General features: G+C 37.5%; 5 protein-coding genes and 1 non-coding gene across 6 annotated transcripts; 5 read left to right on the top strand and 1 right to left on the bottom strand.

Annotated features, from left to right (window-relative positions):
* The first annotated feature begins 17,347 nt into the window (after positions 1-17,347).
* Positions 17,348-18,111, top strand: LOC138879508 (uncharacterized). The gene is made up of 2 exons (XM_070159123.1): positions 17,348-17,681; positions 17,828-18,111. The coding sequence occupies exons 1-2, from the start codon at positions 17,348-17,350 to the stop codon at positions 18,109-18,111; spliced, it is 618 nt and encodes a 205-aa protein (XP_070015224.1).
* Positions 18,112-19,185: 1,074 nt separating this feature from the next.
* LOC138880479 (uncharacterized) lies at positions 19,186-23,026 on the top strand. The gene is made up of 13 exons (XM_070160682.1): positions 19,186-19,557; positions 19,675-19,755; positions 19,865-19,947; positions 20,235-20,344; positions 20,447-20,557; positions 20,691-20,773; positions 20,893-21,106; positions 21,201-21,278; positions 21,431-21,481; positions 21,574-21,663; positions 21,875-21,925; positions 22,640-22,717; positions 22,817-23,026. Exons 1-13 carry the CDS (start codon positions 19,349-19,351, stop codon positions 22,871-22,873), a joined length of 1,296 nt encoding a protein of 431 aa, XP_070016783.1. The 5' UTR covers positions 19,186-19,348; the 3' UTR covers positions 22,874-23,026.
* A 9,311-nt stretch (positions 23,027-32,337) lies between these two features.
* LOC104216397 (uncharacterized) lies at positions 32,338-36,179 on the top strand. The gene is made up of 13 exons (XM_070160681.1): positions 32,338-32,709; positions 32,827-32,907; positions 33,017-33,099; positions 33,387-33,496; positions 33,599-33,709; positions 33,843-33,925; positions 34,045-34,258; positions 34,353-34,430; positions 34,583-34,633; positions 34,726-34,815; positions 35,028-35,078; positions 35,793-35,870; positions 35,970-36,179. Exons 1-13 carry the CDS (start codon positions 32,501-32,503, stop codon positions 36,024-36,026), a joined length of 1,296 nt encoding a protein of 431 aa, XP_070016782.1. The 5' UTR covers positions 32,338-32,500; the 3' UTR covers positions 36,027-36,179.
* Positions 36,180-43,656: 7,477 nt separating this feature from the next.
* Positions 43,657-44,420, top strand: LOC138879507 (uncharacterized). The gene is made up of 2 exons (XM_070159122.1): positions 43,657-43,990; positions 44,137-44,420. Exons 1-2 carry the CDS (start codon positions 43,657-43,659, stop codon positions 44,418-44,420), a joined length of 618 nt encoding a protein of 205 aa, XP_070015223.1.
* A 119-nt stretch (positions 44,421-44,539) lies between these two features.
* Positions 44,540-49,326, top strand: LOC138880475 (uncharacterized). The gene is made up of 14 exons (XM_070160673.1): positions 44,540-44,586; positions 45,619-45,866; positions 45,984-46,064; positions 46,165-46,247; positions 46,535-46,644; positions 46,747-46,857; positions 46,991-47,073; positions 47,193-47,406; positions 47,501-47,578; positions 47,731-47,781; positions 47,874-47,963; positions 48,175-48,225; positions 48,940-49,017; positions 49,117-49,326. The coding sequence occupies exons 2-14, from the start codon at positions 45,658-45,660 to the stop codon at positions 49,171-49,173; spliced, it is 1,296 nt and encodes a 431-aa protein (XP_070016774.1). The 5' UTR covers positions 44,540-44,586; positions 45,619-45,657; the 3' UTR covers positions 49,174-49,326.
* A 5,985-nt stretch (positions 49,327-55,311) lies between these two features.
* Positions 55,312-55,418, bottom strand: LOC138880558 (small nucleolar RNA R71). Its single transcript, XR_011403292.1, has one exon. It is a non-coding gene; the product is annotated as a small nucleolar RNA R71 (small nucleolar RNA).
* Positions 55,419-71,883: the final 16,465 nt, after the last annotated feature.

Here is a 71,883-nt window from a genome sequence, read left to right as displayed (position 1 = left end):
CTCATGAAGCCCCTACAAGGCAACTCCGAGCTCACAAAAAGCGGTCTTCATGCTTAAACAAATTCGATGACTCGGAGACTGTCGATCATCGCCAATCGCAACGCTGGAAAACCCGAAACTGTAAGACCCATAATGGGCAGACTCGGCGTAACTAGATTTATTCTACAAAAACTGTAAGACCTCAATAGGCATGACAAACTATAAGACCTCAAGAAGCATGAAAATCCCGAAGTTTAGGCTATACGTTGCATTTGTAAAAATCCCGAAAGGCATACCCTCAGTGTAGACGCCTAAACTATCACTCGGGATCAAAAATGGCTATGGTCAAAATGGCTGATACAGCCATACTAACGCGACCCAGGGACACCCAACCGTCGCTAAACAAAAATCACAGGCCACAGAACTGGTTAAAACAGGCTTCCCTCAACAGGCAAAAATGAGATTCGACCATGTCAGCTCCAAATCACAAGGCTTCGACCTACTCACGAGCTATGAACTTTCTGAAGTGCTCGAAACATCGCCGACAATGACTTGAAATCGAGGTTTTTCCAGAACCGATGACGAGTCAGGCAAAAATCATTCAAAAGACCTTAACGAGCGGAAAACAAAGCCTACAAAAAGCCCACAGACAAAAACAGCGTAAGAGCCATTGTTGCCATCTAAGCAAGCCTCCAGGCCACTTATTAAAAGGTCTCCAGACCAAACAGCGTAAGAGCCATTGTCGCCAGCAAAAATTTGACAACTTGAGGATTAAAATGAGCTCGAATCGTAACCCGATTCGGAGACCTAATCCAAAATAGTTAACTAAGCAAGCCTCCGGTCCATATACTAAAAGGCCTCAACGACCAAAACAGTGTAAGAGCCATTGTCGCCAGCTAAAAAATTGACAACTTAAGGGTCAATTAAAGCTCGAATCGCAACGCGACTCGGAGAGTGGACCCGAAATAGTTAAACTGCAACATGCCTAAGGGCACGGTATAAATGCCACTATCAACCGACCGAGTGAGCCTTTGGGCCACACACATGTAGGTCACTTTGACCTGAAGCACAAAAGGCCATCGCCATCCGCTCATGCAGGCAGGAAAGAACTTGAGGGTCAATTGAAGCTCGAATCGCAACGCGACTCGGAGACTGGACCCGAAATGGCTAAACTACAATATGCCTAAGGGAATGGCATAAATTCCACCATCGCTAGCATAGACAAACGCAAAACTCGAGGGTAAATTAAGCTCGAGTCGGGCCCTGACTCGAAGACTGAACCCTAAGACGGTTAAAACGTGGAAGCCTAAGGGAAAATTCGAGATCAAATCGACCCAATTTGAAACTCATACAGAAAATACAAGTTTCAGGGTCTCCCCTCTTATTGCTACATATTGACGACGAAATGCAACCTTAGCCTATGTCGTATAATGAAAGCTATATATACATAACAAAGAAGGCAAGGAATGATCATTCTGCTTTTTTTTCGGCAGTTATAACCCGACGGTCTCCTCCTTATCGTCCTCAACATCGAACAGTAAGAACTTGGCATCGTACTCCTCTCCTTTGGCTTGCTCGATCTCCCCCGAGAGATTAAAGCCCCTGGCGTGAATCTCCTCAAGGATTTCCCTTCGGGATCTGCACCTCACATACTCTTTGCTGTTGTTGGCACGATCGAGGGTCTTCTGCAACTCAGCTTTAGCAGTGGCATCGCTCCTCGAATAAGCCTCCATTTTCTGTCCCGCCCTGGTATTATTCATCACAACCTCAGCCCGGACATTCACCACCTCGGTTTTCGCCCTTGAAATCTCGGATGAGAGTTTCACAATTATCTTCGCCCGAGCAGAATCATTTGCATGGGCAGCCTGAATTTGCGCCTCGAGAGCGGAAGCCCCGACCTGAGTCCTCTCTTTGGCCTCAGAGTGGGCATTCACATGCGCCTGTAGCTCGATGAATTCACGTTTAGTTTTCCCAACCTCGCCCCAGAGTTATTCCAGCTCATCTGCATTGTCCTTCAACTGAAATAGCAACATGTCAAGATGGCGAGACATAAAGGGAACATAGGCCAGTGCGAGATGCAGGATACCTGTTTCTCCAATAGGGCCTCCCGGGCCCGACTCCGATCCACCTCACGCCGTAAAGACACGAGCTCGCTTTCCATTGCCGCACAAAGAAGCCTGAGGGATTTCTCCTTATCTCGAGCATCCCGCAACGGGGTCCCGCAACGAAGCAGTTCGGCCTTGAACCTGTCAAAAGCCTGAGAAAGGAAGCCAGGTAAACAAAAAGAAAAGAGAGGAGCGCAGGGTCAGAACATTCTTATAGCGGCAGAAACTCACCATAAGGCCAAAGCGCTGAGCCTCGCCGAATGCTGAAGCAACGTCCAACGATGCACCGACCCCGGAAGATTGTCGGTCGGCCGAATCGTTTTCCCTTAATCGCTGCGAAGAGGCGCCTTACCACAGGCCTTCTCGCTCCTCGATGCATCCTTTCTTTTTCCGGTGTTCCTTGACCCTGGGGCCAACAATCTCTCCTCCTCTCTCAAGGGACTCGACCTCACTTCGAAAAGACTCCCGGTACCTATAGCAGATAAATCAAATGAGCCAGCAAGAAGGAAGCCGCCCCTTAGGGGGCAAGACGCCAGGCACCCACCATGATGCTTCGTCTCCCATCTCCCTTTTGATAAATCTCGCCATCGGAGCCTATCATAGACTGAACAAGCTGCTAGCTTACGAGACCATTCAGCTAAATCAAGGATCTCGTCGAGCAACCAATGAGTTGCTATAAACAAAGAACAGGAAGATGCCATTATGGGGCCAACCCCATGCTGATTTAAAAGACAGCTCAAACGAAGAACTTACGTGTGAGGTTCCATCTCTCAGGGAACGGAAAAAATTCTCCGGGGATAACATCAGTTGTCCGGATTCGAATAAACCGATTCATCCACCCGCGGTCCTCATCCTCCTCGCCGCCAATAACAGGAGCTTGGGTAGATCTACGTTGAAGAGCAATCAAGCCCCGATAGCACAATGACCGATACAACCTCATGAGGTGGCTGAGGGTGAATTCTATCTCGGCCTTGTCAGCAAAATACCTCATTGACTGTATTATTCTCCAAATAAAAGGATGAACCTGTGCCAACGTTACTTGGTATCTCCTGCAGAAATCAAACACGACTCGGTCAGGGGAACCCGACGCAAGAACGTGAATATACACACTCAAGAACCCCTCAACGTACGTCATGATACTCTTCTCGGGGGAAGGTGCTCGCAAAATCACGCCTTCCCCCCATCTGCATTCTTTTCTGATAATCTCAAGGTTTTTCTCCCTCACCGATGAAATAATCCTCGACACATGCTCTCGATGGCCTAGAACATTGGGAGGTCTCCCCGGTGTGACAGGCTTCTTCGAGGTGAGGCGACCCGAATCTCGCTCTCCCCATATCGGGGGTGAGCCGCTGGTACCAACCAAGGGCGGAGCACAGCAGGGACTCCCCTCCATCCAAGGATCACCGTCAAAGCAGCGACCATGATTACAGCAGAATAAGGGGAAGAAGATGAGGATCCAGGAAAAAACTCTCTGAAGCAGGGGAACAGAAGGACTCACACAAAGCGCCAAGGTCTGCAGAGCAGATGGGCTTATCAAAAAGCTGCAAAATTGCCGCTTGAAGGGTGGATAAGCAAATATATAGAGGCTAAGCAACAACTGCTCATTTGCCCAAGGGGGCCAATTAATTCTAGCTGCATTAACGTCACCTTCTCCTTGGGGAGTGCACTGGCAGAATAATTCCAGGCTCCCACATAACTCATTAAACCGAAGGACCTCAGGAGATCCCTGACGTCATAAATATTGGTTTGGGAGGAACTATCAATCCCACCTCAGGACGTGGTTAGTTTCGGGGTCCCCGGTCTGTCCCACGAAAAGGCCCCAAAGAACCGGTGCCGAAACACAAAAACAAAGAAGCAAGGAGAAGGGCTGACAAGATAAAAGCTCCTTTTTATACATTGGTAAAAGAGAGAAAATGTCTTTACACTATTTGTTTCCTAGGGAGGGGACACTTGAAGCAAAAAGAAAGGCATACAAAAAAGGCTCAGAGACTACTCCTCGCCACTATCATCTTCACCCCTATCAGGGGCAATCAAGAGCGACAATCTTCCTTCCACTGCACGAGCCTCCTCCAGATCGTCAGACAGCTCGAAGCCTCTGGCCTCAAGTTCTTTCAGGGTCTCCCTCTTCGTCTCCGCCTTGACGTACTCGATAGCTCGAATTAGTCTCTGTTCAGCTGCCATGGATATGTCGCGAACCATTGTATGTGCCATGGTCGCATCCTCCTTATAAGTGGCATCATCTTGTTTGGCCTCAAACTTAGCCGCGGTCAAAGTAACAATCTCCCTGCGAGAATCCCTGAGAAGATCCCGGGATGTCGTCAATTCCCCGGCCACAGTCTCGTTTCGCTCTTTCATCCCAGAGACCTCCGCTTTCAACTAGCTAATCTGCGAGTTACTCTGTTCGACCTACGAAGAAGGGCAAGTCGACGAATACATGAATCCATAACATGAGTGGATACGAGGTAAAAGGACGAGCATGAGCGAGGCAGAGTACCTAAGCAGCAAGAGCAGCCTTCTCTTGGAGTGCCGCCTCTAAAGTAGTCCGAAGTTCTCCCAACTCTCTTCCCCCCTGGGCACAACGAGCCTCCGAGTCCTGCAGCTTGGAAGCAACGTTATTACGCTCCTTCTCGTGGCAAAAAAGTTCCCCTCGGAGCCGAAGAATGGCATGATCATATATCTCCTTACACTGCGGCACAATGAGAAAGTTAAGAAAGACGGCGAATAACGCCCGAAAACGAAAAGGAATATGCAAGGGAAAACTATCACCTGTTGCATAGACTTCTCTGCCGCTTTAACGGCACCGGAAATATCGAGATCGGCCCTGTCGATTATGCCGTCAAAAATGTTGGCAATAAAATCTCTCCCTTTTGGAGGGGTCCCGGCTGTGACGCCTACCATCCTTTCGGCATCCCTCAGCTACCCTGATGAAACCGGAAAGCTCGAAATGAGGTCTTTTGGTTCGCCGATTTCTCCAAATAGCAACCCACGTTCCTGGAAGGCCCCGAGCTCTGGTCCCTCAGGATCAACGCCAACGGTCCTCCTAGCAGAATCTGCATCAGCGTCCTCTTCAAGGACCTTCTGCTTACCAGCCCGGTCGGAGCCAGCCGTACCGGATTCAGCAGCCTCCGATCGGGGGCGCCTGTAAATCTATCACACTAAACCTTGTTCTCCTCCTCAACAAACTTCCATCATCATCTTCCCCCTCGACATCAGGATTTGATCCGGAAGTTAGAGCAGCAGTCTTATCAGGTTGGGCAACGGCTACCCTGCTCTTCCTTTTCTTGTTCATATCAGGCTCCAAGGCCTCTGCTTCACCGTTAGGGGGCAGCCTCATCTACATATTCTCGCCAAGTCATGCACCAGCACAATAACCGCGATACATTTTCGCTAAGGGCTCGGAAGGAAATACAAAATGCTAAGCACAGACGGAAAAGGAACCTCACCGTGATTCTTGGCCACCCAACGCTCCTTAGCCATGATGGTCCAAGACCGAACGCGGTATGGGAACTTCCAGACGCCTGATCCATCTCGACAACTCTAGGACCACCTCCGAATGCCAAGCAGCGGCTGCGGAAAACACAAAGAGGTTATTACGACGTATGAAAGAGTAATCGAGAAGTGGTTAAAAGGAAATTTGCTAACGTCGAGCGTTCCACTGCTCCGGAAAGGGCATCCTCCGGGCCGGGATGATGTCCTCGATCCTCACTCTGATAAACCTTCTTATCCATCCTCGGTCCTTTCCCTCATCAACGCTCGTGAAAAAAGATTTTTTGGATCGGTGGCGGAGCTCGATTAAGCTTCGATACAGCCGAGGGCGGTACCGTTTGATCAAATGGTTAAGGGTGCAAACTTCACCTTTAACCCCTTCGGTGAAATGCCTAAGCATTAACGCTATCCTCCAAAAGGATGGGTAGATCTGACCGAAGGTCACCTGATATCGGGCGCAGAAGTCAAGAATAACCGGGTCGGTTTCCAAGGGAGGAGATTCGACGGATTTATCTGGGCCCAGGGTGAATAGGTAAGTATATATGTGAAGGAAGCCCGCCTTGAAGTCGGTGATGCTATCATTGGGGCCGGGAATCTCTACCTCAACTGCCTCGCTCCATCGATAGTCTGCCCACACTTTGCTAATATCGGTCACGACGCTAACATATCGAGACACATGCTCACACCGACCCGGCGTAGACGAGGGAATCTCGATGTCGAAATCCTTCGACGTGTCAATATCAGGAGGAGTCCATTATTCTAAAGTGGGAACCGATTTGTTTTCTCCCTCAGCAACCGGTGCATTTATAGGAATCGTTTGGGAAGTAGAAGAGATGAGCCTACGGCAGTTCGTAGGTTTCTCGATTACCGCATCTGACGGCGGCCCTGCACGGTTCTCTGGGGCATGGCATTAAATGATCTTAGACGGTTGACGTCATGGCAATAATGATCTCGAAACAACGATTCAATATCGTTTCCTATTACTTCATTCTAAGAAATGCGGGGACTATCTGTATGCGGTAAAATCACGGGGATTTATTTCCCGCCATTAAGGTACATTCGGAAAGTCATGTCAGCATCTCGAGGTTGTGGGATTACGATCGAGCTCCCTCTCTCGAGGATCGTCTGCGACCCTGTAGAGACTCTGAGGGTAAGGAATCTGTCCGCGACCCAGCAAAGGTTACGAAGACGGGGGACTCCCGAGGCAAGCGGCTAGAGTCAATAGGCACTAGTATCATGCCTAGATGTCCCATCCCCGTGTCCTTTCATTCAATACACTGTGTACTATATGGTATTCCCTCTCCTATATAAGGGGGATCCATGCCACTTTGTAAGGGACTGATGTTACTCCATTTTCTCCACAAGTGCAATAATATCTCTCTCTCTCTCTTTTCTTTCTAAGCTTGTTCGTTCTCACTGGTCCGAGGCCACCTCAATATCCATCGCCTTCTTACTTGTTCTTCATCATATACCTTAATAGTAGCCATAAAGAGCCTTGTTTAATTATATCTTCAACTGTTATCCCACCCCCGACTATCCCCGATAGCTCGAGCTCGACCCTGACGTAGACCCCGAGGTCCCTCATCGACCAGACCTATATTCGGGCAGCAGGCTCTTCGGTTCGATTATTATCTCGTTTTAGCTCGTATTTAATCTCTAAACTCTATATTATTAGCATCAACTGCTCTAACAACTAGCTCGGGAATAGATTACGTATTTTTAGAATCTATTTGCAAATCTAATTGTTGTTACCATTTTCACGGTAAACAATATATTAATTATTATATATTTAGTATCGATGAATATATATTCCATATATTTTTAACATATATGCTGTATTCTATATATACATATACTTAATTTTTAAACTTTCCTAGTAAGTCTATATAAGTAATATATTTTGCATCTATACAGTATATTATATACATGTGCTTCTCAACCAGATCAATTGGTATATTAACTATTATTTATTAGAGCACATACAAAAATGGAATAAGTCGATTAAGTTTTTGGTCAGTAGCAGCTTATTGATATTCCGTATGACCCAAATGTTACATTTTTCTTTTACCTTACAAAAACGTATGATACATTATGTTGCCTTTTTTGTTTTTTTACTTCCAATGGAATAGAATCATAGATCTAATTTTGTTGGAAAAAATTATCCAAGGTAAAGAAGGAATCTGAAAGAACGAAAACATACCAAAATGGAGTGCCAAGGAAGGATGCTTGGTTCATAATCACCGTTTAACGAAATGGAGGAGTTTTAGGGAGAATTAAATATGAACATAGTCAATTTCCTTATTTATCGGGAAGGTACCACACTTGGAAGATATCTTCTTTATTTATGGTTATATCGTAGAATATGTTATTTATTTAATAGTTGTAGGTTATGAAATATTTTATGATTTCATATGTAATTATGAAAATTTCCCCTTTCTCCTCATATAAGAGATTCCTATACAAGTTCAAATCTCACGTGTGATTTATTTTTTTTTGGTTTCAAATCTCCTTGTGATATTGAGATCGCAACTCAATGCCGAAATCCATTTCTAATACAAATCTTCTTAATGCAAAAAAAAATATTTAAAAAATATAAGCTAAAATAAATTGGGAAAGTATTGTTTCCTTGAAATATCGGTAGAGTGCATTTAATTTCTGACTTCATTACCCATTAATAATTCCCGTCAATCTCTCTTTTTGTATCATCCCTCTTTCAAATTGACCCATAATATAGTTGTGTTGCGCATCAACCAGAAGAACAACCGAACAGAACCCAAAATCCCCAAACCTCTCCTTCCGCATCAATGGCTGAAATCGGAGAAACTCCACATACCCAATTAGATACCCAGAAAATAAAATATTTCAGCATTTGGCCCCCAACACAGTGCATCTGTGACGCCGTCGTTCAGCGTCTCATCGAGGCTCACTCTTCCCCTTCCATTTTCTCCAAACATTACGGACTCTCACAAAAGAAGAGGCGTCGGATATCGCCAGGCGCGTCGAGGAAGAGGCCTTTACCTTTGCTGGATCCTCTGACGACGATGAAATCGAGATCGTTCGGATTCAACTCAACTCATTACTTTCAACTTGAATCATTGTACATATATGCAAAAAGACGCTATGTTCCAATTATGTGATACCATTTACTTCTTAATCATTTTTAACTTTCCATGTCTATTGGCACATCTTTGTCGAAAAATTACACTGTTTAGGTAGGTCCATTTTTTTATGTATACATTCTATGTATGAAATCCTCTTAGCTTTTTCAATGTATTTACTTCTTTAAATTTTTAACTCCCCTTAGTAAAAATTCTGGCAACGTTACTAAATGAGATGATTTATAGCCACGAAAATATCTATGATTTGCTTTAGACCACAGGTTTGAAAAGCTTTTCTTTTGGCAGAGAGAGTGTAATATACTACATCTCACATAAACGTGGTATTCTTTGTCCAGATGCACTATATGTATCACGAAATTCACGAAATATCTATAAATATTTAATTATCTATTAATATTGTCTATTTACTTGATAATTGACTCTGCAGTGAGAAAAATTATAGGTTTTAGTTAGTTTAGTTTTACTAAGATCTCATTGTGTTGTTTATGGATTTTGTAGATCGATATATGTTATGTTGGATCAATTGAAACATCTATTTGGGAGCCTTCTGATTCATTGCCTTTCTTCAGTAACATGCATATGTACGAGGGTTTTTGATAGGCAAAATACAAAAGTTACCCCTTACACTATGAGCGAAATTCCTGGTACATACTCAACCTTTCAAGACTGTGTCTGATACGCACTACTTCGGATCAAATATATTACACGTAAAAGGAGCGTTTGAAGAGGTGAAAAATTTGTGTCTGCAGCTTTATGTCACCGGTTTAGATTTAATAAAGTTGATACTATGGTCCAACTTAATTGTTTTTATATTTCTTTTTTCTTTTGTTTTCCCCTCCAATCCCATGACCAGCGAACCCCTCATGTTCTCTTCCATCTAACTCCATCGTTTCATTTCACTGAATTATTCCAACAAGAAAAAATCCAGTAATCCTACACTATTAGAAGTCCAAGGAAGTTCTATTAATTTCAATCCGAGGAAATTCTATTAATGTTAGTCCATGGCTTCTTTGTGACATATAATTAACAAATACTTGAACACCCGGTTCAGAGAAATGCTGCAAATGCACTTCCCATTCACGGGTAGGGATGGCAAATGGGGTGGGGCGGGGCGAAATGGGGCGGGGCGGTTTTCAGCATTCGCGGGGCGGGGCAGGTTACAATGTTTGCGGGGCGGGGCCTAGTTTCAAGCATCTAGTTCTAATGAAGTTGTTGGTGTTGTTGAGGGTGATCGACTGTCTAGTTTCGATAGATTTGTCGCTTCGAGTAGCGCGAATGTGGACCCAAGATCGGAGTTGGAGTCATATTTAGAAGAAGGTGTGCTACCTCGTACGCCATCATTTGACAGTTTAAGCTGGTGGAAGACAAACGGATTAAAATTTCCTACTTTGCAAAAGATAGCTCGTGACCTCTTGGCCATTCCTATCTCTACCGTTGCTTCAGAATCGGCCTTTAGCACTAGTGGGAGATTGATTAGCCCGCATCGTAGTAGACTTCATCCTACTACTTTGGAGGCGTTGATGCGTGCTCGCACTTGGTTATGGAACGAGATAAATGGTAAGTAACTTTTTTACGATTTACTATGTTAATAATAGTATTCACTTTCTTATACTATTATACTTTTTTTTTAGGTTCGTGTTCAAGCATTGATAGAGTTTCATCTCCGACGATGCTTGATGAAGAAGAAGATCCAGATGTTTCAGTTGCTTGATAACTGAAGGAAGTCGGAGATGCATTATTTCCGATGAAGAAGAAGATCCCAATGTTTCAATTTTTGCTTTGTTGTAACAGACTAATCAGAGTTCTCATTTAGTATTATTTCTGTTGCGACTGGTTTGTGTATCTACTTTATTAAGATGTTCGTTTGCCATTTGCTAAGTTGGTGTCTGCATTTGTGTTTCTTTTAACTTGGTCACAAAAATAGTGTGTTGATCTAGTTATCTACTTTTTCATTAAACTTAAAAAATAGTGTGATTTTATCTTAGAATTCACTAAGCAGATATGTGGCTTATTTTTATCAATACTAATCCTTCTGAAAAGACTTGAACTGATGAACTCCATTGACCTTCTTGATAAAGATGTGTTATGTGTACATGGACTGAAAACTTCTACAGCATCTCTTCAAGCTGCTGGTTGTGCCAGAAATTCTTTTTTCTTTGTCTGTTCCTCCTGGTTGCTGCATTATAAAGATAGACAAAATATTCAAAGAACAGCACAACTGAAATATGTATGGCGTTCAACAAAGACATATTTCCATGGTTCAGAAATCCACATAACTAGTCATCACTGTCCATGTTACTTTATTTAAGTTTTTCTCAACTAAATATTTATAAAACATACATTAAAAATGACAAAAAAAAAAAAAAAAGAATTACAGAAGCTGAGTGCAGGGAAGGGGAGCTATTCAATTATTCATGACATACGTTGGGAGCAATAGAAACTGGAATTTTACCTGGTTTATTGCAGAGTTCAAAGAAAATTACCTGGTTTAAAAAAATTAAAATTTTTTTACTAGATCAGATTAAAAAAATTAAAAAATATATATATGCGGGGCGGGGCGAGGCGGTTTTGCGCGGGGCGGGGCGGTTAAAAACAGAAAATTTTGTTTTGTGGGGCGGGGCAGGGCGGGTTGGAGTCTTCGAGGGTGTGCGCGGGTGTGCCCCGCAACCGCACCGCCCGCACCGTTTGCCATCCCTTAATAATATCACGGGTATCTCCGAAAAAGCTAAACATTTAAACTTTCCAATTCATGGTCTTTCATTTGGCATACGAGCAAATAACTGGAAACCCAATTCGAAAAAAATGCTAACAATTAGACTTCTCCATTCATGGCCTCTTAGTAACATATGAACAAACACCCAGTTTAGACAAAAAATGACCAAATAAGCGAGCTTAGAGATGAATTCAATACATCAAAACCCAGAAGATCAATTCGAATTAAAAAGTTTCAGTCAAGGAGGGGCCGTCACTGGCCTTTGTTTTCCGATGACGAGGTCATTTCCTTTCGATGGTTAATATCGGCGATGTATTGAAGATGGTGATTTGGATGGGACCTTTTTTGCTGTTGATTATGGCTATGGCAGTAGCTATGGAGGTGGTATTGGTGACAGCCATAGAAGAGGAAGATAGGAGGAAGAAACAGTCGGACGGGTTGAAAGTCTGGAAGAGACGTGTGGGGGGGGGGGCTTTTTTTTTTGGGAGGAGGTTGTTTTCTTCTTTTTTTTTTCTTTTAAATATTACAAGTATCTTAAAGTATCTTTTTTGTTTGAGAGGACATGTGTTAGACACTATTGATGCGTGATAATACACATGTTTTGAAGAACTAGCCAAAAAAAAGTGACGTGTCTTAGACACAGTCCGAAAAGGTTGAGTGTGTAATATAATTTGTGTGGTTAGAAAGTGTGACAGTGATTTGACTCATAGTTTAATGGATAACTTATGTATTTTCTTGATATTAAGTATAGATTATGCTTATGCTTTGTTATATCTGACACTAATGTCCATTGATGCAGATGGGATTGACTTGATTTTGTATTTTATTTCTAGGAGTCGGTTAGAAATTGGGGGATGCGTTTTATGTTTGTTTTTTGATTCTTCACTTCTTTTACTATTATTAATTTGTCTATGTGTATATGATCACAAACTCAAATAAAGCAAGGGAATTGAGGTTCTGTATGATCACACACTCACATTGAGCTTTTTATGTACAGTATTTGTTTGTTTGCTGTTCATTTCATGGGTGGTTCGTGTTTCTGGCCATAAATTAAGCACTCTTTGATGCTTTTGTTGTCGCCCGGTGTTGTGCTTCCTATGATAAGTCGGGTCTTATAGAGATGTTTTAGGCTCAACAATAGACTATTTTCTGGTCACTTGCATTGAGGAATCTTGGCTTCTCTGCACGTTCTGCTATTTAAGGGAGTATGTCACAAGGATTTCTTACCTTCAGTATGCTGCAACTTATTACTTGAATTTAAATTAAAAATTTAGGTGCGCACAAGCTGGCCTGGACATCATGGTTATTAGAAAAAAAACATGAATCTCCTTCGAATCCAACTCTTTGCGCGATGGAGCAGCAACATTCTATTCAAGTTTCTTATTTCTCTCAATCTAGTAGAGAGGTGGTTGTTTATGATGAATTTGAACTGGGAACGTGTCTAGTATATTCAAGCAACGAGGTAGGGTCTCAGTAAGGTCCCAATATTTGGTTGGTCTATTGTGTAACTTAAACAATTTCCACTGCTGATAGAATACAACCTCAGATTGTATGTGGAATGAATGTGCAAGTAACATGACAAAATTGGGTAGTTGGAAGCCTTTGCATTGAATGTTTTTGCATGGATATACTTGCCCTTTTAGAGTTTGAACCCAATTTTAAGTCTTGATGGGCACACAGAATTACTTAATACATATGCCAATGGGAAGTAGTAGATATCCAATAGGGGCATCAAATTACTAAGTCATACCATGAAGGTTTGGGAGAGAGTGGTAGAAATGAGAGTGCGAAGGACGGTGTCTATTTCAGACAACCAGTTCGGGTTCATGCGGGGCGATCTACCACATAAGCTATCCACCCTATTAGGAGGATGGTGAAACAGTACAGGGATAGGAAGAAGGATCTCCACATGGTGTTTATTGATCTGGAAAAAGCGTACGATAGGGTTCCTAGGGAGGTCTTATGGAGCTGCTTAGAGGATAAAGGGGTCCCGAGTAACTATATTAGGGTGATTAAAGACATGTATGATGGAGCTAAGACTCGGGTTAGGACAGTAGGAGGCGACTCTGAACACTTTCCAGTTATTACGGGGTTGCACCAAGGGTCTGCGCTCAGCCCATTCCTATTTGCCCTGGTGATGGATGCACTGACTCATCATATTCAAGGGGAGGTGCCATGGTGCATGCTATTTGCTGATGACATTATTCTAATTGACGAGACACGAGGCGGCGTCAACGAGAGGCTAGAGATTTGGAGACATGCTCTTGAGTCTAAAGGTTTCAAGTTGAGCAGGACGAAGACGGAATACCTCGAGTGCAAATTTGGAGTTGAGCCGACGGAAGCGGGAGTTGAAGTGAGGCTTGACTCTCAAGTCATTCCCAAGAGGGGTAGTTTCAAGTACCTTGGATCGGTTATTCAGGGGATCGGGGAGATTGACGAGGATGTCACACACCGTATAGGGGTGGGGTGGATGAAGTGGAGGTTAGCGTCGGGAGTCTTGTGTGACAAGAAAGTGCCACCGTTACTAAAAGGTAAGTTTTATAGAGCAGTGGTTAGGCCTGCCATGTTATATGGAACTGAATGTTGGCCGGTAAAGAACTCACACATCCAGAAGATGAAAGTAGCAGAGATGAGGATGTTGAGGTGGATGTGCGGGCATACAAGGATGGATAAGATTAGGAATGAAGATATTCGAGAGAAGGTGGACGTGGCCCCCATGGAGGACAAAATGCGGGAAGTAAGACTCAGATGGTTCGGGCACATTCAGAGGAGGAGCACTGATGCACCGGTGAGGAGGTGTGAGCGATTGGCTGTAGTGGGCATGCGGAGAGGTAGAGGACGACCTAAGAAGTATTGGGGAGAGGTGATCAGACATGACATGGCGCGACTTAGGATTACTGAGGACATGGCCCTTGACAGGGAATTATGGAGGTCGAGCATTAAGGTTGTGGGTTAGGGGAGAGTTATGAATATTTCTACAGCACAATAGAGTGAGACTAGCCAGTTAGGAGTTAAACTGAGAATGTCATTGGTCGTCTATTGATGCAGGGCTTTACCTGCTAGTTTTACTATACCAGTCATCTATTTCGTATTTCGTATTCTGTATTTCATATCTCTTATTATGCTGTTATTTTATTATGCATTTTTATGGTACTAATATATCGGCTCTTGTTGCTTTTTTTGAGCCGAGGGTCTCCTGGAAACAGCCTCTCTACCCTTCGGGGTAGGGGTAAGGTCTGCGTACATATTACCCGCCCCAGACCCCACTTGTGGGATTATACTGGGTCGTCGTTGTTGTTGTTGTTGTTGTTGTTGAAGTAGTAGATATCCAATGGAATAATTGAGTTGCACAGTCTAGACACCACCCTCAAGGCCTCAACCACAAAAAGGAAAGGACATGGACGATGAAATATATCCTTAAACTGGGAAGAATCTGAATGTGTAAATAAACAAACGCCATCTTAGGGATGTTTTCCAAAACTCCTTCTCAACCTTTCCCACCTTCACCAACCCACCCCACCCCCTATCTTCAAAAAAAGCTTTTTTTTTTTTCAAATTTCAGTTTTTCCGTTACCATCCACCCACTACCCCCTCCACCCCACCCACACCCCTCCACGCAAAAAAATTATTTTTTTACCTAATTTTTTTTTTTGCAATTTCAAATTCTGTTTTTTCGTTTTTTGTACCACCCACCCCAAACCCCCCTTCCCTGCACAAAAAAAAAATTTACTTTTTTTTGTAATTTAAATTTCTGTTTTTTTTCGTTTTACTGTCAACCTCCCCCCCCCCCTCCGGAAAAAATAATTTTTAAATATATTTTTCAGTTTTAATTTTTTTATTTATCGGTTTAAAGGTCCAAAATTTTGCAAGTTCCAAAATTATGAGTTTGGAGGTTTATGTGTTTGGAAGTTTACGGGTTTAGAAATTATAAAGTTTATGGGTTCGAAATTCCGCGGTTTCGAAAGTTTATGAAATTTGTGGGTTCGGAAGGTTGTTGATTTGAAAGTTTATGCCTTTATGTTTATTATATCTAAATTATTTATGAATACTCTTGAGAAGTCATTTTCCTTAATTTGCGTACCAAACACCGGAAAATGAATAAGATTACTACTTGTTTTCCAAGAAAATATTTTCTTAAATTATTTTTAAGAATTTACCTAAATTCTTAAAAACTGCCCCTCCACCTCACCCCAAACCCCTCCACGCAAAAAAATTATTTTTTTACCTAAATTTTTTTTTTGCAATTTCAAATTTTCGTTTTTTTGTTTTTCTGTACCACCCACCACCCATCCCAACTCCCCCCCACTCCCTGCACAAATTTTTTTTTACTTATTTTTTGTAATTTAAATTTCTGTTTTTTTTTCGTTTTACTGTCAAACCCCCCGCCCCCTCCCCCTCCGGAAAAAAAATAATTTTTAAATATATTTTTCAGTTTTAATTTTTTTATTTATCGGTTTAAAGGTTCAAAATTTTACAAGTTCCAAAATTATGAGTTCGGAGGTTTATGTGTTTGGAAGTTTACGGGTTTGGAAATTATAAAGTTTACGGGTTCGAAATTCCGCGGTTTCGAAAGTTTAGCGGTTCGAAAGTTTATGAAATTTGTGGGTTCGGAAGGTTGTTGGTTTGAAAGTTTATGGCTTCATGTTTATTATATCTAAATTTATTTATGAATACTCTTGAGAAGTCATTTTCCTTAATTTGCATACCAAACACCGGAAAATGAATAATATTACTACTTGTTTTCCAAGAAAATATTTTCCGTTATACCAAACACACCCAAGTGATCATAAATTAATATGCCGTCATAGTACAATAGTAAATTTATCCTAAAGAAAGTTAAATATTTCATAAACCATTAATCTAGCTTAACCACTTTACTTCAAATACTAACGTTACACTGTAAAACATGGCCTAAATTTGTCCATGGCTAATCTTGGAGCCAAAGCATTCTAGCCTGGAGCCAAAGAATAAAAGTATTTTCTTTTATTCTTTTTTTCTTTATTTGGGGACCAAGAACTTTTGCCTTATAATTTGGGTCATCTTACTTCATTCGAATCATCCCACATTTTAAATAGAAACTCTTTTGAGTTTTCTTGTAAAAGAGAGTTTTGTTATATTTGTGAACCACTTCTTTGTGAGTGAATAGCGAGGTTATTCTCTTGGGATATATCTTGGGATACTTAGAGTTTCATCTCTAATTTTTTACTTTCTTTTGTGTACCGGTTATTATAGTAAAATTGTTCCTCTCCGCTTGTGTGGACGTATGTCATCTTGACCGAACCGCGTTGAATTGACACCTTCTTTATATGCTTTAATTACCGTTATTATCAACTTGCATTGTCTTTGTTATTATCATTATAATGTTGTTTGGCTAAATTCTGCGCTACTCGGGGTCCCGATCCTAACAAATTGGTACAAGAGCCAGATCTAACCGACTTAGATTCAGTAGCCAATATGACTTTAACAAAGACTTATGTTGAGAAATTTGATCGAAGTGCAAACTTCGGATGTGGGAATTAAAGATAGAAGCTATCCTAGTTTAGGATAGTTTAGACTTGGCGTTGCAAGGAAACGAGAAGAAGCATGATAAAATGACGGACGGGGAGTTTGTCGTCATAAATAAAAAGGCAAAATCAGATATTATCTTAAATCTCTCAAATGAGATTTTACTTTTACGTGAAGTTTCTATAGAAACCACAACCAAAGGCATGTGGGAAAAATTAAAAATCTTGTATATGAAGAGGACGGTGGAAAATAGACTTCACCTGAAGCAGAAGCTTTATACAATTCGTATGGGTGAAGGTATCTCTATTCCCTCTCATCTTGACATCTTTGATTCCATTCTTATAGATTTGAGTAATATAGACGCTGAAATTAAAGATGAGGATTAAGTCGTGTTACTGCTTTGTTCTCTACCTCTATCTTTTAAGCATATAAGAGATATTATGTTTTATACTAACGATAATCTATCTTATAAGGATATTAAAACTATCTTAAAATCAAAAGAACAGATAGATAGTGATATTACTGGGGAAGCTAGTGGAACTCAAGCGGAAGTTGGCTTGTTTGTTAGGGGTAAATCCGACTCAACATCCAGATACATTAATTTAGAGTGTCGCTATTGTCATAAGAAAGGTCACATTATCTTTGAATGCTATGAGCTGAAAAATAAAGAAAAGCATAAGGAAAGGAAAAATGAGCACAAAGATACTTACACCGCCGTAGTTAGTGTAGCAACTGATGAGATTGAGGGAATTATACTTTTAGCAACTAAAACTAGTTTCAGATAAGACAATGAGTGGATTTTAGATTTCGATTGTTCGTATCATATGTGTCCCAGCAGGGACTTATTTTCTACATATGATTCAATTGAAGGTGGGTTGTGCAATTGGGTAACAATTCTACTTGTAACGTTATTGGCAAAGGTACAATTCAGATCAGAATGCACGATGGTGTGGTGAGAATTCTCACCGATGTTAGATATGTTCCTGAGTTGAAGAAAAATCTCATCGCTTTGGGCACTTTAGAATCTCTTGGGTGCAAATTCACTGGTGAAGGTGGAGTTCAAAATTTTTTTCAAGGTGCTCTTCTGATCATGAAAGCACACAGATCTGGTTCATTGTATACTTTATTGGGATCTACTGTTATAGGCACTACTACAGTTTCGGTATCAGACAACTTGTCTGATTTTGACGGCATTAAATTTTGACATAAACTCATTGAGGCTTTTCGGAGGTGGAGTAAAATAACTATATCATTCAATTTAGGCCAAGGTGGAGATTTGTAAGACATGGCCTAAATTTGTCTATGGCTAATCTTGGAGCCAAAGTATTCAAACTTGGAGCCAAGCATTCTAGTGGAACCAAAGAATAAAAGTACTTTCTCTTATTCTTTTTTTCTTTACTTGAGGACCAAGAATTTTGCTTTATAAATTTGGGTCATCTTACTTCATTTTAATCATCCCACATTTTGAATAGAAACTCCTTTTGAGTTTTCTTGTAATAAAGAGTTTTGTTACATTCCATATTCCATAGAATTAGTGTTGGGAAATACTTTTAGTGAATCTCTTCTTTGTGGGTGATTGTTGCGAGGTTATTCTTTTGGGATATATTTTGGAATAATTAGAGTTTCATATCTAATTTTGTACTCTCTTTTGTGTACCGGTTGTTATAATAAAATTGCTCCTCTCCGCTTGTGTGGACGTAGGTCATCTTGACCGAACCACATTAAATTGGTGCTTTCTTTATATGATTTAATTACCGTTATTATCAACTTGCATTGTCTTTGTTATAATCATTATAACATTATTTGGCTAAATTCTGCACTACCCGTGTTCCCGATCCTAACGAATCTTTACACCAGCACTATTAAGCACATTTGAGTCTCATTGCAATAAAGTTGTGAAACTCTTTATTCTGTAGATATTCCGACGAGTGATGGGGGAAGTGCACAAATAGCCCATATTTAACGAATAGTTAAAATTTATACTCATATTTTTTAAGTTTGGCCGTATCTGAATCAACTTCTGACTCGAAAGTTTCAAACTCAGACTCAGAGCTCTATTAAAACGTAACTTTAAACCTCACGTCTTTTGTACGCAGCCGAACTTCAAAGTAGATGGTCTGAAGTTAATTTCACTTCGCTTCTTTTTCCTTTTACAACTCCACTTTTTCCTTTTTCCTTTTTCCTACTGTATAAAAGTAGATAAAATTACTCCTTTTGAATTACTGTTTAAAACGGTTGTTTAGTCTTAAACCTAATAGCGTCCAGACAAATCCTTTCTCAATTTGAAAACGGAATGACCAGTACAATTTATGGAAATTCCAACATAAAAATTATAAAGGAAGCTTAATATCGTTCCCTTTTTCTTTTTCTTGTCGCATGCAAATTTCTTTCATTATAAATAGAAAGACAACCAAATTCACAAATACTTGGGACAATTAATCATGCAAGAAAAACATCAACAGCAATCAAAGGCACATACCATAGTACGTAACAAGAGAAGTTCAGTGAAGAATTCAACAACAATGACAGATTCAGATTGTACAGAGTTTGAGAGAACCAAACCCAGAAAGAGGCGTCAAAAGCTCATTAAGCGTCCAATTTCAAGATCAAAAACTGTTTGTGATTATTTAGAAGAACTATATAAAAAGAAGTAAGTTCTTACACTTTTCTTTTTCTTCAATTTCCCGAGTTAAACTTTTAAAATTTTAAATTAGAATGATTTATAACTGCTATTATATATATGCCTTGTTTTTTTTGCTAATTGTAGGGGATCCATAAGAGAAGACGCACTAGGCAAATTGATCATTGAATTCAAGAAAGCGGTGCGATATGAATTTGCTCAGAATATGTACGTAACATATTTAATTTTGCTGAATTTATTTTGTAATTTGATTGGAAGATAACAATATTTAGGTGAGAAATATACTGATTAAATCATTGGTGTATGTTTTATTCAGTTGTGTTACTTTAACACACCGATGCGAAAATTCGTTGAAGCGAGGTTCTGCTTTGGAAATTGATCTTGCACTACAACTTATAGGTTTGTACATATTTCCATTAAATTACACTAGGGATATTGAATTATATTATTTCTCTATAGTTGGAGGCAAGATTTTAACTTTATGGTTCTGGATTTTAGAAAGACAACTTCAAGTGCTAATAACTTGGTTCTAAATTTACTATAAGTGTATATATTTAATGAATTTATTAACATAAATACCATATTTAACCAAACTTATTAGATTCAACCGGTCTGGGCTTCTAACTCTGCTCCTGTCTATAGCTTGATAATACTATAGTTATACTCATTAATTGATTGGGATGCAGGACTGTTAGCAATAACACTTGGGGCTGGAGATCATGCACATGAGATATATGAATATTCACTAGAGTTTCTTCCTCAAGTTCTCAAATCCAAGTCATCTCATTCTGCAAAGGTAAACTTTTGTGTTTGATATTTTTTAAATATATGATATGAAATAGTTTTATGTTTATCTGGATTTTTGACAAATTTCATGAAATTAAAATAAAATTACCAGGCATTAGAATGTTTTGCTATTGTCACCCTTATTGGTGCCAAAAATACTGATGAAACAGAAAGATCCATGGAGATTATATGGAAAATTATGAATGAAGATACAAAACCCAATGTAAGTCCTTCAGCCGAACATTAGCTTTGGTCTAAACCTTGTATTTATCTAAAGAAATTCATTGAATAATTTTAACAGAACTTAACCAGACTAGAATTCTGAACCTATAATTTTAATTTTTGCTATATTGTAGGTTGTTGCTGCAGCAATATCCGCCTGGTCTCTCCTCCTTTCAGAAATAAATGGATGGTGTGTTAATCACAAGAAGTGGAAAGGGTATATTGTGTACAAATTATTGTTTGTAAACCTTTTATTTTTAGTTGTACGACTTTTGATTTATTTGAATTAATATTTCCAAAGATATTTTCAATTTAAATCTCTTGAAATTGGTGCAGGTTGTTCTCGTATTTGCTGAAACAACTAGAGGAAGATTATGATCAAAATGTCAACTGTGCCTGCGTAGAAGCACTTGGTGTAATTTTTGAAAATGGCAGCCTTGAGAAATTTTCAGATGATGCAGAAAATTATGCAAACTTAAAAGACATGAAAGATGATATATTGATAAGAGCTTCAAGTGTTACCAAAGAAAATGCTTTAAAACTTCTTGAGGTATTTTAATTTCCTACTTAATTATGTCAATAATTAATTAACAGTTACAAAGTTTTCTTGTTTTGTTAACTAATAATTTTCAATTTCATTACAGGATAATAGTGATAAGAAAATCACCCTCACAATATGTGAAACTGAATTGACCTTAAGCACTTTTTCACTCGTGAAGCAGGTAACCTTTTTCCATTTTTTTTTTATCTGAATTGGGCCGAATAAATATAAATTCGCTTCAAAAAATCTCATATTGCAAGTAAAACGTTTCTTCGATTGTTATGCTTTTATCAAGTTTTATTAATAAGTCTTTCAAATGAACTTCTGTGACAGATTAATTATATAAAAAGATATCTAGGCGATGGCTTTATAAATCACATGAAGGTTAGTAAGTTTCATCCTTTTAAGTTTTTCATGTATTTTGAATATTAATTACGTTAATATTGAATCTCATAATTATTTGATTGGAAATACAGGATAACGAGCACCTCCATAATATTTTTCAATTTTGGCCAGAAACAACTTCTAGAGACGACGAAGATTTGTATGAACCCGAATTTGAAAGGGTGAGCTTTCTAAAGTTCTCGATTAATTTTTTTTTATATAGAGAGAGTTTATCCATAGTGTTAATTTTCATTTTCCTTGAATTAATTTTCTATTTTCGGTATTCTTTTTGTATGTTCATTTTTTATTTCTCTTTCCTTCTTCACAAATTAATTATTTTCCCTCAACTTCTTAAGTACTGATAATGTCTTGATCTATATACGTATATTTAAGGTGGCTCTTCGAGTTTTTGCACCTCACATTAGAAGGGAAGCTTGCACAAAGGTACGTTGTCACAGAATTAAATTCTCTTATATTCATGAATTATTATATGTTAATTACTAATGCCTATAATAGAAATTTACCCATTAATGCATAGAACTTATATACCTATTTCATATAGTGATCTTGATTTGAATCCTTGTCGATCGTCTGATTTTTCTGCAAACGTATGGTATTTGGCTGTAAATGACGCATATTCTAAAACTTATTTATTTTTATTTTTCATGGTTAAGTTATATAATTTACTTTGTTTCATTCCAGTGTTGTTCTATGCGGTTGTATTTCCTCTATATAAAAAACTGTACGACTAACTAATAAAGCTTTGACCATTATTAGTTGTATGTCATTTTCCGTACACTTTTGCTACCTTTAATTTACCATACTAATACAATTTTGTATTATAATTTGACCATTATTATTGCTTTATTCTTATTAATTATTATTATATACTGCTACTATTATTAATCAGCACACACTCTTCATGCGAACTAATTAGATGAGCGTTATAGTTTCATAATATGATTTAGGTATTGTTTTTGAGCTTTTTATGCTTGTTGAACCGTCACTAAATCACCCAAACTTATGTAGTTTACTAATACTGTGAGTTTTCCACACAATAGATATTGGTTTGATTCTCTTCCCTTGTAATAGAAATATCAATACATTTAATAAAACTCTCATGACTAAGCTCAATATCCTTTTTTGTTATTATTATAGAGGATTTCCATGTCGCCTAGTTCTTTCTTGAGCAAGGCAAATACTCAATTGAGGAACACATACAGGATGCTTGCAGAGGTATTTATGCTTCTTTTGGGATTTTTATTTTGTAAATTATGATTGTGATATACCCTTTTGATTGCTCATATTGCTCTCTCTGTGTTTTTTCATGAGCAGAAGACTAAGGCTGGGGAGTATGGAGTTGATCAAGAGTTTGAATATGATGAATACTAGTTGTGTTAGGAGATACTATAAACCTTGCATTTGTTATAGTATTTTTTATGGAACAATTATTTACTCCTTTATTCAACTCAATAAGGTTTTGTTTTAAATAGATCTTGTATTTGTTTATGTGCCCTTTGCTTATATAATAGACTATTTAGTGTATAGAGTTTAACATATACATGGAAGATCAAATCACCTGTTCTTATAAGTCATAAAGTTTATGTTCACAAACTAATGAAAGAATTGGACAAACCATCGGAAAGGCTGTAACACAAGATTAAATATAATTTATCTTGATTATAGGAATGATTTAATTCCGACTTCTTGTGTTAATACATTTTGTATATATTGAACGGATCAAGTAGAGATAAGTATTTTATGCTGACATAATGAAATAATTCTCTGGTCCATTCAATGTACTTATACTCTTAATCTTGATATAGGTATTATTAGTTGTGTTTTTTTTATTGTTTTGATTTATTAAAAGGCGAAATTCTTTCATAGGTCAATAAGCTTGGTAAACTGGAGAATACTGATATACATTACCGAAATAGTAATTAGTTTATAGAATCCATGTCTCGGTTTTTAGATTGATGATACTCTTTTATGAAAACTTATAAGTTTTTATGTGTAAGCCAGCCGGTGGATTTTGTATCCGAACATGAAATAAGTTAAGCAAAAGTCCCGAGGAAGTAATCAATAAATTTAATTGTCGATAATTTATTTTGATGGATTAGTATATGAATCTTAACACTAGGAGTTAAATAAGGTTTTATGAAAGAATTTTAAAATTGAACTAAGGAGTGCAGTTACAAATTTTAGTGGAATAATTCGTAATTTATTATGGTAAATATTAATTTCGAAATTCGAAATTAATTCCATATAGGGAGCTAGCTAGTTTTGTTAATTAAATTTTGTGGTGCCTATTGTGCCTAAATAATAGGAAATAAATGAAATCTTTTCTAGCTAAACAAGTTTTGGCAAAGGGTTTTTACCCTAAAAACATGTCTATATATACATGGGTTTTTCCTCCATAGAACTGGCCGAAAATTTGGTGCCTTTTCCTTGAAATTTCGTCCACACGAACTGTTGAACGATGTTTTGGAGGTCATGATCATGCTACTTTGGAACTGGAGACCAATGAGATAGAATTACTTTGTTTACGTTTCAAGAGGTAACTCGTGTAAACTCTGTATATATTAATTGTTTAATTTACATATGAATTCAATACAGAAATTATTTCCGCTTCGTTGTATAATCCAACAAGTTGTATATTACTTAGAAATTCTAAAAAATGAATTGACTGTCTCTCGCTTTACTTTAGTTGTAAAAACACTTAATTTCTTGCTATATTGGATGAAACTGACTCCTTCATGTCTCTTATTTTCACGTTCTTCACGGTGACGGAGTCACAGTAGTTGTTACTTTGACATTGTGCTTTCTTTTTCTTGAATTTTCTCTTATGTTATTATTGAAGTTACGTGACTCACGTGACCTTTGTATTTGAGTCGGTTAGTTGAGTCGGTTAGTTGATACAATGTATAAATACACACTGCTGTACATTGAAGAATAAAAAATGCTAATGAGATTTCATTTCTTCAGCTTTGATTCTCTCTTCTTAGCTTCTAGATTCTTCTAACATGGTATCAGAGTAGCGATTAGGGCTCTGAATCTGCTTCTCTTCTTCTCCTTCAACCAGCTAGTCCGCCATGGGAGATACCTCAACACCTCAAATTGACCATCGTCATCCACTCTATCTTCAACCATTCGATACGCCTGGAGCAGTTCTAATAGATATCAAGCTAACAGGTCCTGAAAATTGTGGATTGTGAAGTAGATCGATGCGTTTGGCTTTATTGGGAAAGAACAAGCTAGGTTTTGTAGAAGGAACATGTGTGAAGAGTTTATACAAAGGAGAATTAGCAGATCTGTGAGAACAATGTAATGCTATGGTTCTCTCGTAGATTGGGAGATGTGTGTCGCAGCAGCTATTGTCGAGCATCGTCTACGCATCAAATGCAACGAAGGTCTAGGCTGAGTTCAAGGAAAGGTTTGGAAAATCTAATTTGACTAGATTCTATCACCTTTGGACTCAGATCGGAACCCGAACTCAAGGTACTGATTATGTTACCAAATACTTTACTAAAATGAAGGATTCTTGGGATGAACAAGACACTTTAATACCAGGTAAAGGATGTAATTGTAAGGAATCAGAACCATTTTTTGAAATGATTTATCAACAGCGTCTGGTACAATTTCTAGTAGGATTAAATGAGACTTATGCTCATGTTCGCAGTCAAATTTTGTTAAAAACTCCTGTGCTATCAATAATGAGGCATATGCCTTAGTGATTCAAGAAGAAAGCCAAAGGGCTCTTGGTGTAATGGATATGAATAATGAGCCATTGACCATGTTAGTTGGCAGGGGACAAATGATGAAAGGCAAAAGGTTTGATGTAGTATGTGAACATTGTGGGTATAAAGGGTATCAAAAGGAGAATTGCTACAGAATTGTGGGATATCCACCCGATTTCAAAAGAAAAAGAAAGTCAATGCATGAGAAGGGTTCTGGTGGCTTCAAAACTTAGGCAAATAATATAGCAGTCGAAGGAAATAATTCTGCTGAAGGACACAACTCTACTGAAGACCAGTCTTAAGGCCATTATTTTACAGAGGAGAAGTATAAACAACTTGTAGACTTGCTAAACAAATCTTCAGCTGCTGATTGTAAGGTCAACATGACAGGTATTGTTTCCATGCTATCAAGTGATTGTCTTTTTGAATAGATCATTAACTCAGGGGCCTCTGATTGTATCACATCCTGCAAGGAGAAACTAGTTGATATCAATAAGGTAGGAAGTCAGATAGGTAGAAAGGTACAAGTTCCAACTGGAAACAAATCACAAATAACAGATATATGAAGTGCAATAATCCTAGAGGGACAGAGGATAAAAGATGTTCTATATGTGCTAGACTTCAAGTTCAATCTACTTTCAGTGTCAAAACTGACCAAGGACCTTGTTTGCACTGTTAAATTTTTTCATGACTTCTGTCTTTTACAGGGTCTTTACAGTGGCAAGATGATGGGATTGGTAGAGAAATAGATGGTACTAATTTGAACTGGGAACGTGTCTAGTATATTCAAGCAACGAGGTAGGGTCTCAGTAAGGTCCCAATATTTGGTTGGTCTATTGTGTAACTTAAACAATTTCCACTGCTGATAGAATACAACCTCAGATTGTATGTGGAATGAATGTGCAAGTAACATGACAAAATTGGGTAGTTGGAAGCCTTTGCATTGAATGTTTTTGCATGGATATACTTGCCCTTTTAGAGTTTGAACCCAATTTTAAGTCTTGATGGGCACACAGAATTACTTAATACATATGCCAATGGGAAGTAGTAGATATCCAATAGGGGCATCAAATTACTAAGTCATACCATGAAGGTTTGGGAGAGAGTGGTAGAAATGAGAGTGCGAAGGACGGTGTCTATTTCAGACAACCAGTTCGGGTTCATGCGGGGCGATCTACCACAGAAGCTATCCACCCTATTAGGAGGATGGTGAAACAGTACAGGGATAGGAAGAAGGATATCCACATGGTGTTTATTGATCTGGAAAAAGCGTACGATAGGGTTCCTAGGGAGGTCTTATGGAGCTGCTTAGAGGATAAAGGGGTCCCGATTGACTATATTATGGTGATTAAAGACATGTATGAGGGATCTAAGACTCGGGTTAGGACAGTAGGAGGCGACTCTGAACACTTTCCAGTTATTACGGGGTTGCACCAAGGGTCTTCGCTCCGCCCATTCCTATTCTCCCTGATGATGGATGCACTGACTCATCATATTCAAGGGGAGGTGTCATGGTGCATGCTATTTGCTGATGACATTATTCTAATTGACGAGACACGAGGCGGCGTCAACGAGGGGCTAGAGATTTGGAGACATGCTCTTGAGTCTAAAGGTTTCAAGTTGAGCAGGACGAAGACGGAATACCTCGAGTGCAAATTTGGAGTTGAGCCGACGGAAACGGGAGTTGAAGTGAGGCTTGACTCTCAAGTCATTTCCAAGAGGTGTAGTTTCAAGTACCTTGGATCGGTTATTCAGGGGATCGGGGAGATTGAAGAGGATGTCATACACCGTATAGGGGTGGGGTGGATGAAGTGGCAGTTAGCGTCAGGAGTCTTGTGTGACAAGAAAGCGCCACCGTCACTAAAAGGTAAGTTTTATAGAGCAGTGGTTAGGCCTGCCATGTTATATAGAACTGAATGTTGGCCGATAAAGAACTCACACATCCAGAAGATGAAAGTAGCAGAGATGAGGATGTTGAGGTGGATGTGCGGGCATACAAGGATGGATAAGATTAGGAATGAAGATATTCGAGAGAAGGTGGACGTGGCCCCCATGGAGGACAAAATGCGGGAAGTAAGACTCAGATGGTTCGGGCACATTCAGAGGAGGAGCACTGATGCACCGGTGAGGAGGTGTGAGCGATTGGCTGTAGTGGGCATGCGGAGAGGTAGAGGACGACCTAAGAAGTATTGGGGAGAGGTGATCAGACATGACATGGCGCGACTTAGGATTACTGAGGACATGGCCCTTGACAGGGAATTATGGAGGTCGAGCATTAAGGTTGTGGGTTAGGGGAGAGTTATGAATATTTCTACAGCACAATAGAGTGAGACTAGCCAGTTAGGAGTTAAACTGAGAATGTCATTGGTCGTCTATTGATGCAGGGCTTTACCTGCTAGTTTTACTATACCAGTCATCTATTTCGTATTTCGTATTCTGTATTTCATATCTCTTATTATGCTGTTATTTTATTATGCATTTTTATGGTACTAATATATCGGCTCTTGTTGCTTTTTTTGAGCCGAGGGTCTCCTGGAAACAGCCTCTCTACCCTTCGGGGTAGGGGTAAGGTCTGCGTACATATTACCCGCCCCAGACCCCACTTGTGGGATTATACTGGGTCGTTGTTGTTGTTGTTGTTGTTGTTGTTGTTGAAGTAGTAGATATCCAGTGGAATAATTGAGTTGCGCAGTCTAGACACCACCCTCAAGGCCTCAACCACAAAAAGGAAAGGACATGGACGATGAAATATATCCTTAAACTGGGAAGAATCTGAATGTGTAAATAAACAAACGCCATCTTAGGGATGTTTTCCAAAACTCCTTCTCAACCTTTCCCACCTTCACCAACCCACCCCACCCCCTATCTTCAAAAAAAGCTTATTTTTTTTTTCAAATTTCAGTTTTTCCGTTACCATCCACCCACTACCCCCTCCACCCCACCCACACCCCTCCACGCAAAAAAATTATTTTTTTACCTAATTTTTTTTTTTGCAATTTCAAATTCTGTTTTTTCGTTTTTTGTACCACCCACCCCAAACCCCCCTTCCCTGCACAAAAAAAAAATTACTTTTTTTTGTAATTTAAATTTCTGTTTTTTTTCGTTTTACTGTCAACCTCCCCCCCCCCTCCGGAAAAAATAATTTTTAAATATATTTTTCAGTTTTAATTTTTTTATTTATCGGTTTAAAGGTCCAAAATTTTGCAAGTTCCAAAATTATGAGTTTGGAGGTTTATGTATTTGGAAGTTTACGGGTTTAGAAATTATAAAGTTTATGGGTTCGAAATTCCGCGGTTTCGAAAGTTTATGAAATTTGTGGGTTCGGAAGGTTGTTGATTTGAAAGTTTATGCCTTTATGTTTATTATATCTAAATTATTTATGAATACTCTTGAGAAGTCATTTTCCTTAATTTGCGTACCAAACACCGGAAAATGAATAAGATTACTACTTGTTTTCCAAGAAAATATTTTCTTAAATTATTTTTAAGAATTTACCTAAATTCTTAAAAACTGCCCCTCCACCTCACCCCAAACCCCTCCACGCAAAAAAATTATTTTTTTACCTAAATATTTTTTTTGCAATTTCAAATTTTCGTTTTTTTGTTTTTCTGTACCACCCACCACCCATCCCAACTCCCCCCCACTCCCTGCACAAATTTTTTTTTACTTATTTTTTGTAATTTAAATTTCTGTTTTTTTTTCGTTTTACTGTCAAACCCCCCGCCCCCTCCCCCTCCGGAAAAAAAAAATTTTAAATATATTTTTCAGTTTTAATTTTTTTATTTATCGGTTTAAAGGTTCAAAATTTTACAAGTTCCAAAATTATGAGTTCGGAGGTTTATGTGTTTGGAAGTTTACGGGTTTGGAAATTATAAAGTTTACGGGTTCGAAATTCCGCGGTTTCGAAAGTTTAGCGGTTCGAAAGTTTATGAAATTTGTGGGTTCGGAAGGTTGTTGGTTTGAAAGTTTATGGCTTCATGTTTATTATATCTAAATTTATTTATGAATACTCTTGAGAAGTCATTTTCCTTAATTTGCATACCAAACACCGGAAAATGAATAATATTACTACTTGTTTTCCAAGAAAATATTTTCCGTTATACCAAACACACCCAAGTGATCATAAATTAATATGCCGTCATAGTACAATAGTAAATTTATCCTAAAGAAAGTTAAATATTTCATAAACCATTAATCTAGCTTAACCACTTTACTTCAAATACTAACGTTACACTGTAAAACATGGCCTAAATTTGTCCATGGCTAATCTTGGAGCCAAAGCATTCTAGCCTGGAGCCAAAGAATAAAAGTATTTTCTTTTATTCTTTTTTTCTTTATTTGGGGACCAAGAACTTTTGCCTTATAATTTGGGTCATCTTACTTCATTCGAATCATCCCACATTTTAAATAGAAACTCTTTTGAGTTTTCTTGTAAAAGAGAGTTTTGTTATATTTGTGAACCACTTCTTTGTGAGTGAATAGCGAGGTTATTCTCTTGGGATATATCTTGGGATACTTAGAGTTTCATCTCTAATTTTTTACTTTCTTTTGTGTACCGGTTATTATAGTAAAATTGTTCCTCTCCGCTTGTGTGGACGTATGTCATCTTGACCGAACCGCGTTGAATTGACACCTTCTTTATATGCTTTAATTACCGTTATTATCAACTTGCATTGTCTTTGTTATTATCATTATAATGTTGTTTGGCTAAATTCTGCGCTACTCGGGGTCCCGATCCTAACAAATTGGTACAAGAGCCAGATCTAACCGACTTAGATTCAGTAGCCAATATGACTTTAACAAAGACTTATGTTGAGAAATTTGATCGAAGTGCAAACTTCGGATGTGGGAATTAAAGATAGAAGCTATCCTAGTTTAGGATAGTTTAGACTTGGCGTTGCAAGGAAACGAGAAGAAGCATGATAAAATGACGGACGGGGAGTTTGTCGTCATAAATAAAAAGGCAAAATCAGATATTATCTTAAATCTCTCAAATGAGATTTTACTTTTACGTGAAGTTTCTATAGAAACCACAACCAAAGGCATGTGGGAAAAATTAAAAATCTTGTATATGAAGAGGACGGTGGAAAATAGACTTCACCTGAAGCAGAAGCTTTATACAATTCGTATGGGTGAAGGTATCTCTATTCCCTCTCATCTTGACATCTTTGATTCCATTCTTATAGATTTGAGTAATATAGACGCTGAAATTAAAGATGAGGATTAAGTCGTGTTACTGCTTTGTTCTCTACCTCTATCTTTTAAGCATATAAGAGATATTATGTTTTATGCTAACGATAATCTATCTTATAAGGATATTAAAACTATCTTAAAATCAAAAGAACAGATAGATAGTGATATTACTGGGGAAGCTAGTGGAACTCAAGCGGAAGTTGGCTTGTTTGTTAGGGGTAAATCCGACTCAACATCCAGATACATTAATTTAGAGTGTCGCTATTGTCATAAGAAAGGTCACATTATCTTTGAATGCTATGAGCTGAAAAATAAAGAAAAGCATAAGGAAAGGAAAAATGAGCACAAAGATACTTACACCGCCGTAGTTAGTGTAGCAACTGATGAGATTGAGGGAATTATACTTTTAGCAACTAAAACTAGTTTCAGATAAGACAATGAGTGGATTTTAGATTTCGATTGTTCGTATCATATGTGTCCCAGCAGGGACTTATTTTCTACATATGATTCAATTGAAGGTGGGTTGTGCAATTGGGTAACAATTCTACTTGTAACGTTATTGGCAAAGGTACAATTCAGATCAGAATGCACGATGGTGTGGTGAGAATTCTCACCGATGTTAGATATGTTCCTGAGTTGAAGAAAAATCTCATCGCTTTGGGCACTTTAGAATCTCTTGGGTGCAAATTCACTGGTGAAGGTGGAGTTCAAAATTTTTTTCAAGGTGCTCTTCTGATCATGAAAGCACACAGATCTGGTTCATTGTATACTTTATTGGGATCTACTGTTATAGGCACTACTACAGTTTCGGTATCAGACAACTTGTCTGATTTTGACGGCATTAAATTTTGACATAAACTCATTGAGGCTTTTCGGAGGTGGAGTAAAATAACTATATCATTCAATTTAGGCCAAGGTGGAGATTTGTAAGACATGGCCTAAATTTGTCTATGGCTAATCTTGGAGCCAAAGTATTCAAACTTGGAGCCAAGCATTCTAGTGGAACCAAAGAATAAAAGTACTTTCTCTTATTCTTTTTTTCTTTACTTGAGGACCAAGAATTTTGCTTTATAAATTTGGGTCATCTTACTTCATTTTAATCATCCCACATTTTGAATAGAAACTCCTTTTGAGTTTTCTTGTAATAAAGAGTTTTGTTACATTCCATATTCCATAGAATTAGTGTTGGGAAATACTTTTAGTGAATCTCTTCTTTGTGGGTGATTGTTGCGAGGTTATTCTTTTGGGATATATTTTGGAATAATTAGAGTTTCATATCTAATTTTGTACTCTCTTTTGTGTACCGGTTGTTATAATAAAATTGCTCCTCTCCGCTTGTGTGGACGTAGGTCATCTTGACCGAACCACATTAAATTGGTGCTTTCTTTATATGATTTAATTACCGTTATTATCAACTTGCATTGTCTTTGTTATAATCATTATAACATTATTTGGCTAAATTCTGCACTACCCGTGTTCCCGATCCTAACGAATCTTTACACCAGCACTATTAAGCACATTTGAGTCTCATTGCAATAAAGTTGTGAAACTCTTTATTCTGTAGATATTCCGACGAGTGATGGGGGAAGTGCACAAATAGCCCATATTTAACGAATAGTTAAAATTTATACTCATATTTTTTAAGTTTGGCCGTATCTGAATCAACTTCTGACTCGAAAGTTTCAAACTCAGACTCAGAGCTCTATTAAAACGTAACTTTAAACCTCACGTCTTTTGTACGCAGCCGAACTTCAAAGTAGATGGTCTGAAGTTAATTTCACTTCGCTTCTTTTTCCTTTTACAACTCCACTTTTTCCTTTTTCCTTTTTCCTACTGTATAAAAGTAGATAAAATTACTCCTTTTGAATTACTGTTTAAAACGGTTGTTTAGTCTTAAACCTAATAGCGTCCAGACAAATCCTTTCTCAATTTGAAAACGGAATGACCAGTACAATTTATGGAAATTCCAACATAAAAATTATAAAGGAAGCTTAATATCGTTCCCTTTTTCTTTTTCTTGTCGCATGCAAATTTCTTTCATTATAAATAGAAAGACAACCAAATTCACAAATACTTGGGACAATTAATCATGCAAGAAAAACATCAACAGCAATCAAAGGCACATACCATAGTACGTAACAAGAGAAGTTCAGTGAAGAATTCAACAACAATGACAGATTCAGATTGTACAGAGTTTGAGAGAACCAAACCCAGAAAGAGGCGTCAAAAGCTCATTAAGCGTCCAATTTCAAGATCAAAAACTGTTTGTGATTATTTAGAAGAACTATATAAAAAGAAGTAAGTTCTTACACTTTTCTTTTTCTTCAATTTCCCGAGTTAAACTTTTAAAATTTTAAATTAGAATGATTTATAACTGCTATTATATATATGCCTTGTTTTTTTTGCTAATTGTAGGGGATCCATAAGAGAAGACGCACTAGGCAAATTGATCATTGAATTCAAGAAAGCGGTGCGATATGAATTTGCTCAGAATATGTACGTAACATATTTAATTTTGCTGAATTTATTTTGTAATTTGATTGGAAGATAACAATATTTAGGTGAGAAATATACTGATTAAATCATTGGTGTATGTTTTATTCAGTTGTGTTACTTTAACACACCGATGCGAAAATTCGTTGAAGCGAGGTTCTGCTTTGGAAATTGATCTTGCACTACAACTTATAGGTTTGTACATATTTCCATTAAATTACACTAGGGATATTGAATTATATTATTTCTCTATAGTTGGAGGCAAGATTTTAACTTTATGGTTCTGGATTTTAGAAAGACAACTTCAAGTGCTAATAACTTGGTTCTAAATTTACTATAAGTGTATATATTTAATGAATTTATTAACATAAATACCATATTTAACCAAACTTATTAGATTCAACCGGTCTGGGCTTCTAACTCTGCTCCTGTCTATAGCTTGATAATACTATAGTTATACTCATTAATTGATTGGGATGCAGGACTGTTAGCAATAACACTTGGGGCTGGAGATCATGCACATGAGATATATGAATATTCACTAGAGTTTCTTCCTCAAGTTCTCAAATCCAAGTCATCTCATTCTGCAAAGGTAAACTTTTGTGTTTGATATTTTTTAAATATATGATATGAAATAGTTTTATGTTTATCTGGATTTTTGACAAATTTCATGAAATTAAAATAAAATTACCAGGCATTAGAATGTTTTGCTATTGTCACCCTTATTGGTGCCAAAAATACTGATGAAACAGAAAGATCCATGGAGATTATATGGAAAATTATGAATGAAGATACAAAACCCAATGTAAGTCCTTCAGCCGAACATTAGCTTTGGTCTAAACCTTGTATTTATCTAAAGAAATTCATTGAATAATTTTAACAGAACTTAACCAGACTAGAATTCTGAACCTATAATTTTAATTTTTGCTATATTGTAGGTTGTTGCTGCAGCAATATCCGCCTGGTCTCTCCTCCTTTCAGAAATAAATGGATGGTGTGTTAATCACAAGAAGTGGAAAGGGTATATTGTGTACAAATTATTGTTTGTAAACCTTTTATTTTTAGTTGTACGACTTTTGATTTATTTGAATTAATATTTCCAAAGATATTTTCAATTTAAATCTCTTGAAATTGGTGCAGGTTGTTCTCGTATTTGCTGAAACAACTAGAGGAAGATTATGATCAAAATGTCAACTGTGCCTGCGTAGAAGCACTTGGTGTAATTTTTGAAAATGGCAGCCTTGAGAAATTTTCAGATGATGCAGAAAATTATGCAAACTTAAAAGACATGAAAGATGATATATTGATAAGAGCTTCAAGTGTTACCAAAGAAAATGCTTTAAAACTTCTTGAGGTATTTTAATTTCCTACTTAATTATGTCAATAATTAATTAACAGTTACAAAGTTTTCTTGTTTTGTTAACTAATAATTTTCAATTTCATTACAGGATAATAGTGATAAGAAAATCACCCTCACAATATGTGAAACTGAATTGACCTTAAGCACTTTTTCACTCGTGAAGCAGGTAACCTTTTTCCATTTTTTTTTTATCTGAATTGGGCCGAATAAATATAAATTCGCTTCAAAAAATCTCATATTGCAAGTAAAACGTTTCTTCGATTGTTATGCTTTTATCAAGTTTTATTAATAAGTCTTTCAAATGAACTTCTGTGACAGATTAATTATATAAAAAGATATCTAGGCGATGGCTTTATAAATCACATGAAGGTTAGTAAGTTTCATCCTTTTAAGTTTTTCATGTATTTTGAATATTAATTACGTTAATATTGAATCTCATAATTATTTGATTGGAAATACAGGATAACGAGCACCTCCATAATATTTTTCAATTTTGGCCAGAAACAACTTCTAGAGACGACGAAGATTTGTATGAACCCGAATTTGAAAGGGTGAGCTTTCTAAAGTTCTCGATTAATTTTTTTTTTATATAGAGAGAGTTTATCCATAGTGTTAATTTTCATTTTCCTTGAATTAATTTTCTATTTTCGGTATTCTTTTTGTATGTTCATTTTTTATTTCTCTTTCCTTCTTCACAAATTAATTATTTTCCCTCAACTTCTTAAGTACTGATAATGTCTTGATCTATATACGTATATTTAAGGTGGCTCTTCGAGTTTTTGCACCTCACATTAGAAGGGAAGCTTGCACAAAGGTACGTTGTCACAGAATTAAATTCTCTTATATTCATGAATTATTATATGTTAATTACTAATGCCTATAATAGAAATTTACCCATTAATGCATAGAACTTATATACCTATTTCATATAGTGATCTTGATTTGAATCCTTGTCGATCGTCTGATTTTTCTGCAAACGTATGGTATTTGGCTGTAAATGACGCATATTCTAAAACTTATTTATTTTTATTTTTCATGGTTAAGTTATATAATTTACTTTGTTTCATTCCAGTGTTGTTCTATGCGGTTGTATTTCCTCTATATAAAAAACTGTACGACTAACTAATAAAGCTTTGACCATTATTAGTTGTATGTCATTTTCCGTACACTTTTGCTACCTTTAATTTACCATACTAATACAATTTTGTATTATAATTTGACCATTATTATTGCTTTATTCTTATTAATTATTATTATATACTGCTACTATTATTAATCAGCACACACTCTTCATGCGAACTAATTAGATGAGCGTTATAGTTTCATAATATGATTTAGGTATTGTTTTTGAGCTTTTTATGCTTGTTGAACCGTCACTAAATCACCCAAACTTATGTAGTTTACTAATACTGTGAGTTTTCCACACAATAGATATTGGTTTGATTCTCTTCCCTTGTAATAGAAATATCAATACATTTAATAAAACTCTCATGACTAAGCTCAATATCCTTTTTTGTTATTATTATAGAGGATTTCCATGTCGCCTAGTTCTTTCTTGAGCAAGGCAAATACTCAATTGAGGAACACATACAGGATGCTTGCAGAGGTATTTATGCTTCTTTTGGGATTTTTATTTTGTAAATTATGATTGTGATATACCCTTTTGATTGCTCATATTGCTCTCTCTGTGTTTTTTCATGAGCAGAAGACTAAGGCTGGGGAGTATGGAGTTGATCAAGAGTTTGAATATGATGAATACTAGTTGTGTTAGGAGATACTATAAACCTTGCATTTGTTATAGTATTTTTTATGGAACAATTATTTACTCCTTTATTCAACTCAATAAGGTTTTGTTTTAAATAGATCTTGTATTTGTTTATGTGCCCTTTGCTTATATAATAGACTATTTAGTGTATAGAGTTTAACATATACATGGAAGATCAAATCACCTGTTCTTATAAGTCATAAAGTTTATGTTCACAAACTAATGAAAGAATTGGACAAACCATCGGAAAGGCTGTAACACAAGATTAAATATAATTTATCTTGATTATAGGAATGATTTAATTCCGACTTCTTGTGTTAATACATTTTGTATATATTGAACGGATCAAGTAGAGATAAGTATTTTATGCTGACATAATGAAATAATTCTCTGGTCCATTCAATGTACTTATACTCTTAATCTTGATATAGGTATTATTAGTTGTGTTTTTTTTATTGTTTTGATTTATTAAAAGGCGAAATTCTTTCATAGGTCAATAAGCTTGGTAAACTGGAGAATACTGATATACATTACCGAAATAGTAATTAGTTTATAGAATCCATGTCTCGGTTTTTAGATTGATGATACTCTTTTATGAAAACTTATAAGTTTTTATGTGTAAGCCAGCCGGTGGATTTTGTATCCGAACATGAAATAAGTTAAGCAAAAGTCCCGAGGAAGTAATCAATAAATTTAATTGTCGATAATTTATTTTGATGGATTAGTATATGAATCTTAACACTAGGAGTTAAATAAGGTTTTATGAAAGAATTTTAAAATTGAACTAAGGAGTGCAGTTACAAATTTTAGTGGAATAATTCGTAATTTATTATGGTAAATATTAATTTCGAAATTCGAAATTAATTCCATATAGGGAGCTAGCTAGTTTTGTTAATTAAATTTTGTGGTGCCTATTGTGCCTAAATAATAGGAAATAAATGAAATCTTTTCTAGCTAAACAAGTTTTGGCAAAGGGTTTTTACCCTAAAAACATGTCTATATATACATGGGTTTTTCCTCCATAGAACTGGCCGAAAATTTGGTGCCTTTTCCTTGAAATTTCGTCCACACGAACTGTTGAACGATGTTTTGGAGGTCATGATCATGCTACTTTGGAACTGGAGACCAATGAGATAGAATTACTTTGTTTACGTTTCAAGAGGTAACTCGTGTAAACTCTGTATATATTAATTGTTTAATTTACATATGAATTCAATACAGAAATTATTTCCGCTTCGTTGTATAATCCAACAAGTTGTATATTACTTAGAAATTCTAAAAAATGAATTGACTGTCTCTCGCTTTACTTTAGTTGTAAAAACACTTAATTTCTTGCTATATTGGATGAAACTGACTCCTTCATGTCTCTTATTTTCACGTTCTTCACGGTGACGGAGTCACAGTAGTTGTTACTTTGACATTGTGCTTTCTTTTTCTTGAATTTTCTCTTATGTTATTATTGAAGTCACGTGACTCACGTGACCTTTGTATTTGAGTCGGTTAGTTGAGTCGGTTAGTTGATACAATGTATAAATACACACTGCTGTACATTGAAGAATAAAAAATGCTAATGAGATTTCATTTCTTCAGCTTTGATTCTCTCTTCTTAGCTTCTAGATTCTTCTAACATGGTATCAGAGTAGCGATTAGGGCTCTGAATCTGCTTCTCTTCTTCTCCTTCAACCAGCTAGTCCGCCATGGGAGATACCTCAACACCTCAAATTGACCATCGTCATCCACTCTATCTTCAACCATTCGATACGCCTGGAGCAGTTCTAATAGATATCAAGCTAACAGGTCCTGAAAATTGTGGATTGTGAAGTAGATCGATGCGTTTGGCTTTATTGGGAAAGAACAAGCTAGGTTTTGTAGAAGGAACATGTGTGAAGAGTTTATACAAAGGAGAATTAGCAGATCTGTGAGAACAATGTAATGCTATGGTTCTCTCGTAGATTGGGAGATGTGTGTCGCAACAGCTATTGTCGAGCATCGTCTACGCATCAAATGCAACGAAGGTCTAGGCTGAGTTCAAGGAAAGGTTTGGAAAATCTAATTTGACTAGATTCTATCACCTTTGGACTCAGATCGGAACCCGAACTCAAGGTACTGATTATGTTACCAAATACTTTACTAAAATGAAGGATTCTTGGGATTAACAAGACACTTTAATACCAGGTAAAGGATGTAATTGTAAGGAATCAGAACCATTTTTTGAAATGATTTATCAACAGCGTCTGGTACAATTTCTAGTAGGATTAAATGAGACTTATGCTCATGTTCGCAGTCAAATTTTGTTAAAAACTCCTGTGCTATCAATAATGAGGCATATGCCTTAGTGATTCAAGAAGAAAGACAAAGGGCTCTTGGTGTAATGGATATGAATAATGAGCCATTGACCATGTTAGTTGGCAGGGGACAAATGATGAAAGGCAAAAGGTTTGATGTAGTATGTGAACATTGTGGGTATAAAGGGTATCAAAAGGAGAATTGCTACAGAATTGTGGGATATCCACCCGATTTCAAAAGAAAAAGAAAGTCAATGCATGAGAAGGGTTCTGGTGGCTTCAAAACTTAGGCAAATAATATAGCAGTCGAAGGAAATAATTCTGCTGAAGGACACAACTCTACTGAAGACCAGTCTTAAGGCCATTATTTTACAGAGGAGAAGTATAAACAACTTGTAGACTTGCTAAACAAATCTTCAGCTGCTGATTGTAAGGTCAACATGACAGGTATTGTTTCCATGCTATCAAGTGATTGTCTTTTTGAATAGATCATTAACTCAGGGGCCTCTGATTGTATCACATCCTGCAAGGAGAAACTAGTTGATATCAATAAGCTAGGAAGTCAGATAGGTAGAAAGGTACAAGTTCCAACTGGAAACAAATCACAAATAACAGATATATGAAGTGCAATAATCCTAGAGGGACAGAGGATAAAAGATGTTCTATATGTGCTAGACTTCAAGTTCAATCTACTTTCAATGTCAAAACTGACCAAGGACCTTGTTTGCACTGTTAAATTTTTTCATGACTTCTGTCTTTTACAGGGTCTTTACAGTGGCAAGATGATGGGATTGGTAGAGAAATAGATGGTACTAATTTGAACTGGGAACGTGTCTAGTATATTCAAGCAACGAGGTAGGGTCTCAGTAAGGTCCCAATATTTGGTTGGTCTATTGTGTAACTTAAACAATTTCCACTGCTGATAGAATACAACCTCAGATTGTATGTGGAATGAATGTGCAAGTAACATGACAAAATTGGGTAGTTGGAAGCCTTTGCATTGAATGTTTTTGCATGGATATACTTGCCCTTTTAGAGTTTGAACCCAATTTTAAGTCTTGATGGGCACACAGAATTACTTAATACATATGCCAATGGGAAGTAGTAGATATCCAATAGGGGCATCAAATTACTAAGTCATACCATGAAGGTTTGGGAGAGAGTGGTAGAAATGAGAGTGCGAAGGACGGTGTCTATTTCAGACAACCAGTTCGGGTTCATGCGGGGCGATCTACCACAGAAGCTATCCACCCTATTAGGAGGATGGTGAAACAGTACAGGGATAGGAAGAAGGATCTCCACATGGTGTTTATTGATCTGGAAAAAGCGTACGATAGGGTTCCTAGGGAGGTCTTATGGAGCTGCTTAGAGGATAAAGGGGTCCCGATTGACTATATTATGGTGATTAAAGACATGTATGAGGGATCTAAGACTCGGGTTAGGACAGTAGGAGGCGACTCTGAACACTTTCCAGTTATTACGGGGTTGCACCAAGGGTCTTCGCTCCGCCCATTCCTATTCTCCCTGATGATGGATGCACTGACTCATCATATTCAAGGGGAGGTGCCATGGTGCATGCTATTTGCTGATGACATTATTCTAATTGACGAGACACGAGGCGGCGTCAACGAGAGGCTAGAGATTTGGAGACATGCTCTTGAGTCTAAAGGTTTCAAGTTGAGCAGGACGAAGACGGAATACCTCGAGTGCAAATTTGGAGTTGAGCCGACGGAAGCGGGAGTTGAAGTGAGGCTTGACTCTCAAGTCATTCCCAAGAGGGGTAGTTTCAAGTACCTTGGATCGGTTATTCAGGGGATCGGGGAGATTGACGAGGATGTCACACACCGTATAGGGGTGGGGTGGATGAAGTGGAGGTTAGCGTCGGGAGTCTTGTGTGACAAGAAAGTGCCACCGTTACTAAAAGGTAAGTTTTATAGAGCAGTGGTTAGGCCTGCCATGTTATATGGAACTGAATGTTGGCCGGTAAAGAACTCACACATCCAGAAGATGAAAGTAGCAGAGATGAGGATGTTGAGGTGGATGTGCGGGCATACAAGGATGGATAAGATTAGGAATGAAGATATTCGAGAGAAGGTGGGCGTGGCCCCCATGGAGGACAAGATGCGGGAAGTAAGACTCAGATGGTTCGGGCACATTCAGAGGAGGAGCACTGATGCACCGGTGAGGAGGTGTGAGCGACTGGCTGTAGTGGGCACGCGGAGAGGTAGAGGACGACCTAAGAAGTATTGGGGAGAGGTGATCAGACATGACATGGCGCGACTTAGGATTATTGAGGACATGGCCCTTGACAGGGAATTATGGAGGTCGAGCATTAAGGTTGTGGGTTAGGGGAGAGTTATGAATATTTCTACAGCACAATAGAGTGAGACTAGCCAGTTAGGAGTTAAACTGAGAATGTCATTGGTCGTCTATTGATGCAGGGCTTTACCTGCTAGTTTTACTATACCAGTCATCTATTTCGTATTTCGTATTCTGTATTTCATATCTCTTATTATGCTGTTATTTTATTATGCATTTTTATGGTACTAATATATCGGCTCTTGTTGCTTTTTTTGAGCCGAGGGTCTCCTGGAAACAGCCTCTCTACCCTTCGGGGTAGGGGTAAGGTCTGCGTACATATTACCCGCCCTAGACCCCACTTGTGGGATTATACTGGGTCGTTGTTGTTGTTGTTGTTGTTGTTGTTGAAGTAGTAGATATCCAGTGGAATAATTGAGTTGCGCAGTCTAGACACCACCCTCAAGGCCTCAACCACAAAAAGGAAAGGACATGGACGATGAAATATATCCTTAAACTGGGAAGAATCTGAATGTGTAAATAAACAAACGCCATCTTAGGGATGTTTTCCAAAACTCCTTCTCAACCTTTCCCACCTTCACCAACCCACCCCACCCCCTATCTTCAAAAAAAGCTTTTTTTTTTCAAATTTCAGTTTTTCCGTTACCATCCACCCACTACCCCCTCCACCCCACCCACACCCCTCCACGCAAAAAAATTATTTTTTTACCTAATTTTTTTTTTTGCAATTTCAAATTCTGTTTTTTCGTTTTTTGTACCACCCACCCCAAACCCCCCTTCCCTGCACAAAAAAAAAATTTACTTTTTTTTGTAATTTAAATTTCTGTTTTTTTTCGTTTTACTGTCAACCTCCCCCCCCCCCCCCCCTCCGGAAAAAATAATTTTTAAATATATTTTTCAGTTTTAATTTTTTTATTTATCGGTTTAAAGGTCCAAAATTTTGCAAGTTCCAAAATTATGAGTTTGGAGGTTTATGTATTTGGAAGTTTACGGGTTTAGAAATTATAAAGTTTATGGGTTCGAAATTCCGCGGTTTCGAAAGTTTATGAAATTTGTGGGTTCGGAAGGTTGTTGATTTGAAAGTTTATGCCTTTATGTTTATTATATCTAAATTATTTATGAATACTCTTGAGAAGTCATTTTCCTTAATTTGCGTACCAAACACCGGAAAATGAATAAGATTACTACTTGTTTTCCAAGAAAATATTTTCTTAAATTATTTTTAAGAATTTACCTAAATTCTTAAAAACTGCCCCTCCACCTCACCCCAAACCCCTCCACGCAAAAAAATTATTTTTTTACCTAAATTTTTTTTTTGCAATTTCAAATTTTCGTTTTTTTGTTTTTCTGTACCACCCACCACCCATCCCAACTCCCCCCCACTCCCTGCACAAATTTTTTTTTTACTTATTTTTTGTAATTTAAATTTCTGTTTTTTTTTCGTTTTACTGTCAAACCCCCCGCCCCCTCCCCCTCCGGAAAAAAAATAATTTTTAAATATATTTTTCAGTTTTAATTTTTTTATTTATCGGTTTAAAGGTTCAAAATTTTACAAGTTCCAAAATTATGAGTTCGGAGGTTTATGTGTTTGAAAGTTTACGAGTTTGGAAATTATAAAGTTTACGGGTTCGAAATTCCGCGGTTTCGAAAGTTTAGCGGTTCGAAAGTTTATGAAATTTGTGGGTTCGGAAGGTTGTTGGTTTGAAAGTTTATGGCTTCATGTTTATTATATCTAAATTTATTTATGAATACTCTTGAGAAGTCATTTTCCTTAATTTGCATACCAAACACCGGAAAATGAATAATATTACTACTTGTTTTCCAAGAAAATATTTTCCGTTATACCAAACACACCCAAGTGATCATAAATTAATATGCCGTCATAGTACAATAGTAAATTTATCCTAAAGAAAGTTAAATATTTCATAAACCATTAATCTAGCTTAACAACTTTACTTCAAATACTAACGTTACACTGTAAAACATGGCCTAAATTTGTCCATGGCTAATCTTGGAGCCAAAGCATTCTAGCTTGGAGCCAAAGAATAAAAGTATTTTCTTTTATTCTTTTTTTCTTTATTTGGGGACCAAGAACTTTTGCCTTATAATTTGGGTCATCTTACTTCATTCGAATCATCCCACATTTTAAATAGAAACTCTTTTGAGTTTTCTTGTAAAAGAGAGTTTTGTTATATTTGTGAACCACTTCTTTGTGAGTGAATAGCGAGGTTATTCTCTTGGGATATATCTTGGGATACTTAGAGTTTCATCTCTAATTTTTTACTTTCTTTTGTGTACCGGTTATTATAGTAAAATTGTTCCTCTCCGCTTGTGTGGACGTATGTCATCTTGACCGAACCGCGTTGAATTGACACCTTCTTTATATGCTTTAATTACCGTTATTATCAACTTGCATTGTCTTTGTTATTATCATTATAATGTTGTTTGGCTAAATTCTGCGCTACTCGGGGTCCCGATCCTAACAAATTGGTACAAGAGCCAGATCTAACCGACTTAGATTCAGTAGCCAATATGACTTTAACAAAGACTTATGTTGAGAAATTTGATCGAAGTGCAAACTTCGGATGTGGGAATTAAAGATAGAAGCTATCCTAGTTTAGGATAGTTTAGACTTGGCGTTGCAAGGAAACGAGAAGAAGCATGATAAAATGACGGACGGGGAGTTTGTCGTCATAAATAAAAAGGCAAAATCAGATATTATCTTAAATCTCTCAAATGAGATTTTACTTTTACGTGAAGTTTCTATAGAAACCACAACCAAAGGCATGTGGGAAAAATTAAAAATCTTGTATATGAAGAGGACGGTGGAAAATAGACTTCACCTGAAGCAGAAGCTTTATACAATTCGTATGGGTGAAGGTATCTCTATTCCCTCTCATCTTGACATCTTTGATTCCATTCTTATAGATTTGAGTAATATAGACGCTGAAATTAAAGATGAGGATTAAGTCGTGTTACTGCTTTGTTCTCTACCTCTATCTTTTAAGCATATAAGAGATATTATGTTTTATGCTAACGATAATCTATCTTATAAGGATATTAAACCTATCTTAAAATCAAAAGAACAGATAGATAGTGATATTACTGGGGAAGCTAGTGGAACTCAAGCGGAAGTTGGCTTGTTTGTTAGGGGTAAATCCGACTCAACATCCAGATACATTAATTTAGAGTGTCGCTATTGTCATAAGAAAGGTCACATTATCTTTGAATGCTATGAGCTGAAAAATAAAGAAAAGCATAAGGAAAGGAAAAATGAGCACAAAGATACTTACACCGCCGTAATTAGTGTAGCAACTGATGAGATTGAGGGAATTATACTTTTAGCAACTAAAACTAGTTTCAGATAAGACAATGAGTGGATTTTAGATTTCGATTGTTCGTATCATATGTGTCCCAGCAGGGACTTATTTTCTACATATGATTCAATTGAAGGTGGGTTGTGCAATTGGGTAACAATTCTACTTGTAACGTTATTGGCAAAGGTACAATTCAGATCAGAATGCACGATGGTGTGGTGAGAATTCTCACCGATGTTAGATATGTTCCTGAGTTGAAGAAAAATCTCATCGCTTTGGGCACTTTAGAATCTCTTGGGTGCAAATTCACTGGTGAAGGTGGAGTTCAAAATTTTTTTCAAGGTGCTCTTCTGATCATGAAAGCACACAGATCTGGTTCATTGTATACTTTATTGGGATCTACTGTTATAGGCACTACTACAGTTTCGGTATCAGACAACTTGTCTGATTTTGACGGCATTAAATTTTGACATAAACTCATTGAGGCTTTTCGGAGGTGGAGTAAAATAACTATATCATTCAATTTAGGCCAAAGTGGAGATTTGTAAGACATGGCCTAAATTTGTCTATGGCTAATCTTGGAGCCAAAGTTTTCAAACTTGGAGCCAAGCATTCTAGTGGAACCAAAGAATAAAAGTACTTTCTCTTATTCTTTTTTTCTTTACTTGAGGACCAAGAATTTTGCTTTATAAATTTGGGTCATCTTACTTCATTTTAATCATCCCACATTTTGAATAGAAACTCCTTTTGAGTTTTCTTGTAATAAAGAGTTTTGTTACATTCCATATTCCATAGAATTAGTGTTGGGAAATACTTTTAGTGAATCTCTTCTTTGTGGGTGATTGTTGCGAGGTTATTCTTTTGGGATATATTTTGGAATAATTAGAGTTTCATATCTAATTTTGTACTCTCTTTTGTGTACCGGTTGTTATAATAAAATTGCTCCTCTCCGCTTGTGTGGACGTAGGTCATCTTGACCGAACCACATTAAATTGGTGCTTTCTTTATATGATTTAATTACCGTTATTATCAACTTGCATTGTCTTTGTTATAATCATTATAACATTATTTGGCTAAATTCTGCACTACCCGTGTTCCCGATCCTAACGAATCTTTACACCAGCACTATTAAGCACATTTGAGTCTCATTGCAATAAAGTTGTGAAACTCTTTATTCTGTAGATATTCCGACGAGTGATGGGGGAAGTGCACAAATAGCCCATATTTAACGAATAGTTAAAATTTATACTCATATTTTTTAAGTTTGGCCGTATCTGAATCAACTTCTGACTCGAAAGTTTCAAACTCAGACTCAGAGCTCTATTAAAACGTAACTTTAAACCTCACGTCTTTTGTACGCAGCCGAACTTCAAAGTAGATGGTCTGAAGTTAATTTCACTTCGCTTCTTTTTCCTTTTACAACTCCACTTTTTCCTTTTTCCTTTTTCCTACTGTATAAAAGTAGATAAAATTACTCCTTTTGAATTACTGTTTAAAACGGTTGTTTAGTCTTAAACCTAATAGCGTCCAGACAAATCCTTTCTCAATTTGAAAACGGAATGACCAGTACAATTTATGGAAATTCCAACATAAAAATTATAAAGGAAGCTTAATATCGTTCCCTTTTTCTTTTTCTTGTCGCATGCAAATTTCTTTCATTATAAATAGAAAGACAACCAAATTCACAAATACTTGGGACAATTAATCATGCAAGAAAAACATCAACAGCAATCAAAGGCACATACCATAGTACGTAACAAGAGAAGTTCAGTGAAGAATTCAACAACAATGACAGATTCAGATTGTACAGAGTTTGAGAGAACCAAACCCAGAAAGAGGCGTCAAAAGCTCATTAAGCGTCCAATTTCAAGATCAAAAACTGTTTGTGATTATTTAGAAGAACTATATAAAAAGAAGTAAGTTCTTACACTTTTCTTTTTCTTCAATTTCCCGAGTTAAACTTTTAAAATTTTAAATTAGAATGATTTATAACTGCTATTATATATATGCCTTGTTTTTTTTGCTAATTGTAGGGGATCCATAAGAGAAGACGCACTAGGCAAATTGATCATTGAATTCAAGAAAGCGGTGCGATATGAATTTGCTCAGAATATGTACGTAATTTTGCTGAATTTATTTTGTAATTTGATTGGAAGATAACAATATTTAGGTGAGAAATATACTGATTAAATCATTGGTGTATGTTTTATTCAGTTGTGTTACTTTAACACACCGATGCGAAAATTCGTTGAAGCGAGGTTCTGCTTTGGAAATTGATCTTGCACTACAACTTATAGGTTTGTACATATTTCCATTAAATTACACTAGGGATATTGAATTATATTATTTCTCTATAGTTGGAGGCAAGATTTTAACTTTATGGTTCTGGATTTTAGAAAGACAACTTCAAGTGCTAATAACTTGGTTCTAAATTTACTATAAGTGTATATATTTAATGAATTTATTAACATAAATACCATATTTAACCAAACTTATTAGATTCAACCGGTCTGGGCTTCTAACTCTGCTCCTGTCTATAGCTTGATAATACTATAGTTATACTCATTAATTGATTGGGATGCAGGACTGTTAGCAATAACACTTGGGGCTGGAGATCATGCACATGAGATATATGAATATTCACTAGAGTTTCTTCCTCAAGTTCTCAAATCCAAGTCATCTCATTCTGCAAAGGTAAACTTTTGTGTTTGATATTTTTTAAATATATGATATGAAATAGTTTTATGTTTATCTGGATTTTTGACAAATTTCATGAAATTAAAATAAAATTACCAGGCATTAGAATGTTTTGCTATTGTCACCCTTATTGGTGCCAAAAATACTGATGAAACAGAAAGATCCATGGAGATTATATGGAAAATTATGAATGAAGATACAAAACCCAATGTAAGTCCTTCAGCCGAACATTAGCTTTGGTCTAAACCTTGTATTTATCTAAAGAAATTCATTGAATAATTTTAACAGAACTTAACCAGACTAGAATTCTGAACCTATAATTTTAATTTTTGCTATATTGTAGGTTGTTGCTGCAGCAATATCCGCCTGGTCTCTCCTCCTTTCAGAAATAAATGGATGGTGTGTTAATCACAAGAAGTGGAAAGGGTATATTGTGTACAAATTATTGTTTGTAAACCTTTTATTTTTAGTTGTACGACTTTTGATTTATTTGAATTAATATTTCCAAAGATATTTTCAATTTAAATCTCTTGAAATTGGTGCAGGTTGTTCTCGTATTTGCTGAAACAACTAGAGGAAGATTATGATCAAAATGTCAACTGTGCCTGCGTAGAAGCACTTGGTGTAATTTTTGAAAATGGCAGCCTTGAGAAATTTTCAGATGATGCAGAAAATTATGCAAACTTAAAAGACATGAAAGATGATATATTGATAAGAGCTTCAAGTGTTACCAAAGAAAATGCTTTAAAACTTCTTGAGGTATTTTAATTTCCTACTTAATTATGTCAATAATTAATTAACAGTTACAAAGTTTTCTTGTTTTGTTAACTAATAATTTTCAATTTCATTACAGGATAATAGTGATAAGAAAATCACCCTCACAATATGTGAAACTGAATTGACCTTAAGCACTTTTTCACTCGTGAAGCAGGTAACCTTTTTCCATTTTTTTTTTATCTGAATTGGGCCGAATAAATATAAATTCGCTTCAAAAAATCTCATATTGCAAGTAAAACGTTTCTTCGATTGTTATGCTTTTATCAAGTTTTATTAATAAGTCTTTCAAATGAACTTCTGTGACAGATTAATTATATAAAAAGATATCTAGGCGATGGCTTTATAAATCACATGAAGGTTAGTAAGTTTCATCCTTTTAAGTTTTTCATGTATTTTGAATATTAATTACGTTAATATTGAATCTCATAATTATTTGATTGGAAATACAGGATAACGAGCACCTCCATAATATTTTTCAATTTTGGCCAGAAACAACTTCTAGAGACGACGAAGATTTGTATGAACCCGAATTTGAAAGGGTGAGCTTTCTAAAGTTCTCGATTAATTTTTTTTTATATAGAGAGAGTTTATCCATAGTGTTAATTTTCATTTTCCTTGAATTAATTTTCTATTTTCGGTATTCTTTTTGTATGTTCATTTTTTATTTCTCTTTCCTTCTTCACAAATTAATTATTTTCCCTCAACTTCTTAAGTACTGATAATGTCTTGATCTATATACGTATATTTAAGGTGGCTCTTCGAGTTTTTGCACCTCACATTAGAAGGGAAGCTTGCACAAAGGTACGTTGTCACAGAATTAAATTCTCTTATATTCATGAATTATTATATGTTAATTACTAATGCCTATAATAGAAATTTACCCATTAATGCATAGAACTTATATACCTATTTCATATAGTGATCTTGATTTGAATCCTTGTCGATCGTCTGATTTTTCTGCAAACGTATGGTATTTGGCTGTAAATGACGCATATTCTAAAACTTATTTATTTTTATTTTTCATGGTTAAGTTATATAATTTACTTTGTTTCATTCCAGTGTTGTTCTATGCGGTTGTATTTCCTCTATATAAAAAACTGTACGACTAACTAATAAAGCTTTGACCATTATTAGTTGTATGTCATTTTCCGTACACTTTTGCTACCTTTAATTTACCATACTAATACAATTTTGTATTATAATTTGACCATTATTATTGCTTTATTCTTATTAATTATTATTATATACTGCTACTATTATTAATCAGCACACACTCTTCATGCGAACTAATTAGATGAGCGTTATAGTTTCATAATATGATTTAGGTATTGTTTTTGAGCTTTTTATGCTTGTTGAACCGTCACTAAATCACCCAAACTTATGTAGTTTACTAATACTGTGAGTTTTCCACACAATAGATATTGGTTTGATTCTCTTCCCTTGTAATAGAAATATCAATACATTTAATAAAACTCTCATGACTAAGCTCAATATCCTTTTTTGTTATTATTATAGAGGATTTCCATGTCGCCTAGTTCTTTCTTGAGCAAGGCAAATACTCAATTGAGGAACACATACAGGATGCTTGCAGAGGTATTTATGCTTCTTTTGGGATTTTTATTTTGTAAATTATGATTGTGATATACCCTTTTGATTGCTCATATTGCTCTCTCTGTGTTTTTTCATGAGCAGAAGACTAAGGCTGGGGAGTATGGAGTTGATCAAGAGTTTGAATATGATGAATACTAGTTGTGTTAGGAGATACTATAAACCTTGCATTTGTTATAGTATTTTTTATGGAACAATTATTTACTCCTTTATTCAACTCAATAAGGTTTTGTTTTAAATAGATCTTGTATTTGTTTATGTGCCCTTTGCTTATATAATAGACTATTTAGTGTATAGAGTTTAACATATACATGGAAGATCAAATCACCTGTTCTTATAAGTCATAAAGTTTATGTTCACAAACTAATGAAAGAATTGGACAAACCATCGGAAAGGCTGTAACACAAGATTAAATATAATTTATCTTGATTATAGGAATGATTTAATTCCGACTTCTTGTGTTAATACATTTTGTATATATTGAACGGATCAAGTAGAGATAAGTATTTTATGCTGACATAATGAAATAATTCTCTGGTCCATTCAATGTACTTATACTCTTAATCTTGATATAGGTATTATTAGTTGTGTTTTTTTTATTGTTTTGATTTATTAAAAGGCGAAATTCTTTCATAGGTCAATAAGCTTGGTAAACTGGAGAATACTGATATACATTACCGAAATAGTAATTAGTTTATAGAATCCATGTCTCGGTTTTTAGATTGATGATACTCTTTTATGAAAACTTATAAGTTTTTATGTGTAAGCCAGCCGGTGGATTTTGTATCCGAACATGAAATAAGTTAAGCAAAAGTCCCGAGGAAGTAATCAATAAATTTAATTGTCGATAATTTATTTTGATGGATTAGTATATGAATCTTAACACTAGGAGTTAAATAAGGTTTTATGAAAGAATTTTAAAATTGAACTAAGGAGTGCAGTTACAAATTTTAGTGGAATAATTCGTAATTTATTATGGTAAATATTAATTTCGAAATTCGAAATTAATTCCATATAGGGAGCTAGCTAGTTTTGTTAATTAAATTTTGTGGTGCCTATTGTGCCTAAATAATAGGAAATAAATGAAATCTTTTCTAGCTAAACAAGTTTTGGCAAAGGGTTTTTACCCTAAAAACATGTCTATATATACATGGGTTTTTCCTCCATAGAACTGGCCGAAAATTTGGTGCCTTTTCCTTGAAATTTCGTCCACACGAACTGTTGAACGATGTTTTGGAGGTCATGATCATGCTACTTTGGAACTGGAGACCAATGAGATAGAATTACTTTGTTTACGTTTCAAGAGGTAACTCGTGTAAACTCTGTATATATTAATTGTTTAATTTACATATGAATTCAATACAGAAATTATTTCCGCTTCGTTGTATAATCCAACAAGTTGTATATTACTTAGAAATTCTAAAAAATGAATTGACTGTCTCTCGCTTTACTTTAGTTGTAAAAACACTTAATTTCTTGCTATATTGGATGAAACTGACTCCTTCATGTCTCTTATTTTCACGTTCTTCACGGTGACGGAGTCACAGTAGTTGTTACTTTGACATTGTGCTTTCTTTTTCTTGAATTTTCTCTTATGTTATTATTGAAGTCACGTGACTCACGTGACCTTTGTATTTGAGTCGGTTAGTTGAGTCGGTTAGTTGATACAATGTATAAATACACACTGCTGTACATTGAAGAATAAAAAATGCTAATGAGATTTCATTTCTTCAGCTTTGATTCTCTCTTCTTAGCTTCTAGATTCTTCTAACATGGTATCAGAGTAGCGATTAGGGCTCTGAATCTGCTTCTCTTCTTCTCCTTCAACCAGCTAGTCCGCCATGGGAGATACCTCAACACCTCAAATTGACCATCGTCATCCACTCTATCTTCAACCATTCGATACGCCTGGAGCAGTTCTAATAGATATCAAGCTAACAGGTCCTGAAAATTGTGGATTGTGAAGTAGATCGATGCGTTTGGCTTTATTGGGAAAGAACAAGCTAGGTTTTGTAGAAGGAACATGTGTGAAGAGTTTATACAAAGGAGAATTAGCAGATCTGTGAGAACAATGTAATGCTATGGTTCTCTCGTAGATTGGGAGATGTGTGTCGCAGCAGCTATTGTCGAGCATCGTCTACGCATCAAATGCAACGAAGGTCTAGGCTGAGTTCAAGGAAAGGTTTGGAAAATCTAATTTGACTAGATTCTATCACCTTTGGACTCAGATCGGAACCCGAACTCAAGGTACTGATTATGTTACCAAATACTTTACTAAAATGAAGGATTCTTGGGATGAACAAGACACTTTAATACCAGGTAAAGGATGTAATTGTAAGGAATCAGAACCATTTTTTGAAATGATTTATCAACAGCGTCTGGTACAATTTCTAGTAGGATTAAATGAGACTTATGCTCATGTTCGCAGTCAAATTTTGTTAAAAACTCCTGTGCTATCAATAATGAGGCATATGCCTTAGTGATTCAAGAAGAAAGCCAAAGGGCTCTTGGTGTAATGGATATGAATAATGAGCCATTGACCATGTTAGTTGGCAGGGGACAAATGATGAAAGGCAAAAGGTTTGATGTAGTATGTGAACATTGTGGGTATAAAGGGTATCAAAAGGAGAATTGCTACAGAATTGTGGGATATCCACCCGATTTCAAAAGAAAAAGAAAGTCAATGCATGAGAAGGGTTCTGGTGGCTTCAAAACTTAGGCAAATAATATAGCAGTCGAAGGAAATAATTCTGCTGAAGGACACAACTCTACTGAAGACCAGTCTTAAGGCCATTATTTTACAGAGGAGAAGTATAAACAACTTGTAGACTTGCTAAACAAATCTTCAGCTGCTGATTGTAAGGTCAACATGACAGGTATTGTTTCCATGCTATCAAGTGATTGTCTTTTTGAATAGATCATTAACTCAGGGGCCTCTGATTGTATCACATCCTGCAAGGAGAAACTAGTTGATATCAATAAGCTAGGAAGTCAGATAGGTAGAAAGGTACAAGTTCCAACTGGAAACAAATCACAAATAACAGATATATGAAGTGCAATAATCCTAGAGGGACAGAGGATAAAAGATGTTCTATATGTGCTAGACTTCAAGTTCAATCTACTTTCAGTGTCAAAACTGACCAAGGACCTTGTTTGCACTGTTAAATTTTTTCATGACTTCTGTCTTTTACAGGGTCTTTACAGTGGCAAGATGATGGGATTGGTAGAGAAATAGATGGTTTTTATATCCTTAGAGAAGCAATAAAACCAATAGCAAAACAACAGTGATAAAAGGAAACTATAATACAAAATTATGGCATTCAAGGTTAGGAAACCCCTCAATGAAGACAATGCAGCACATTTCCATCTTGAAAGGTTTGACAGATGAACATGCTCAGCAGGAGTGTCCAATATTTCTAATGGCAAAGCTACACAAGACAACATTCCAGATAGCACAAGTAAAACAGATGGTAGCTTTGAACTTGTACATCGAGATGTTTGGGGTCCTTATAAGCAGCCTACATATGATAGAAAATATTATTTTGTCTCAATTGTTGATGATTATAGTAGATATACATGGGTATGTTTGATTTAGTCTAAATGTGAAGTGATAGTTGTGTTGACTAAATTCTTTTCAATGATAAAAAACCAGTTTGGTATGAATATTAAAGTACTGAGATTTGACAATGGTACATAATTTTTCAATTCTAAATGGAGTGCTTGATTTTTCTGATCTTGAAATAATCCATCAAAGTAGTTGCCCATGTACTCCACAACAAAATGGTATTGTGGAAAAGAAACATAGACATATCTTGGAGGTTGCAAGAGCCTTAAAAATTCAGAGTTTAGTTCCAATTAGATTCTGGGGAGAATGTATTAGAACTGCAGTTTACCTAATTAATAAGCTACCAATTGTAGTCCTCAAAGGCAAGTCACCTTATGAAGTGGTTCATGGCAGAGCACCAAAACTGGAGCATTTGAGGGTGTTTGTGATATGGCAGTGTTTTACCAAAGGTAAATAAATTTGCTGCAAGAGCTAAAAGAATAGTGTTTATGGGTTATTCAGAAACACAAAAAGGGTACATATTATATGACATGGAGCCTAAAACTTTCTTGATAAGCAGAGGTGTTTTCTTCAAGGAAACTGTTTTTCCTTTCAAGGAAAGGAACCATGTAGACAATAAAGATGGTGATCCATTCCTGCTGGATTCAATTCCTACACCAGAAACAAGGCCTCATATTACCAGCTTAGATGATGACCAAGATATTGTGTCTGGCACTTCTTCAGAGGGAGCATGATAATAGGTGAATTGGACTATAATTAGGCCCTAAAGAAACACCTTTTTGTATAGTTTTTATGGTAAAAAGTGATAACAAAATGCTCTGATTAGAGCTTTTCATGCTTTGCAGGCTATATACAATAAAAGAAGTCTATGGAGTACTTTTGGGATCAATTACGGAGAAAAAGAGGCCAATCTTACAATATTCGCTAAGTGCACCACGTGAAGGCAGCAAAACCAGAACTGGTGATGGACTGCCGCGGTCCTGGCGTAACCGTGGTCGGACCGTGGCAGAAGGCTATTATGGATTCTGAGAGGCTAGTTGGCCGCGGTCCTGGCGTGACCGTGGTAGGACCGCGATAAGAAGCGGAAAATTGAGGGACTGAAGTGCAAAACACGGAATATTTTTCCCAAAACCCTATATTAAACAATAAAACTCGTCCAAGGGAGGCATGTAATTTTTTAAAAAGTACTTTGGCAAGAAGAACAAGTGTGAGAGATCACCCAAAACATTATATTTTCTTCTTCTCTTTATTTTTCTTGCAATTTTGATCATGAATATTTTCATAGTTTATTTACCCATTGTCATGAGTAGCTAAATACTTTGTCTAGGGTTTTGATGGAACCTATTAAAGGATGAACTTCTTGATTATGTTAATAAAGTTTGTCAGTTTAATCTCTCTTTGTTCAACTACGTGTTTGTTGTAGTTAATTGACAGGATCCTCAATTAGCTGTGCCTATTTAGTATGCATAACTCGGGAGAGAGTGCATATTTAGGTAATTGTTGAACAACATCACTCCCAAAGTATAAGAGGGATCTATAACTGCGGGTTTAAAGGCGGAATTAGGGATAACGAAGTCTTGGGTGCAATCTAAAGTGAACTATAAGAAACAAAGCCAACTAGCGTATATCGGGAGAGTGTGCCTAGTAAATTATCGGGATTACTCGGGAGAGATTCACGGTAAAAAGAGTGTTCATGGTTGATAGAGATGTATTGGTAAATCTATATGAAACATAAACAGAAGGGATTCCATCAATAGGGAAATCACTACCTTAGAACTTTCTCATTATTGTTCACAACTTAAGCATATTTAGTTTACAACTATTTATTGACTTTCAATCTTAGTTATTAAATATACCATCAACTGTTATTCACAATGTTTGGGGAAGTTGATTCTAAAGAATTTAGTAAGTCCAACGAAAGTAATCGATAGGTTAATTCTCTGTGGATTCGACTCTGAGCATAAATACTCAGGTTATATTTGCAACGTCCGCATTGTCCTTTTATAAGGCATAGTTGGGCGAGATCAAATTTTGGCGCCGTTGCCGGGAAATTAACGGTGTTATCAATTACAATTGAAAGAAGTACAAAAATTCTTATTGTAATCATTCTTTCTCTATACCCAATTTTTACATTGAAATTTTAACGTTTGTTGACTTGGTTGCACAGGTGCATGCTTAGAAACTCATCGAGATTTGGTGAAGTATTTGAAGCATTATCAGATCTCGAGAAAGTTTTCAAGGCCTTGAATCGGGCTAATCGGAAAAACAAACAACAACCAACAACTGCACAAGTCGAAATAGTCATGGGGGATCACGAGGAAAACCCAGTGGTACCAATAGTGCCAGAGGCTGCTCTCTATGACTGGGCACAACCCACAGCTGAAAATCTGTCCATAACCATTGTAGTTCCGCAGATACAGGCTGCGTCATTCCAAATTACGAATAACATGTTGCACTTGTTGCAGAACAAGGGACTATTTTCGGGGTCGCAAGTCGAAGATCCTCAGCAGCACTTGAAGAACTTCCTCTCTATCTGCAAAACCCAAAGGCAACCCAATGTAACTCCTGAAGCAATCAAGTTATTATTGTTTCCATTCTCAGTGACAGGAGCTGCCCAGACTTGGATAAACTCATTTCCCATAAATTCTATAACAACTTGGGATGAGTTAGTCAGGCAATTCCATAACAAGTTCCACCCACCCAATAAGACTGCTCAACAAATTGATGAAATTTTGAGTTTTAAACAGAGACCAATGGAGACACTGCATGAAACATGGGAGCATTTTAAAGGGATGCTGGTTATATTCCCGCACCATGGTATTCCAGATCTGATGTTGGGGCAGCGGTTTTACATGGGATTATCAGATAGCGTGAAGAACATTGTTGATGCTTCAGCTGGTGGAGCATTTTTGAGCAAAACATGGAGAGAAGGCCAGAGTCTGCTCGACAAGATGCACAAAATTTGGGATGGACAACCAGGAATGCACCTATCACTCCAGTGGTTCACTCAGTGCCCTTAGATCCATCCAACTCTATGGCTGAAAATATGACCACCTTATTGACACAGATGAGTGTACTCACCAAAAAGATGGAAGAGTCAGGGCAGAAGCAGCAGGTACACATCGTAGATACTACCAATGGGGGCTTGTGCGCATCTTGCATTACTCAGCCAATCGGTAACCAATGGAATGCAGAACATGATCATCACCACTACCCTGAAGACATGAATTATGTGTCTAATTATGGAGTCCAGAGACAAGGTGGTCAGAATTGGGGCCAGCAAAATCAGCAATACAGGCCAGTCCATCCACAGTTCAACAATAGAAACATGGGAGGTATGAGACCCCCTAACAATATGGCACCTTACCCAAGGTCACAAGATATAATAATCAGAATCAGCAGCAAGGGTATCACCCTCCTCAGCAGCAGCATGGTGGAAGGTAGAAAGATGGGTTTGCTAGACTTGAGGCAATGATGCAGCAGGTTATTGGGTCTAATGCAAAGATTAATGAGAGAGTGGATGCACATGATGCAGCAATCAAGAATATTGAAGTGCAGGTGGGCCAAATTTCTATGTCTCTGAACAATCGTCCTCATGGGACACTACCTGCAAACACCTAGATAAATCCAAAAGATCAAGGCCCAAAGCAGCTGATGGCGGTAAGTCTATGTAATGGCAGAGATCTGGATGTAGAGCAAGAGAGTGCTCGAGAAACTAGACAAGCTGAGACACTTATGCCAGTGTCCATTGAGCTGGATGAGTCAACGAAACTGACGGAGGTGCCAGTCCAGCCTGCCCAGGAAGAAAATAGCATTCAGAATGTGACCGAGAAAGAAACTGAGACAGTCCAGGAACCAGTAGTTGATGTAGCAGCTGATAAGGATCAATCCTAGTTGATTGGGAAGAAGAGACCTCCTGCACCTTTCCCTCAGAGGCTGGCTAAGTACCAAAAGGAGGAACAATACAAGAAGTTCTTCGAAATGCTAAAACAAATCCAGGTAAACATACCATTGATTGAAGCTTTGAAGGAGATGCCTGGGTATGCAAAAATGATGAAGGACTTGATGTCTCGAAAGTTTGATTTCCAAGACTTGGCCACAGTTACTCTTACTCAGACATGTAGTGCAGTGGTGACTAGACCAATTGCAGAAAAGCTGTCTGACCCAGGGAGCTTTACAATTCCATGCACTATTGGTAATTTTTCTTTTGCTAAAGCACTGTGTGATCTAGGGGCCAACATCAATCTTATGCCCTTGGAGATTTATAAGAGGCTGGGCATTGGAAGAGCTAGACCCACCTCTATGTTGTTGCAGCTAGCTGACAGGACAGTGAAACGACCCTCTGGTATACTGGATGATGTGCTAGTTCAGGTAGGGAAATTTATGTTCCCTGCAGATTTTGTGATCTTAGACTGCAGAGTGGATGAAGAGATTCCCATAATTTTGGGAAGACCATTCTTGGCCACAGGAGAGCTCTCATTGATTGTGAAACCGGGGAGCTCAAGATGTAAGTTGTTAGAAAAAGATCACCCTTTCTTGTTTTCTAATGATTGCAGGGTAGCATTCGAGGAGCTGAAAAAGAGACTAGTCACAACACCTATCATTGTTGCCCCCAACTGGGAGCAACCATTCGAACTCATGTGTGATGCCAATGACTACGCAGTGGGGGCAGTGCTGGGACAGCGGAAGGACATGCTGATACATCCAATCTACTATGCGAGTAGAACGCTGAGTGGAGCCCAACTGAACTATATTGTGACTGAGAAGGAGATGTTGGCTGTGGTGTTTGCCTTCGACAAGTTCAGATCATATCTGATTGGTTCTAAGGTAATTGTATACACTGATCATGCAGCTCTCAGGTACTTGATTGAGAAGAAGGAGTCTAAGCCGCGCCTGATTCGTTGGGTGTTGCTGCTGCAAGAATTCGACCTTGAAATTCGTGACCGTAAGGGCATAGAGAAGCAAGTCGCTGATCATCTATCACGACTTGAGGGAGCTGAAAATGCAGTTGAGGCTGAAGATATTTTGGAAACCTTTCCAGACGAGCAGCTGCTCGCTACTAATCTTGAGAAAGCGCCATGGTATGCAGATTTTGTAAATTACCTGGCCTGCGGTATAGTTCCCTATGACCTTTCATCTATACAAAAGAAAAAGTTTTATCATGACTGCCGCATGTATTATTGGGATGAGCCTTACCTGTTTAGAATTTATGGTGACAATATGATCCAGAGGTGTGTCCCCGAGATAGAACAATCTTCTATTTTGCAGGCTTATCACGCATCGGCTTATGGAGGACATTTTGGAGGGGTCAGGACAGCTGCAAAAGTGCTTGAGGCCGGATTCTATTAGCCAACAGTGTTTAAAGATACACACCAATGGGTGAAGGGCTGCAATGAATGTCAGCGGACCGGGACCATTTCCCGTCGCCATGAGATGCCCATGAACCCAATTCAAGAGGTGGAAGTGTTTGATGTCTGGGGGATTGACTTCATGGGTCCCTTCGTTAGCTCCTATGGTAATAAGTACATACTTGTTGCTGTGGATTACGTGTCCAAATGGGTAGAAGCTGCAGCGTTGCCCACTAATAATGCAAGAGTGGTGGTGGGGTTTTTGAAGAAGAACATATCCACTAGATTTGGGACACCAAGAGCGATTATCAGTGACGGAGGCACTCACTTCTGTAATAGAGCTTTCGAGAAGTTGCTTGCAAAGTATGATGTACACCACAAGGTGGCTACCCCTTATCACCAGCAAACTAGTAGGCATGTTGAAGTGTCCAACAGAGAAATAAAGAGTGTGCTAACCAAGACTCTGAACGCCACAAGAACTGATTGGGCGAAAAAGTTAGATGATGCACTCTGGGCCTATAGAACTGCTTTTAAAACACCGATTGGTATGTCACCATATAAGTTGGTGTTCAGGAAGGCCTGCCATTTGCTAGTGGAACTTGAACATAGAGCGTGGTGGGCACTGAAACAGCTGAATCTAGACATCGAGGCTGCGGGCACAACGAGGATCACAGAATTGCATGAGCTCGACGAGTTCAGACATCTTGCTTTTGAGAGCACAAGGTTGTACAAGGAAAGAATGAAGAGGTTGCACGATAAGAACATTGTGGAGCAAAATTTCAATCCTAGAGATATGGTGTTGCTTTATAACTCACGATTAAGGCTATTTCTGGGTAAACTCAGGTCGCGATGGTCTGGACCATTTAGAGTGGTCGAAGTTTTCCCTTCAGGTGCTGTCGAGATTGCCACAGAGAAAGACTCTCGTACATTTAGAGTCAATGGGCAGAGATTGAAACTATATGTGGGCATGAGCGAACCAAAGGAAGTGTCTGAGCTACACCTGACTGAACCATAGAGGTCGAGCAACCCTTAAATGTGCTCATCTGCGTCGTGCCGCGACGTTAAATCAGGCGCTGCGTGGGACACAACCCACGAATGTGTTGTAATGTAATGCATAACTTTTAAAAAAAATGTAAAGTAGCAGGAACACACCCAGACCGCGGTCCCAGCGTAACCGCGGTCGGACCACGGTCAAGGAACTCCTCTAAAAGAAGTCTACCGCGGTACCAGCGTAACCGGTAGGACCGCGGTCAAATACACCCTCTAATAGGGGTCTACCGCGGTCCCAGCGTACCTGCGGTAGGACCGCAGTCCCAGCGTACCTGCGGTAGGACCGCAGTCCCAGCGTACCTGCGGTAGGACCGCGGTCAGATACAACCTCTGAAAGGGGTCTACCGCAGTCCCAGCGTAACCGCAGTAGGACCGTGGCAGACCAGCGTGGGCCAGGTAAGTGCAGATTTTTTTTTCTTTTTTCCTCTTTTTTTTATCCCCCCCCCCTTTTAATAAACCTAACCCCCCACTATTCCCCCCAAACCCTTCTTTAATTTCACCCACCCGCATCCCTCATCCCATTCTCTCTTCTCTTCTCTCTTTCATACCATCTCCCATCCCTCAAACCCCCATTGTTGCCCCTCCTTTCTTCTCCATCTCTCTCTCTCCACAACATATCCCTTCCATTCCTTCTCAAGGTAAGCTTCTCTATTCTTTTCTCTTTCTTTTACATAACTTAGTATAGTGTTTTAGTGTAATTTTTTTTTCTTTCTTCCTTTTCTTTCCTTTTATCCATTATTTGCTTCTTTTGTCCATGATTGATGTTTAAATGGTTGGGTTTTCATTGTGCTTAAATTGGGGGAAATTTTTAGAATGTTTAGAGGCCTAAACAAATTTTTAGAGTGAAGCTTGGTGGAGGGGTCTAAATGGCCAAAAATTGGGGGTATGTTATAAAATTTTGGAGCACTTTGTGCCCTTCTTAGTTTGTGGTGGTGGTAGCATTTGACATGATTCACTTGTGGGAGATTGTGTGGGGTATTATATGGCGGAATTGTAGAATTAATAGTGGTATGAGGGCAATAGTGGAGGTTGTCAACTTTGGGCACCTTACTAATTAGGTATACTGGCATTGTTTGACAAAAAGAAACTGTTTGGTGCCATCGGGTGGCGAAGTCTGAGTACCCATCCGCTTGGCACATGTTAGGATGCATCTGATTGTTACCCTAAATTGTCTGCAGGTAATATGGCCCGAAAGAGGCGAAAGAGCTCAGCAAGCACTTCCCAAATGCCAACATATGATGCCACCAGGATCTAGTCACAGGAGGCCGAGGACGTGTTTCATGCTAAGGCCACCAAAAGCTTTATCCCTGAGATTCCTATTGACAGGGCTGTCCTCCGTATGGAAAAAGTAGACATGTATGAGGAAATCAGATAGAGGGAGATAGAGTTCTTGTTTAATGAACCTGAGATGGAAAACCCGATGATAGTTCGGGAGTTCTACGCGAACTGCCCGAAAAATTTGTGCCAGCCTGTGATTGTGCGGGGTAGGGTGGTAGATGCCTCAATTCTGAAGATTCGCCAGGTCTTGCAGCTGCCCCAGTTCACTGGTGACATTGATCATTACCACGACGCCCAAGGGGTCATTTGGGACACTATGATTGAGACAATTTGCGCAGGGGGTCGACCAATCTAGATATAGGAAAACATTACCCTTCACTCCAAGTTGTTCACATATGAGGCTAAGTGCTGGTTCACCATTATTTGCAGCCGGTTATTGCTTACGGGCAACACGACAGATGTGAACCACCTACGGGCTCTATTGGTATGGTACTTCGTCACCAAGAAAAACTTTGATGTGGCGAGAATTATTGGAGATGAAATGATCCTTCGGTCACCTCTGTTATCTAAGGGGTTTTACTTCCCCTCACTTGTGACGAGGTTGTGTCTGCTGGATGGTGTCCCCACCAATCCTATAGATGGAGCTTTGCCCGCAAAAGCGGCATTCAGAGCTTCAAAGATCATAGTGGGCAAAGATGCACCCACAACCATTGGGCTTGATGATGCGGATGACGCCCCAGCACCCATGGCACCATCCAGGAGATCCTATGATGGAACCGGATCCTCTCAGCCACCCCATACTGGGGCAGGGTTCTCTACATCATAGTCCAGCCGTCCCATGTTGCATTCTTTGAAGGAAAAGGTAGCATATCTTCGCTCCTCGGTGGATGGCTTGCATGTGCGTATGGATGCCATGTCTCAGCGGCATGCCAGGTCTGAGAGCCGGATGATGGCTTGGTTCCATGCTTTGGGGAGAGCTTGTCATGTGGATCCCAGCACCGTCTCCGACTCCGAGTGACGCTCAGGGAAGTCTTCTTACCCTTCTGCACTTTATTTGTGTTATGACATGGGGACATGCCATTTTCTTTTTGCGTGGGGTGGGAGACTTGCTTTAGTGGTGTATTGTTAGTATACATATACATTGGTTGTAAAATAAATAAATGTAGGAGACTCTTCCTGAGGACGGACCACTTGGACAGTACTCTTGAGGGAAGTAGTCCATTTAAAAAAAAAATTATTTTATTTTTCTTTTTAGGTAGTGTAGTACTTCCTCCTTGGTTTTTCTTTTGACCACGGTTCTTTTCCAAGGGCTTTTCTTGAACCGGGTCAGGTAGATTTTTCTTTAATATTTTTAGGACTCTATTGGAGCAAGATGGGTGAAGGAAAGAATGCAACCCGTAAAGTACACACCTGCAAATAACTAAAACGAACTTGAGGGTGCGACGTCTAGGCTCGTTTGTAGACTCGTAATTTTATGCCTTAATTCTGCACACCTTGTCTTTCTTGAACGCTCACGTGAGTGTGTTGACAAACTAATTCGGAATGAGTTACATGCCAAGTGTGTGTGAGATAATACTTGTATTCTGTGCTTGCATGCGATACCTAGAACTTGCCCTGTGTGTCTGCAAAGCGAAATAGAAGTTGTTTGGTCTTAGAGATGATTGAGGCATTTCCTTGTGTAGCCTGTATACTTATGAATCCACCTATACATATTGCCATAGGTAACCCCTTCGAGCCTGAAGCCTGTTCTTTGATAACCTTACAACAACCTACATCCCTGTGTTTGAATAGTTTGACTGTTTGAACCTGTACCTCCTAGAAGCACTTGAATCGTTAAAGAGCATATAAAAGTCAAAGTGTGGGGTAGTAATGAAGTGGGAAAAAGAAAATCAAGAAAATACTTGAATGGTGCAATGGCTGTTAAAAAAAAGAGAGGCCAGTTGCACCTAAAGAAAAGTGGGGGTAGCCTATGAAACAAGTGTGGAAGAATGATTGGGTTGAACATGGAAATTGGAATAAAGGGAACGATTGTATTAAACGTGCTTAGGGAGGTTAGTCACTATATCCAAATATATCCTACCCGTCCCTTAGCCTACATTATAACCAAATAAAGACCTCTTGATCTTGGACTGAACAACTCGATTAGTAGAGTATTACACTAAGGGCAAGCTTATGGTGTATCTGTGTGGCATGTGAATGTTCTTCACTGAGAGTGAGCGGATTCGTTCTGTCTATAGTTCCTTGTTGCTTGATTTTATGTGTGTGGAACTTCTCTCAGAAATATGATGTGAGGGGCATGTGACTCAGGAAGAAAAAGCAAGTTTTTACCTCTGTTTAGAGTAACTAGAGTAAGCACGAGTATGGCATGACATTAGAGTCTTCATATGAGGTGTAGCTGTTGCACTGCTTAGGTTGTTCTTTCATAATGGCGGGTGTGACATAAACTGGGTAATGCATCGAACGATTAGTCCTAGAAGTGTGGTTCAACTTGCTCGAGGACGAGCAAAGATTTAAGTGTGGGGTGTTGATAATAGGTGAATTGGACTATAATTAGGCCCTAAAGAAACACCTTCTTGTATAGTTTTTATGGTAAAAAGTGATAACAAAATGCTCTGATTAGTGCTTTTCATGCTTTGCAGGCTATATACAATAAAAGAAGTCTATGGATTACTTTTGGGATCAATTACGGAGAAAAAGAGGCCAATCTTACAATATCCGCTAAGTGCACCACGCGAAGGCAGCAAAACCAGAACTGGCGATGGACTGTCGCGGTCCCGGCATAACCGTGGTCGGACCGTGTCAGAAGGTTGTTGCGGATTCTGAGAGGCTAGTTAGTTGTGGTCCTGGCGTGACCGCGGTAGGACCGCGATAGAAAGCGGAAAATTGAGGGACTGAAGTGCAAAACATGGGATTTTTATCGCAAAACCCTATATTAAACAATAAAACTCGTCTAAGGGAGGCATGTAATTTTTTAGAAAGTACTTTGGAAAGAAGAACAAGTGTGGGATATCACCCAAAACATCAAATTTTCTTCTTCTCTTTATTTTTCTTGCAATTTTGATCATGAATATTTTCATAGTTTATTTACCCATTGTCATGAGTAGCTAAATCCTTTGTCTAGGATTTTGATGGAACCTATTGAAGGATGAACTTCTTGATTATGTTAATATAGTTTGCCAGTTTAATCTCTCTTTGTTCAACTACGTGTTTGTTGTAGTTAATTGACAGGATCCTCAATTAGCTGTGCCTATTTAGTATGCATAACTCGGGAGAGAGCGCATATTTAGGTAATTGTTGAACAAAATCACTCCCAAAGTATAAGAGGGATCTATAATTGCGGGTTTAAAGGTGGGATTAGGGATAACGAAGTCTTGGGTGCAATCTAAAGTGAACTATAATAAACAAAGCCAGCTAGTGTATCTCGGGAGAGTGCGCCTAGTAAATTATCAGGATTACTCGGGAGAGATTCACGGTAAAAAGAGTGTTCATGGTTGATATAGATGTGTTGGTAAATCTATATGAAACATAAACAGAAGGGATTCCATCAATAGGGGAAATCACTACCTTAGAACTTTCTCATTATTGTTCACAACTTAAGCATATTTAGTTTACAACTGTTTATTGACTTTCAATCTTAGTTATTAAATATACCATCAACTGTTATTCACAACGTTTGGGGAAGTTGATTCTAAAGAATTTAGTAAGTCCAACGAAAGTAATTGATAGGTTAATTATCTGTGGATTCGACTCTGGATATAAATACTCAGGTTATATTTGCAACATCCGCATTGTCTTTTTATAAGGCATAGTTGGGCGAGATTAGAGCAGATTTGGAGAATACAGCAGATGTAGAGGAAAATCTGGCCAACTCTGAGGCAAATATCAGTTCCAATAGCACTAATAACATCTTAGATTCTAGCATACCAGCTGAGATGAACCGGCAACAGATGGTCATTAATGAACAAGATGCAGATGAGCATGCTGTTGACTAGAATGCAGGTGAACAATTTGAAGAGTTAGCTGTAGGGGATCAATGTGATGTCCAAGAACCAAACAAGGGTAGACTTAGTAGAGTCTCTAAGCCTCCCACATGGCTAAAGGACTATGTTACTGGGAAGAAAACTTCAGCCTTTTGTCAGTACCCTATTAATGCTCATCTATCTTATGATCATCTTCCTGACTCCTATCAATCCTACATTGGTCTTATCTCAACTACTGCAGAACCAAGAAGCTTTAAAGAGGCATCTCAAGATAAGAAGTGGATAGAAGCCATGAGCCAGGAAATAACTACCTTGGACAACCACACTTGGGAAATTGTTGATCTCCCAGTAGGCAAACAAGATGTGGGATATAAATGGGTATATAAAGTCAAGTACAAAGCTAATGGAGAAATATACAAGTACATGGCCAGGTTAGTGGCAAAAGGGTACACACAACAAGAAGGTTTGGATTATCATGAAACGTTCTCACCAGTTGCAAAGATGGTAACAGTGAGAACATTGATAGCTATTGCAGCCTCAAGAGATTGGTATCTTTCACAAATGGATGTCAATAATGCTTTCTTACAAGGAGATTTATTTGAAGAAGTATACATGGATTTTCCTCAAGGTTTTCACAGACAGGGGGAGCATAAAGTATGCAAGTTACTTAAGTCACTTTATGGTTTGAAACAGGCTTTACGACAATGGAACATCAAGCTCACTGATGCCTTAGTAGAAGCAGTCTATAAGCAGAGTTCTTATGATCACTCTTTATTCACAAAGAGACATGGAGATGATATAGCCATAATCTTAGTGTATGTAGATGATATTCTTGTCACATGGAGCAACAAGAAGATGAATGAAGAAGCCATAGACACCCTTCATAACAGGTTTAAAGTGAAGGACCTAGAAAGGTTGAGATTTTTCTTGGGGATTGAATTTTAAGGTCTAAGTCTGAGATTCTACTTAATCAGAGAAAATATGCTTTAGAATTGCTTGAAGATATTGGTTTGAGTGGGTCCAAACCTGTTACTACACCACTAGAGGTCAACCTTAAACTTACATCTGTTGAGTATGACACTCATGTTGGGAAATCTGATGATGAGTAGTTGACAAATGCTGGAAGTTATCAAAGATTAGTGGGGAAGCTTCTATATTTGACTATCACCAGACCAAACATCAGTTTTGCAGTGCAAGTACTGAGCCAATTCATGCAAAATCAAAAATTGTTACATTGGAATGCAGCTTTGAGATTGGTAAGGTATATTAATAGGTCACCTGGACAAGTGTACTCTTAAAAAGGGGAACTGATATAGAAAAGTTAGCAGCCTTCTATGACTCAGACTGGGCTGCTTGCCCAAATACGAGGAGATCATTAACAGGCTATGCAATCAAGATAGGAGAGTCTTTGATATCCTGGAAGTCCAAGAAACAACAAACCATAAGCAGAAGTTCAGCTGAAGCTGAATACAAAAGTATGGCAGCAACTGTAGCTGGAGTAGTTTGGCTAGAGGGTTTGTTGAAAGAATTGAGTGTTGATATATCAACACCAGTTAAATTGTTCAGTGACAGTAAAGCAGCAATGCAAATTGCAGCTAATCCAATATATCATGGGAGAGCGAAACATATCGAGATTGACTGCCATTTCATTAGGGAGAAGATCAAGAAAGGACTGATTCAACCAGAATATTTGAGAAGCAGACATCAACTAGCTGATCTTTTTACAAAAGGGTTGGGTCCGTCTCAACACCATTATCTGTTATCCAAGCTAGGAGTGTTAGATGTGTACCACCCTCCAGGTTGAGGGGGAGTATTGAAGTCACGTGATTCACCTGACCTTTGTATTTGAGTCAGTTAGATGAGACAGTTAGAAGCTACAGTGTATAAATACACACTGCTGTACATTGAAGAAAAAGAAATGTCAATGAGATTTCATTTCTTCATCTTTGATTCACTTTTCTTAGCTTCTAGATTCTTCTAACAGTTATTACTGTATTCACATAATTGTTTGCTTTTTGATACCCTATATATTTTTTGAGATGTATTATTGAGCAGGTTTCAAATCAATGCAACATGGTTAAATGTTAAAAAAATAATTAAGAATTTTGAGTTCGATAGGATAGTAGAAAATTCTCATGGAGTGTGTATAGAGTTGCACGTCCACCGACAAGCTTGTCTTCAGTTCAATTGAATGGACCTAACTATAGTTGAGTTGATATTTATAAATATGCCCTTGTACTATACGAAATTGAACACATTTGTCCTTCGTTAATACTTTAGCTCAATAATGCCCTTACCGTCACATAGTTGATCCATATATGACCTTACATTCACAATTGGTCCATATATGCCCTTTTTGAAATGGAATCCACCTAAACTAATTAGCTCTTTCATTAATTGTACTAAAGTGTATTACAAACACTATTTCCTTTTTATTAGTACTTTTTTTCTTTACCTTTCTCTTTTCTTCTCTTTTTTTTTCCTTTTCTTTCTCCCATATCCGATTTCCCCCCCATTGCTGATGCCTTTTCCATTTTCATCACCAATTTCACTTGAAAAACTCATGAATTCCTGCCTTCACCCAATTAACACCACCAGAAAATTTTCTTCGACAATTTTCTTCTCCTTCTTCTTTGAAGAACCAGAGCCTTCTCGCTGGTAAGTTTTTGGTGGTGTAGTTTTGATTTTTAGGAATAAAATCACGTGAAATTGGTGACGGAAATGGAGGTTCTGGTCTTGTTGTTATGATGGAAAATATGAGAATATGAAAAGAATGTGGCGGGGTTTGTGATAGTAAAATTAGTAGGAATTCATGAGTTTTGTCAAGTGAAATTGGTGATGAAAATGGAGAAGACATAAGCAATGGAGGAAATCGGATATGGGAGAAAGAAAAAGGGGGAAAAAGAGAAGAAAAGAAAAAAAGAAGAAAGAAAAGAGAAAGGTAAAGAAAAAAAATACTAATAAAAAGAAAATAGTATTTGTAATACACTTTAATACAATTAACGAAAGAACTAATTAGTTTGGGTGGATTCCGTTTCGAAAATGGCATATATGGACCAACTTTGCGATTGTAACAACATATATGGACCAACTATGTGACGGTAAGGGCATTCTTGAGCTAAAGTATTAACGAAAGGTAATGTGCACAATTTGTATAGTACAAAGACATATTTGGATCTTTTCCGTTTATACTATTGAATAGCTGGCTAATTTTTAAAGTCTTATTTGCAGTTTTAACAAGTTAGAAACATGATATTAGGCTCTTTAATAGAGTATAACAAAACTACAATAAAATGCATCAAAATACTTGTAGATATATAAGTTACTAAGGACGTATATTTCCTTTACATTTTCTATAAGACTTGAAGGTGGGGAATCAGAATATTGTGTTTGAATCTGATTCTTCACTCTAAAGACTTGAATTCTGACCATTATTTTTATATCTGTCATACATAGTTCAAAAATAGGGTGTGAGTTTTTTGTCTTCTTGATCCTTTGGCTAATTAGGATTAATCAATTCTATTTCTTGATGGGGGAGAGAAGAACTGCAAAATACGTGTCCCGTATGTGAACGTTCAGCAGTAATATGTATTATGTGTCGTAGTTAGGAAACCCAATTTTTTTAGCCTAACTAGATTGACTCAACTTATTTCATCTAGAAACCAATGCAATTTTGTATTACAATCTGACCATTATTAGTTGTATGTCATTTTCCGTACACTTTTGCCCCCTTTAATTTACCATACTAATACAATTTTGTATTACAATCTGACCATTATTATTGCTTTATTCTAATTTATATACTACTATTATTATTAATCAGCATACACTCTTCATGTGAACTAATTAGATGAGTGTTATAGTATCACGAACCAAAATTTACTAGTCGTGATGACACCTAACTCGACCTGCCAACTACCAGTCAATACAATCCAAATGAGATTTATAGGAAACAGTGAAGAATTATCTGAACATTTATATAATAACCCAAGGACTCACTACAAAAAATCGGAATTATTGTGGCGATTAAATAATGGCGGTTCAACAAAACCGCCGCAATATATATCATAATACAGCGGCGTTCTAGATGCCATTAGTGCGTAATATAAAACCGGCATTTTTTTAACAATTACTGCGATTCTAAACCGCCACTAGTTAGACAAAATTTTTAATAATTCATTTAATGTTATTATTCCGTAATGTAATGATATAATATATCCATTCAAATTTCAAACACCTAAAGCCCTAAACAGCAATTCTGATTCCCAAATTACTGTACACCTTCTCTCTCTCTCTCTACACGTTCTCTCTCGTTCTCTCTAAACAAGCGATTCCCCCAAATCACTGTAATGTAACGATTCTCCCAAATCCTTTAGCTTTTATGTAAGGAGATCAGATTTAGATAATGTGTTTGAATTTCACTGATTTAGGTTTCGATTTTGTTGTTTTAACCATTGATTTCATTGATTTTAGGCATGCATGTGTGTGTATTGGACGAAGATCAATTTAAATCACTGATTTTAGCTGTCGATTCACTGCTTAAGCCATCAATTTCACCGTTTGGCAATCAATTTTATTGATTCGGCCATCAATTTCACTGTTTAGCTGTCAATTTCTACTAATAGTTTTATGTTATTTTTGTTATGACGAGGAAGAGGCAAACCCAAAAATAAAGAAGATAAAGAACACCAAATTTTAACGTGGAAAACCCTTCAAATCGAAGGTAAAAATCACAGGATCACAAAGATCCAAAAAGCTCCACTATAACAATAAGAGGGTTACAAAAATTCTCCAAATTGAATACACAATAAGTGCCAAATACGGAGCAACAACTGTAACAAGAGCAACAACTAATCAATTGAAGAAAAAGGAGAATCCACAAAAATAAAGCTGTTGTTCGAGGCTCGAAATCAGATCCTACGTGCCATCAAATACGATCTCCACTGTTCAAATCCAAGATCACGATGTCACTAATACTCAATATAAATTTCAGCCCGATCCAACGGTTAACGAATCAAAAATGTGATTTGAATATTGGCTGGTCGGAATAAAAATCTGCAGCAAAACAAATATTTTTCTTCTCTCTTGACGAAATCTCTCTCAAAAACCACTTTTATGTGCTTAAGTCTTTCAAAGACTTGTATAAATGAGCATAGAATAATTCTCCAAGGTTTTCCTATTTATAGACCATGAGTGGTGCTTTCTCTTAAAGCCAAAACCCACTCAAAATAGGAATAAACCGAATCCAATTCCAAATAGGAATGGAAACCAAAAGAAAATAGGATTAGGCCAGTGGGCCTTTGGCTGGACAACATGGGAATGAGCCCAACAAACTCCCTCTCCAGCCAAGGGGCCAAATGTGTCTTTAAATAGAGGAACTATTGACAGGCTTCATGCCTGCCAATTTTCTACAAAATTCATGCTTATCTGCAACCACCGCCTTTGTCAGCATATCCGAAGGATTTTCATCAGTGTGTATCTTCTCAACCTCAAATAATTTCTCTTCCACGACCGTTCTTATCCAATGATACTTTCTATTTATATGTTTGGTCTTAGAATGAAAAGTGGAGTGCTTGGTGAGACATATAGCACCCTAATTATCACAAAATAAGATGTACCTTGGCTTCTCAAAAGCCAAGATCATTAATAAACTCCTTCATCCATAATAGTTCTTTGACACCTACTGTGATAGCAATATATTCGGCTTCTGTGGTGGATAGAGCTATGCACTTCTGTAGTCTAGATTGCCAAGAAACAGCTCCCCCTGCAAAAGTGATCAAATAACCGGAAGTGGATCTTGAATTTTCAAGATTGCCTCATAAATCAGAGTTTGTGTAACAAACAAGTTCAGGCTTGTCATTGCCAAAGCACAGCTTCAAATCTGCAGTACCTTTCAAATACCTTAATATCCATTTTACTGCATCCCAATGTTCTTTTCCAGGATTACAAAGGAATCTACTAACAATACCAACGGCATGTGTAATATCTGGTCTAGTGCAAACCATAGCATACATCAAGCTACCAACGACAGAAGAGTAAGGAATATGAGACATCTCCTTTTTCTCTTCATCAGTAGATGGACTCTGACTAATACTCAATTTGAAGTGTTTAGCAAGAGGAGTACTAACCATTTTTGCATCTGTCATATTGAACCTCTTGAGTACCTTCTCAATGTATTGCTTTTGGGACAGAAATAACTCCTTTCTATCTCTATGTCGGTGGATTTGAATGCCCAATATTTTCTTTGATGGACCCAAGTCCTTCATCGCAAACGATTTGCTCAACTACCTTTTAAGGACTGTAATTCTGGATTTATTCTTGCCAACAATAAGCATGTCATCCACATAAAGCAATAAAATCATCATCAGAGAACTTCCGAAAAAATACACAGTGGTCTAAAAAGTTTTCTTGTACCCTTGTTCTTCTATGACAGATTCAAACTTCAAATACCATTGCCTTGGAGCTTGTTTCAATCCATACAGGCTCTTTTTCAATTTGGAGACATAATTTTCTTTTCCCTTAGTTACAAAACCCTCAGGTTGCTCCATATAAATCTCCTCATCTAAATCACCATGAAGAAAAGCAGTCTTGACATCCATCTTCTCAACCTCTAAGTATAGACTTGCAGCTAAGCCTAGAATCACACGAATAGAAGACATCTTCATAACAGGGGAGAAAATTTCATCAAAGTCAACTCCCTTCTCCTGGCCAAAACCTTTAACAACTACCCTCGCCTTGTATCTAGGCGCAGAAGTATGGTTATCTTGCTTTATTCTGAATATCCATTTGTTAGATAAAACTCTCTTACCTTTTGGCAATTTCACTAACTCATATGTGCCATTCTCATGGAGTGACTTCATCTCATCTTCCATCACTTCGATCCACTGATCTTTGTGAGTATCTTACATGGCTTCATCATAATTCTCAGGTTCTCCCATGTTAGTCAAAAGTACATACAAGAGGATAGCACATGGATTGTTGCTTCTCCCTTGTAGATCTTCTAAGAGAGGTTTCAGGAGCATTCGAAGTAGTTACCTGTGCAGGAATTGGTTGCTGATCAACCACAACTTTATCAACTGTAGCATCTATAACATCTACACCATGATGATCATTTTGATCTTGATCACTATCTCTATCATTGTCTTCGGTACCTTCATGTGCAATAGGTGCCTTAGCAATTGAAATTGGATCAATATCAACTAAGCTCTCATTACTCTGAGAATCTATCTTCTCAGCTTTGTAAATATCTTCAATAGTTTGGTCTTCAAAGAATATTGCATCATGACTTCTAATAATTTTATTGTCAACTGGATCATAAAAATGATACCCAAACTCATCTTGACCATAACCGATAAAGATGCATTGCTTAGTTTTGACATCCAGTTTCGATCTCTCATCTTTAGGAACATGCATATAAGCTTTACACCCAAAAACTCTCAGGTGATCATAAGAAACATCTTTGGCAAACCAAACTCTGTCTGGGACATCACCATCCAAAGCAACTGCAGGAGACAAATTGATAATATAGGTAATAGTGTTAAGTCCTTCCGCCCAAAATGTACTTGGAAGTTTAGCCTCTGAAAGTAAGCATCTAACTCTCTTAACTAGAGTTCTATTCATCCTCTCTGCC

Source organism: Nicotiana sylvestris, chromosome 10, assembly GCF_000393655.2.
Source record: "Nicotiana sylvestris chromosome 10, ASM39365v2, whole genome shotgun sequence".
In the NCBI taxonomy this organism is placed as follows: domain Eukaryota; kingdom Viridiplantae; phylum Streptophyta; class Magnoliopsida; order Solanales; family Solanaceae; genus Nicotiana; species Nicotiana sylvestris.
The sequence above is the reverse complement of the archived record's forward strand: the minus strand, read 5'-3'. Positions and strand labels throughout refer to the sequence as shown.

Coding starts and splice junctions, on each gene's coding strand:
- LOC138880475 (XM_070160673.1), top strand. CDS start 45,658: ATGCAAGAAAAACATCAACAGCAATCAAAGGCACATACCATAGTACGT. Junction 45,867..45,983: donor GAAGAACTATATAAAAAGAA/GTAAGTTCTTAC, acceptor TGCTAATTGTAG/GGGATCCATAAGAGAAGACG. Junction 49,018..49,116: donor CATACAGGATGCTTGCAGAG/GTATTTATGCTT, acceptor TTTCATGAGCAG/AAGACTAAGGCTGGGGAGTA.
- LOC138879507 (XM_070159122.1), top strand. CDS start 43,657: ATGTTTTATGCTAACGATAATCTATCTTATAAGGATATTAAACCTATC. Junction 43,991..44,136: donor ACTTTTAGCAACTAAAACTA/GTTTCAGATAAG, acceptor TTATTGGCAAAG/GTACAATTCAGATCAGAATG.
- LOC138879508 (XM_070159123.1), top strand. CDS start 17,348: ATGTTTTATACTAACGATAATCTATCTTATAAGGATATTAAAACTATC. Junction 17,682..17,827: donor ACTTTTAGCAACTAAAACTA/GTTTCAGATAAG, acceptor TTATTGGCAAAG/GTACAATTCAGATCAGAATG.
- LOC104216397 (XM_070160681.1), top strand. CDS start 32,501: ATGCAAGAAAAACATCAACAGCAATCAAAGGCACATACCATAGTACGT. Junction 32,710..32,826: donor GAAGAACTATATAAAAAGAA/GTAAGTTCTTAC, acceptor TGCTAATTGTAG/GGGATCCATAAGAGAAGACG. Junction 35,079..35,792: donor GAAGGGAAGCTTGCACAAAG/GTACGTTGTCAC, acceptor TTATTATTATAG/AGGATTTCCATGTCGCCTAG.
- LOC138880479 (XM_070160682.1), top strand. CDS start 19,349: ATGCAAGAAAAACATCAACAGCAATCAAAGGCACATACCATAGTACGT. Junction 21,107..21,200: donor ATGCTTTAAAACTTCTTGAG/GTATTTTAATTT, acceptor ATTTCATTACAG/GATAATAGTGATAAGAAAAT. Junction 22,718..22,816: donor CATACAGGATGCTTGCAGAG/GTATTTATGCTT, acceptor TTTCATGAGCAG/AAGACTAAGGCTGGGGAGTA.